This window comes from Harpia harpyja, chromosome 8 (assembly GCF_026419915.1).
Source record: "Harpia harpyja isolate bHarHar1 chromosome 8, bHarHar1 primary haplotype, whole genome shotgun sequence".
In the NCBI taxonomy this organism is placed as follows: domain Eukaryota; kingdom Metazoa; phylum Chordata; class Aves; order Accipitriformes; family Accipitridae; genus Harpia; species Harpia harpyja.
The window spans coordinates 19,355,372-19,427,460 of record NC_068947.1 but is presented as its reverse complement, the minus strand read 5'-3'; the positions used below and the strand labels follow the sequence as shown (position 1 = coordinate 19,427,460).

The window sequence follows — 72,089 nt, the reverse complement described above, 5'->3', positions numbered from 1 at the left end:
CATACGCATCTGCTGCTTTCTGCCACCAAGGGGCTGGATCAGACCCGTAGCCATCAGCAGGAGGAGTGAGTACGGGGGGCAGAGTGGGCCTCCCTTTGCTGCTCCTTCCAGTTTTTGGAAGGTTTTAAATCGCTGTTGTAGTTCACTGCAGAGTTGCGCTCCCTGACCGATCTGGAGCAGCTCATGTGAGCAACTCCTCTGGCAATATAACCTCGCTTGCACAACTCCATATTAAAACTATTAATACACTTTGCCCACGTGAGCAACCCTCGTTGCAGCAATGTAACACGTAGCTCAATCACATAATGTTAACAAAGAGAACTGGAGCAGACACGTAGACCCCAATCCTGGAAATATTTATAGTTAGACTTAACTGCTAGCATCTTGCTAACCCCTCGAGTGTTCGCAGGATTGAAACTTAATAAAATGTTGGCTAAAATATTCTGTTTACAAATGATATCAAGAGGAAGCATGTGCAATGGCTTATACAAGAAATGAAGTTTTTAAAACAAACCACCCTTCCATCCATCCTCTGTGTCAGTTTATACCATAGATGAGCACGGCAAGAAATAAACAGACACTAGTAAACCAGTACACAGATTTGTATTTTCACTCTTGTTACCAGTAGGTCTGCTGGAAAAACATCATTCCTGCTTAAGACCAAACACCAAAAGGCCAGTCAACAAAACTTTCTCTTTTAACTTCCATTTAGCATTGCTAAATTTCTCCTCGTGGCTTTAACATACAAACCCTTATGCAAAGCCTTCGTTGTCGTGGTGTAGACAGGCTCCTTGATTTCCAGTGGGTATAAAGCTAAGCATGTGAACACGTTTGCAAGAGGTGCTTGGGATCCCTGTTGATGTGCTGCCTTCACTATGCCACCAACTCTTTTTTGCATAGTGTGGCACAAGATATGTTATTGTTTTGGGTGGTACAAAACTAAAATCGGGGAACATGGGATGTTCATGAAAACTTTTCATTCAGTCTTATTTCCATGAGTGCCATGGGGACGTCACAGCATATTTGCCTGAATGGTTCAGATTGCCAAATGCATGCTTTAAAGTTAAAAGCTATAGTTAAGGCAAAAGTAGAGGTTTGGATATATGATCAAGGTTGATCAAGGAAAAAAAAAATCACAGGTTTTGAAATGTCTCAAGACTTCCAGGAGTACGTGGGCTTAAGAAGAGAGGGAAGGGGTAAAGTAGGCATGGAGAAAGCTTTTCCCGATATTATTATATTTACCAATTAATCTCAGTATTTTGTCTCATTCTCTTATTGTTGAGGTCCACCTTCTGTTTGTTTAGAGGATTATAAGTTTTATTTCAAAATATATTTAAGTATGTGATTAAAATATTGCGGACAGAAAAATGCATTATAGTTTCACATGGAATAATTTTTTTTAAGCAGAATAATTAATTTTATTGCCTGCACAAACTCAGCTTTAATTTCTGCTCATAAGCCGGGCATAACTGGAAGGCAGGTGTCATATGCTCTTACCCGCTGGCAATGCCCTCTCCTGTTGTGAAAGAGGCCTGGGTCTGATGCCTAGTTTGGCCACTGGCTCCCTAGGATCCACGGGGAGCATAGCTGAGGCAACCCCAAATTCTTTGGGTTGCAGTCGCCTCTGCCTGCCTCAGCTGCATGCTGAAGCCTGGGCAGAGGGACATCTGCATGCCCCTTGCGAAATGCAAGTGGGTGAAGAGGTGCAAGAGTGTCCTCTGGCTGCTTGTGGCTGATCCAGGCTGTTTTGGGCTCTGTAGAGCTGCTGGCCAAAGTCACATGCCCACCGGTGGGCTGCTCTTCAGTGGTGCATGGGCAAGAGCAGGGCAGCGCTGAGCTGGTCCAGGGGCAGCCTGGGATAATCCCATGGGAGTTAATGAGGGATATGGACTGGAAGAGACTTTTTGGGCTTCTGAGGCTGACGTCCCAAGGGGAAGCATGGTCTGGTTACATACGATGTAGCTTCAAAGGCATAAATGAAAGCAGCCAGGGAAGCCCGTTCCCTGAGATGTCCAAGGTCCCCTAGGAGGGCTCCCTGAGCCTGGACTTGTTCTTACACTTACAAAGTAGAACAGCACAATTCCTAATCAGCTGGGAAGAAGAAAATCAGTGTTATTCTGTGCTGCTTCTCTCACCAACATTTTCTTTCTTAATTATTTAAAAATCTCACAGGTTGTTGCTCAATAACATTTATGAACTGGGTGTAGTACAAAAATCCAAGCTACAGCACAAATATGCACAGCTGTCACATGTAATACACCTTTGAAAACCAAAGCATCATCAGGTATTTTAGCAGAGAGGTAAAAAAATTCCACTTTATAAAACCATACATTTATATAATTCTAGTGGTGCCAACTGAGCTGTCATTGCTTTATATGGTAAATACATGAGCTAAAATAGGTTGTGTAAAGAAATTGCTAATAAGACAAAAAGGCGAAACCAAATTTAACTGAGAGGGTCCTGCCAGCTTTATTGATTTGGATTTCAAAGCTGTCCAAGAAAAATGGTCTCTTTTTACCTTTTCAAAAGAGTTCAAACTCAAACATAGTATCGGAAACAAGCTGAAAAACTTTAAACACTCAAGCTATGACATAAGACACTAAAAAGCTCAGAAACTGGAAGAAGTGACAACATTGACTCGTGCTGTTTGCTTCAGGGAGGGCAGAAAAGCAAAAGTCAATTAAGGTGAGGGCATCCACTGCTAAAACTGCCAGCATTTGTTGCTTTATGTTAATCTCTGTGGCCCCAATCCCACAGTATTTTTCAAATATTGGTGGACAGCTGTGCTTGAACAGAGGCCCATTGAATTCATGTCATTTGAGCATCTCTTTTACGTTCGAGGGCTTTGACCTGTGTAGCTGGAAGTCTCTTCTTAGCTTCCATCTACAGCAGTGTTCCAGCACACACCCACCACTTTCTTAGCACAGTGCAATTCTTCTTGTCTACTGCAACTCTGCAAAGAACTATGGAAATACGTTGTGCGTTAACTTCCATTAGATCATTTGATTATACAGTTATGATGTGAGAAGTACCAAAAGCTCTAGCTGTGAGCGATATAAGTGGTGGTTGTCCACAAGCCAGACATTTAATTATTAGTGCCAATGAAAAGACACCAGATTATTGATGTTGGAGACTGCTGCATCCGTAGCCTATGTGGCCTTTCATGGGTGCAGTTTCATGATAAGGCCTGCTGTAGATGCCCATGGGTGGACCTGCCTTCCAACAGGAGGGATGGAGACAAAGGGCACAATGGCTGTAAAATTGAACTTGATGAATTTCTGAACTGAATTACACATATCTATCTATCTCCTACCACAGCAGAGCAAGGGATACACCGATGAAAGAAGTACCTTCCAGACTCATGTCCCTAAAATGCTACTAACCATATGTGCGTAAACTCCCTAAGTTTGGGCTTATTTCAACATCCAAACAAGCTTGTGAGCAGTGTTTGATTATCCAAAAGTAGGAGAATGCAAACATTTTGACACCTCCAAAAAGCCTCCAACAAGCACTTGGACTAGGAAGTGGTGCCTGGGGAACATTTCCACACAGAGATAAGTTTAACTGCAGACATCAGCATTTTGTGTTGGGGAGGCTGCCTTGTCCAAAATTTTGCTTTGTGTGCATATGTCATTTCAATCCTAACAGCTAGCAAAAAGGGGTCAGCTGGTGCTCTAGACTCCAAGGCCAAATGCTGTAAATATCTACAATAAATGCTGTTCCACACATGAGTAATTCCTTTGGCTCTGTCTGTGCTGTCTCTGGGACCATGAGTCAGGGAGCACACTATGAACCTTGACCTGCTCTTTGTGGGCCTATATTGCTGGCAAGGGGATATCCAAAGCCCAGCTACCTCCAAGCCCTGTACTCTCCCTATCGCATGTGACATTAGGCTTTGCTATGGGAAGTAGCTCGTTTGTCCTGGGGTAGAATGGGATAAGGTAGAAAGGCCTCTCATCTTATTAAGGGAAAAGGAAACTCTGCTGAAAGTGTTATCTACTTCACTACCCTGAATTTGTTCTTGCCTAAGAGGAAACCAGTTGACCGCTGACCTTTTCAAAGGGACATTGTCATCTAATCCTATTTTAGACCATCTGTGGAAAAGGCGGTGTTTTATGGCTAGATTTGGTTATTAGTTACCACATACCAAGTACCATGGGCATACATTTCATGTATGCTTTTAATTCTATGGCATCACTGTAGATGTTGTTAGATTTTTGGATGCTTGTGGTTTTTTTTTTTTTGACATATGATCTGTTTTTAGAGCTAGCAGGGAATACGGAATAAAGACAGAATAAACCCAATTAATTTAATGAGTTTACTGTTGGTCTTATGTTAGGAGTCAGAAGAAAGAAATTTGGTGATATAGGGTGTGACTGGGATACATAGATAATTATCTTAGAAAATAGCATGAACATCGGCCAAAGTTGGAAAAAAACAGTGTTTCTAAATAGGAAAATATTTTGCTGCTGGGGATTTGGGGATTTGTGTGCTAAGAAAGGGCTGGGGGATTTCTTTATGCAGCATGGAAACACTCCCAGCAATTCATCCTTACATTGAGTTTCTTTGTCATCTGACTACTGCCACTCAGCTGTGTATGGTCTTCCTGTAACTGTGGCTGTGGGGAGGGCTGGAGGTATTCTGATGCTGGAAGAAGACTGAAATTTCACAATTAAAGGCACATACTTTTTTTAAAAAATCCCCCCCCCAAATAATTAAAAAACATGCAGCAGACTTGAACTGTTACATAGGTGTCTCCTGCCTATCAAGCAAGGTAATTTGCATTTACCATGAACCGAACAGTGTAAGCAGAGAGTGAAATTTGATTTTACGAGGGTGCACAGAACTCCCACACCATAGGAGTGCCCTAAAGGAGCTTGTAGAAACTGCAGTGTCTGCCCTGTTTCAAAGAGCTACTGCGGGGGAGGCTCCTCTGACCCATTTTCTCTTCAATTCTCAAAGCAGGTGTGAGATTGCTACAGGCACTTCCTATCCCCTGCAGCTCCACAACAGCCTTGCGCCAAGCAAGAGGCCTAAACATCTATTTTCTCACCCAGCTGTCGAGCATCCATCTGCATCTATGGTGTAATTACACCTGCTGTCACCGGTTGTACCTCCTTGCCTTCATTTCACTGATTCTGCCAGGTTGCTCCCACGGTGGCAAATAGTGCCCCTGCTCCTGCAGCCCCCACTAGCACTGCCTGAAACCAGTGCAGGCTCCTTCATCTCTGCCCATTTGTTCTTTAGAGAGCTCATACACATTAGAAAGCAAAATCTTACAGAGAGCTGTAATCTAGGATAAAACCCCCAAACTCTCTAGAAGCAAGTTTAGGGAACTAGTAACACATGGCTTCCTAGCCATGTGAATGATGGCAAATGTGTAATTGATTTGATGAAGCTGTTCTGTAGTATTGGGACCACCCAAAAGATGGCACTAAACAACCTTTAGTCACACACACAGGAAATTTGCTAATAACACTCAAAGAAATAGCTCACTATTCACTTAATTCTGTAATGTTGTGTGCAAAAGTAGAAGACATCTTAGATAATTCTATGTTAGACCAAAAGGAAAATTGAGGACAAACACTTTTATATAAGCAGATAAACTTTGTACTGTAAATATTACTTTTCTAGACCCACATGAAAGCATTCATATTTTTGTAAACATGACAATGTGACATTTGGTGAGCAGCGCAACTGTGTTAAAATTACTCAGGAGTTAGGCACTGCACTTAAAATAGTTGTTTCTTTAGAAGCTACTGATGCCATTGCTGTACATTGACCTTTGTAAATCTGTGGTTATTGGGCCAAAAGTGCTTTTATTTATGTGGGTGCAATGTGGAGTCATTCCACTAATGCCCACAGAGCTACATGGAATGGCAAGTGTTAGCAAGGGGAACCTCCAGCCTATTGACACTACCTTTTTTAATAGGTGGGGCTGATTATTTTGACTTTTAAATTAGCTTAGTTGTCTGCAATGGGAAGAACAAGACACGTTTCCACTAGTCACCTGACATTTTGTGATGGAATAGTTGAAGGAGAAAAAAATTCCCTTTCATATTTATAACCTCTGAAAACTCGGTAATGGGATCTAATTTATAATAAACCCTAAAGATGAGAGTATTCACAAAAAGTGCTGGAGGAGGAATCCTCACATCCTGTAGGAGTAATATTTTACTATGACTTCAGTTTCATGATCTTAATCAAGTACCACATTAATAATAAATGATAGCAATGAAAGAACACCACCTTTGCTTAGAGCAGAAATCATTTGGGTACCAAAAGGAGTTGAGAGATCCGATGCCTTCCACAAATGTTTGATTCTCCTGTATTATGAGGCTTCTCTTTTGAATGTGGTTGCCTGTAAACCTACAGCTAAATTAAAAGGATAAAAAGAAACTTCCCAGGAACCAGGAGAGATGTAGTGGGAATTGAGCAGTGTAAAGTCTGCACAGATACAAACACTTCTTTCACCACTGTCATGGTTTAACCCCAGCCAGCAACTAAGCACCACGCAGCTGCTCACTCGCTCCCCCCCCACCCAGTGGGATGGGGGAGAAAATCAGGAAAATAAGTAAAACTTGTGGGTTGAGATAAGAACGGTTTAATAGAACAGAAAAGAAGAAACTAATAATGATAACACTAATAAAACGACAACAGTAATAATAAAAGGATTGGAATGTACAAATGATGCACAGTGCAATTGCTCACCACCCGCCGATCGACACCCAGTTAGTCCCCGAGCGCCGATCCCCCCGCCCCCACTCCCCCCAGTTCCTAAACTAGATGGGACGTCACATGGTATGGAATACCCTGTTGGCCAGTTTGGGTCAGCTGCCCTGGCTGTGTCCTGTGCCAACTTCTTGTGCCCCTCCAGCTTTCTTGCTGGCTGGGCGTGAGAAGCTGAAAAATCCTTGACTTTAGTCTAAACACTACTGAGCAACAACTGCAAACATCAGTGTTATCAACATTCTTCGCATACTGAACTCAAAACATAGCACTGTACCAGCTACTAGGAAGACAATTAACTCTATCCCAGCTGAAACCAGGACAACTACTTTCTCCAAAACTTGCCCCCCCAACGAGTCTAGTATTTTGCTCACTTCTGCCTTTCTTACTGCCACAGTCAGCAAGGATGCAGGTGGGATTGTCGAGCTCTCCATAGCTCTATGCACTCATGAAATTAAAGGCATTGAAATCAACTGTATCAGCTCAGAAAAGGGAGTCAAGGTTTTACATTTGGGGAGGGTTTTTTGGTTTGGTTTTTTTTTTGATAGCTCAGGTAAGGCATTTGGCTCATTAATAATTTGTTTCTAATATGGTTAAATTAGAACCACTATTTGGTTATAATAAAAAAAGAGAAACTTGAATGTCAGGGTTTTCTTCAGGGAATGAGCTGGAGCATATTCAAGAGAATTTAGTGGCACCTGCGGAAAAACTGCACACAGACACGGAAGCAGCAGCTGGTTTGATTACATTTATTCACCATGGGGTAAAGAAGCCAAAAGAGATAGTGGAAATATACACACAATGAATGGCGAGGAGCTTGGTTCTCTTTTGTGCTTGTAGCACAGCAATGAGATCTACTCATTGAGAGATTCTGCACAACACATAGCATTCAAAGCCATCATATATTTCCTGGTTACATTTTGGATCTCATTGTCACAGCTTGTTGAAGCTAAAGGCTTACCAATATTAGATGTGTAATAGGGATACTGAGCTGTAATAACCAGTACTAATAGATAATTCAATAATTGACTTTAAAAGCTCTGTAGTAACATACAATTTTAATATTGTATATCAAGGCTAAGTGAAACAAATACTTTTGCATCTCTCCAAGGCCTTCATAATTTGATTTTAAACAACTTCATATTAGTAAAAAAATCTGCAAATAAGTCTTAGCATAAAAATTAGATCGCTCCACAGGAATATATTTTAGGCAGGGGGAGGGGAGAAAAGCATTTTTCTGACAATCATTGCAATACGTATAACCTTCACATTCTGAGGGGTTTTGAATTCACTGCACATATTTTTCTATATGAAAGAGGATATGTAGTTTCTTACACAAGCTTAAAGAGAACTTTGCAATGAAGTAAGAGCTGGAGGACGTAAGGGGGAGGGATGATAGGGAGGGAGTCTGAACTGGAACATTACTAATTTTCCCAGTGGTAGGTCAGTGAAAAAAATGGTGCAGAACAAACCTGCCTTCATCCAGTCAATTTTTGGAAAGAATTATAGCCATTTGGAACTGAGTTTTTACTTGAAAACTCTTTGGAAACAGGATACAGCTCCCAAGCACTTTCAGCCCTTTTGAGACCTGGAATGAGATTCATCTCACTCAGCTTCAGACATCTGCACTGTAGCTGTCTACATCTGAACCCTATGTCCCTTTGTCACTGGAAAGAAATACACATTTGTAATGTGCAATTCATCTAACCTATTATGGATGTCTGCTGTTGGGTGAAATGAATAGCATGTGTGAAGTGCCCATTTTTTCTCTGTTGAACCTAAAAGGCACCTATAAAGAGTGTTTCAGATGGAGATTTGAAAGTCCATGAGAGGAAGCCCCTCCCCAGTGTCAAAATATTTTAAAAAAATTTTTGAAAGACTATGTAACAGTTGCTACAGATTTATGTATTTAGACTTAAAAAAAATTAATAAGAGGAATAGTGTAATACAGTCTTGGCAGACAACATGCCACTGGAATAATTTATGACAGCAGTGTTTCTCTTCATAGACCAACTTGCATAGAAGTCAACCATTGTACCCTAAAGCAGACTGTAGAGCAGTCTGAGGCCAGGCATGGATTTGTCTGGTGAAAGGTGGAAGCCTTCTCCACATCTAATAACCCAGACCAATGGAGAGAAACAAGAGCCTGGGGGGCGCCGTTCGTCTTATCCTAAGGTCAGTGGCAAAAGCCACAAGTCTTGTACCTTTCAGGTGCCTACTTTGTCAACTAGCAAAGGTGCCTGGGTTGACTCATTAAAGGTGCTTCAAGAGTTGCTGTAGGCAAGAGCAGTGCTCCTGTCTTCAGTGGAGAGCTGCTTCTGTGGATGCAGCTGCAAGACAGGACTTGAATGAAAAAAATAACTGAGAACATCAACCTGATGCCGAAAGCAGCTGTAAAAAATCCTGGTAAAAGAGGAACAGTTGTTTTATATCGCTATTTTGGAGCCTAGAAGCCCATGGTACGTTCCTGGCTGTGCTTCTGCTCACTGTGTGACTTAAAACAGGATAATTACGCCTTTTATGTCTTCCAGTTGCTTCAGCTGGGAAAACAGGGGTAAGGATATCTTCTGGTGCCTCTTTGTTGGTCACCACTTCATTTGACCTGTGTAAGCATAGGCAAATTCTGAAATTTTGCAGCTCAACTTCATGTTAAGCGAAACTTGGGGATATTTGATTAGGATTGTGCTTTGAATGGTGACACTTCCTTTTAGCTAGCTTAGTCCTGGATCAATCCAGCATAACTTATTTGGGAGAAAATCCAAGCAATGAATTAGTGAATCCTTGGAGATAAAAAACTTCCTTTTATTTTGTGGCATCGTATGCATATGCTTTGCCTTTTCTTCTCATTTGTTTTCATTCTCCTGTTGCTGCAATGCATGCTGGCTCAAGTTTGGGAACTGGGGACAAAGCAGGGAGTAGACATCCCTGTTGGTGTACAGCCGCCTTCTTTTTTGGAACTACTCCACAGAGAGGGCTTGTGTAACTCCACCATTACTTGCACACTAAGAACATGCATGAGGGGGCCACTCCATGAGTCCTGCCATTAAGCTGACCAGTGGGGAGGGATTTCTAAATACTCTGAAGTCCTATTGCAATAGTTCTGTATGTTTATTATATAAAAGAAGCTAAAATGCCCAACATAGCTATATAATACATCACTTGCATGGAGGCAGTGAAAATAATTTTGAAGGCAAAAATCTCAGTAAGGTAGGTACTTCATGGGGAGAAAAAGGGTTTTAATCAGTGAGCACTTCATTAACACCAGGCAATGCCATCCTGTTGCTGAGCTTGGAAACAAAACTGTAGTAATACTGGCCTCACAATTTTGGATTGGACCTGTGTCTCTGCTGTTACTTTTCCTTCCCCTCCTTTTTTCATAATTTCAGGCTTGTGTACTGTGTGTGCTTTTGAGTGCTTACACTGTCTACACTGTGTTTCTGCAATTTGTTTGCAAAATATCTTGTAGGCTGAAGCTACTGTGGTGGAAATTATTAATGATCACAATGTGTGCCATGCCTAATTAGTACTGGAACTCGAGCCTTATCTTCTTCTCACAAACAGCCAAAAATCTCAAAGTGACTTGTATCATGGTGGTGGTGGTGTATTTTAATAAAACTTTCAAATTCAGTCTATAAGAGAATTCCTGCTTTATAAGTGGCTGTTCATCTCATTGTTATCATTATTCTTGATTCATTCAATTTTTTGACATTCTTGTACATTTGTATTTGTTCACTATACAGGAGCTTCAAAGAAAGCACATTAAACTGTTTGCTCAAGTGGTCTGTTACAATGTTTTCTTATAATAAGAGAGCACGAAATCATCCAACTATCTGCTGGAAAATGTACTAATTGTTTTCTGAGTGAGTAAAAGGTCACAGCCAACAGGGTAAGGGAAAGAAAAGCAAGCTCTACATAACTGTGCATTGGAATTATGCCTAGGGAGGGAAAATAATATTTATAAATACAGTCTATAAAAATAATTGTAAAGCTTTTCTAAAAGCTTTATCATGTTGTCAAACAGAAAATTTAAGAATTATTTTGTGTCAAGACCAGAAAGGCCTGCTCATAGAAGCAGAATTTTGGTACTAGCAAAGAATATGAACAGTTTATTTTCAAATTCATAAAGCAAACTTTGATCATCATGCAGGAAATACACTAGACTTAAGAAAACATGCCACTGACCTCTATGGTAGAATAAAACTAAGAGAGAAGGGGAAATAACTCACCAATTTTTTAATTACTATTATACCAAGACTTTTAAGAGAGTCTGAATCCCAAATGTGCATTCTAAGAAAGGAAAACATTTTCTTTCATTGAACAGCCTTCGGGGGTGGCTGGCTTTTTCTCCGTCCACCCCTCCCCAAGAGGTTTTTTTTTTTTCCTTTTTTCTTGCATGTACGTGTAAAAATAAAGTCATTTGTAAGAAGTTCACTTAATTCCTCGCTCTCATCTCACATTTATTACAGATTTTGTTTGGCTTCCAATTTGCCAGAAGGGAAGGGAAGAGTGTGCTCCAGCCAGGGAATGCTGCTGTCCACTGAAAAATGTGTTTGGATGGAGGAGCTCTTTTTCATGGATGGATTGTGGCTTTTGGCAGCAGAGGTGGCAGGAAGCAGTTGCCATAACTACTATACTATTAAAAAAAAAAAAAGGCTTTAAGTAAAGAGACATTTTTGAAATTATGCTTTTATTAACAATCCTGGTAGAATCAACCAGTTCAATATGATGGGTGACAGGATACTGAATGTGGTCTCTTGGGTGTATGCTAAGGATATGCTTTTAGGGCTATATTCAGGCATTGGCTTGTAAGGCACACAGGGGAGGAAAATATGTAGACAGCCAGAGAACCGAACATAATCTGCCTTGCGTGGGATTTCAGGGCTTGGCTAGAATCACACTATGGTGTTAAATAGCAGACTAAAAAAAAAAATAATATATGGTTTTCAAAAACTTTAAGGATGGGATTTACAAATTCACTGAAATGATTTAGAAACATGAGTTACATTTTAAGTCAACACTAAGGACTCTGCCTTAAGTGTAGACATAATTTAATATTTATCTATATTCAAGTGACAGATACTACTCAGACAGAAAGCCAGATATAGTTGGTTAACACTGAATATTACTGGAGTAGACCCAGGGATGGTTTATACTGGGTCAAGCCCAGCCGAAGGTTTTTCATCCTCAACATTACACCACACATTATTGTCACTGGCAAATTGCTTTGGCACTTTTTTTGTGTGCTGTTGGAATCAGAAAACATTTCACACTGCTAAAATAACCTCTGTCTATTGCCATATGGATACCAACATAGTTTTTGTGGTCCTCTAGCTACTTTCCTGCAGTGCTTTGAGATATGTCCCAAATGACCAAGCTATTTATTTACTCACGGGACATTTACTGAACTAGTCAGGTGAATTGGACTCATACCCCTGCTTAAACACTGGCTCCCAGGCAGGCTTTATCCCTTCATTCTCACAAATTTCTGGGGTCAGCACTTATGAGACTATCCCTCAACGAGCCTTTGCAACCCATGTTCATGGTGCACTTTCAGCCAGGACCCTTACTCTGGTCCCACGGAAAGGAGACGTGCTCCCATGTTCCTTCCCATTTCATTCAGCTAGCGGCTTTCTCTTGTGCAATGACACCAAAAGCCCTTGGGGTATTCCTTAATCAAGATTAAGTCTAAATCCCTTGTCTGTGAGGTGCTTTTCCTATGGTACATTTTACTGGTCTGAGCACGTATATCGAAGAAACTTTATAGTCTACCTACTAACCCTTTGCTTTAAAAGCAAGTGTTACATTAGGAAGTACATTAGGAATGACTGATTCACTCCCACCCCTTTGTGAGTTGTAATGTATATTATAGCTACAATTGCTTCCATGCAAGAGTAGTAACTTCCTGGCATATCTAATTAAATAAATCAACTAAGACTTTATTTCAAGCTTTAAAAAGGCTTAAAATGATAAACCCATCTGGGCTGCAGTCTTCAGGTTTTTTAGTAATAATATCCACATTCTCATAAATAATTGGACTATGAAGTCTTCATAGTCCACTACTTCTAATGGAAATCCATATTTATCCTTATAGAATAAAAAATTTTTGTTCCTTACATTTATCTGATAAATTTAATCTTGTATGAAATTATCTTAAACTGTCCAAGCTTCCTTCTTAGTTACTTCTTGTCCCTCGCTGTACCTAACTAGAGTTAGGTAGGAAGAGTAAAGCATTTTTTCCTCTATCGCTACTCCATTCTCTTATTTTAGCTGTTCTGCTTTGTATTTTAAAGTTTACCCCAATATATAGATTGCTATGAGATCTAAATCAACTCCCCGAGTTTTCCAGAGCTTTTGGATGCTGCTTGGTTATGGCTTACATCCAGATTCAAGATAGAAGACATACTGTTCATAGATACTCTTCCTTCCTGGAGCTTTTCCCCTTCTTTTTTCTTTTGTAGTTGTAAATGAAAAGTAACTACGTCTCCTGATTTTTTTTGCCAATGTCTTTTTTTTTTTTTTTCTTAACCTACTAGGTCTTTAACATCCTCTTTTACATATTTCTAGAAACTTGACTAGCTCTGAAAACAAACCAGGTGATGATTTAAATAAACATTACGAATGCAGCCAAAGAGAATGGCTCCTGGTGTAGAAGGTGCAGGCTCTGGGGAACAGGAGCCCAAGACTGGAGCCATACTGGAAAGGCCTTCAGCAGGCTGAGGCAGGCAGAGACCTTTTGGAGGCAAAGTTGTTCCACAGTAACCTCCCAACTTGTCTTAGGTACTGGCTCTGTCTCTGCCTTGCCTTAAGAAACTATCTTGGGGGAAAAAAATAGCTAAAAATACACAATGAACTCATCCCAAAATAATAATAATTTTGATGGAGAGGGAAACAAAACATCCTTTGCTTCTTTCTCCTCTCCTCTGGAGGAAAAGTTCTTCGTATATAATACTTCAGTTCACCGGTTCATTTTAACCTGATGAAGGGCTAGCATTTTAGTGGTGATTTCCTGCATACATGAAGAGGCTGAGGTTTACACAGAGAAGTCCTGCAACTTTCCTTCTCTCTTTGAAGTGAAGCTGAAGAGCATTACAGTGTGCCTGTACGGCCAAGAGTCTGACTGTATTTTGGCATTTGAATACCAGACTGGTTGGTAATTTCCCCTTAAATCCTTTCATAGCTCAAATTCCTGTCGAAAGAACCTATATCTCTGTAGCCGCTGGTTTACCATACGGAGTCTGTCTCCGCTATCTGTGGCGACTCTGCCATTCGGTTTACCCCTCAGAAGCAATGCCATTTCACGTGCTTTTCTTCAGTTGTGGGCAGCATATATTTAAAATGAAATATTGGCCAAAACCCCTCTGGATGGCTGTCAGATCTTAGCATGTCACCTAAATATCAGTGTGAAAACATTCCTCCCAGACCACACAGCATGCAACACTGTTTTTTCTGGACAAAACCAGCCCTAGTACAGCGAGGCCTTCAGCAAAGGACCACTTCCAGTGGGCAGGGCCCTGTCTTAAATTGACCACTTTAAAGTGCTCTCAAAGTTTCCAGTATCATTTTTGTTACCCTTTAGTTACAGACCACCTTTACTAGGTAACTAAGCTTGTTTGCCAACCCGTTGGGTAGCTGCCGTCTAAGCAATTGCCTAGGTGGCCTCCTGCCAGCTTTCAACTATTTCAAGATGTGAGTTACCTGATGCTCTCAGGCACTACGGGACCATAGCAATGGTCACTGCACTGGTGCCTTCCTGCTTACCAAGCAGATGTTTCTCTGTGGTACCTTCATGGCTTTACGGCTGCACGGGGTCAGTTTCCAATGGGCCTCTCTGCTGGATTGCCAGTGGAGCGCAATTTGCATATTTTTTTTTTTGTAAGGATGTGCACTAACACATGCGTACGGCCCTTCTGTGGTTACCGGCACGGCTAGAGCAGAATCTACATCTGCAAACCTCACCAGGGTGTATGGCCTTCGATCATTACAGCAGATGATAAGCAAAATTATCAACACCCAGCTCCCATCAGCAGAGGGCCTGGGCACAACACCTGCTACCGCAGCAGCTTAAAAGGAGTAAGTGCCTCCAGAGCAAAAAGATCTAAAATCCATTTTCACTGCGCTCTCTCAAAATAACACCACAAATGTGTAAGGGGGATAAAAGGTGACTAGCAGAGCCGGCGCTATAAAAAGAATTAATTTATGATGCGAACCTGTGCGAAGCACTCAGATGAGCTAGATAGGCACGTCCTTGCACATACACAGGATCTGAAGTTCAGCTGGCTCAAGGCAGTCCAAGAGTTGATGCCAGCAGGGCTCCCTTGCGGCGCTGCTGGGCTCACGCCCCTGCCCTCCTCTTCTCCTGGCAGCTGCGAGGGCAGGGGACCATTCCTTTAGTGCCCATCTGGCTGCAGTGACGACTTACTGGGAAGCGTTGCTGCTAACATGGGTCTGTTTAGCAGAACTCAGGCTTATGCAGTCAGAGATGTGCGGGAGGGTTTGGCAGATTCGGGTCCTTTAGATAAAGTCTTACTGAGACAGAAGAATAGATGGAAGAAGTAAAATAAAGACACACCAGGGAACCAAATTACAGGTAGGCAAAAATACATGCTTATGAGCTTCCTGTGGCAAAATGCATTAAAGCTGATAAAGATTACAGAATGCAACACTTCTTACCCCTTCTGCCTTCTGAGGCACCCCTCTCCCCCATACCTATATGCACATGCGTTCCCCAGAATTTCATCCAACTATCCTGTCTTATTGTATTTGTTTAGCAACACTTGGAGCAGTGAGGCTATGGTGGCAATGGCCACAATGGCCGTTTTAATAAGCTCATCCTTAGGCTGCACATGATTGCTACAACAAAAAAGCTTTCTTGAGCAACTGCTCAAGACAATGTCCGTGCGCTTTCACTTAGACATACTTTTCCCAGAATAATCAAGGGAAAGCAAAGAGATTGCCACCCTGGTCCTCCAAGCATGGAAAATAATAATTTTTCCTTGGCTTTTGTTAAATTACTTTTCCCACGCATTTACTCTTCAACCCTATCCTTGGGTCAGCTTAGAATGTCGAGTGGTCTAAGTATGATGAATTTATTACTTTAAACTTTGCAGACCACAGTATAAGGAGAGTGAGGTAATGGTGTAAGCAATGTGGAAAGACTTGAACATTTTCTAGTTTAATTATTGGATATATTTTGAGGTTTCCAAAACTTATGTTTTTTTAAAAAGGATCAGTTTGGCTAGAGGACTGAAACTGGATCAAATCCATCTTGCATCCCCACCTAAAAATGAGAATTGGGTCTACAAGTTCAGAGTCTTGGGGATAGAAGTCTCCCTCCTCATACATAATTACATATAGTTTCTGAAGAGGTGAAATGTCACATTATGAAGAGATGGAAAATACATTAGGAGAGAATGAGTTCATCTTCCTGATACAGAACAGTCCCTGCACGGTAATGGGATTATGACAGCGTTGGACATTTGAGAACATCTATACTGCTGTCTCTGCTCTATTTGATTTGTATACGAATGGATTTCTGTTCCCAGTAATGGCTTTCTCTGAGCTACTGCAAACTCTAAAATGGGAAATAAAAATGGAATTTGGGGAAGATAGGACCTGCCATAATCACTCAGTGACATTGCAGCTTGCTATGCAGACAAAAATACAGAGGAGGTACTGGGTGGTAACACTTGTGGAATTCTCCAAGAGACAAAAAATATCTAACAGTAGAGGACAAAGTTGTGGCATAGTTTGCGTATCTGCCATTTCTACCTGCAGGTGGGCAGGAGACAAGGAGTTGGTGGAAATTTTGCTCTGCCCCAGCATCCTGGCTAAGGAAAGATGCAGAGAGGGATGAAACCCTGTTAGTCAATTTTTACTGAAGAGTGTAGCAGATGACTCATCTCCATAAACCCCTTAGGCAGGGTAAATGGTAAAACTGCCTTCTAGCACAGGTTTTTCACTGCACCCTTCACTGATGTTGACCACTGCATTCTTTCTGATGGGCAGTGACCTGTCTTATAACCATCTAGTGTAAATGTATAAGCAAGACTCTGAAACATCTTTATATACATACAGACTAGGTAATAGTAATATTACAAATATGTAATATTGCACATATATAGACATATACTGTACCAAGCACTAGCAGGACAGCTCTCTTGTAATGTGGTTCAAGCTGATTTATATGCAGTGTAACAGATGACTAGACACATTTTTCTGAAGACCTTGGGCCTCTCTATAGGTACTGGCAGCTCTGTAAAGCTTCACTGCCATTCTTTGAACAACCTAGGAAGAAAAGTTATTCCTAGGCATATAAAGTTTCTGTAAGTAAGAATCAATTTAATTTACAATTTGTAAAACAAAATAAAACAAAACCTCCACATTAAAAAAAGGCAAAATTCAAATTTCATAAAAATGCCAGCGATCAATAGATTAGACACACATATGGGGTAAGATTTAGACAGGATGAATTTGCTTTCACTTTTGGAAAGAAAGCATCATTTTTAGGAACAAGAAAAATGTGGGATACTTGGAAAGTAATGGGCACATAGTGGACAATCCAGACTTGATGGAATTGATCAATTTGTGAGCCAAGGATGTTTTGTAGGCAGCAGGCTTCAAGGACGCTTTGCTTGTGTATACATATTTAGCTAACGATCGCAAGAGCATTCCAGACGCCTTTAGAAGGCCTTGAACAGAATAAACAAGAAGACAAAAAAAGAAAGATACCAATTAGAAGAACACAGGTGCGCATTCCACGATAAAGGGAACTTGGCACGAAGAACCTCAATTCGGCAGTTTATCTTGACCAATTAGACTGAGACAAGTTTCGCATGTTTTAGTTAATACAACCAATTATGTCTTATGTTTATGCGCGTGTACAGTGTTGATATAACCAATCATTAGGTGTAACTAGGCGCGTGGACAGCACATGCTAACCAATCTCTAATTTGCTTATGCGTGAACAGTAACTAGAATGAACATATAAACCGAGCTATCTTGGCAATAAAGTGGCATCTGCTTGATCATATTGATTGTGTGCAGTGTCTGTGACTTCCGCGTCAACAAAAAACTCCAACTTAGTGTTGTGGAATCAGAAAGGATAAGCAAGAAATCAGCATGAAAATTGAATTATAATGCATAATAATACGGTTCTGTTTGTTAGAAAACTAAATCTTGGTAGTAACTCATCTTAAGAGCCACACTTCAGTTGGAGTGTGTATACAACTGTCTCACCAGCCCAATCCCTAGTTACTGCTCTTATCGCTCCTTTGACACATAAGCTGTACCACCACTTCTGCACACATCGTACACTGCCATTACCCATTCTGGCAGGTTTTTACTACTTTTAGATTGGCTTCTATGGCTAATTATGAATCTCATTCTGAATATCTTAATCCATTAATTCTGCAAGATGTTGCTTTTGGACAGAACCCATGGACTTCACAGGGGTTTTGGGAAGGCTCAGGAGATCACTGGTACATACCATCTTTCTGAACTGCAGCAAACAGGAACTTTGTCTAAGGCTCTGGAGAGGCACTGAATGCTGCTTTCTGCACTTTCCTGTTATATTTCATGACTCATAAGAACACTTTGACAGAACTCCACTCCACCACAACTGAAGTGCAGTGTTTACATACAGGAAGAATATTGATGCCTTAATGTAGGGATCAGCTCAATCTCTTTTGCTCATCTGTCTCTAGTAGGGCACAAATGGCACACAGTAGCCCACAAATATACCATAAAGAACAAATATTTTGGACCTATGATACAGTTTATATTTATTACTTTTACTGAAATCACAGAATCAAATGTTTTAAGATTACAACTGGTAAATTATACATATGTAATGGTTTACAAAACAAAATATTGGCCTTCAATGTGTCATAGTACAGTGTAGACCTTGTACAATTCAGTTCAAATGAATTTATATTTTGCATAACATTATGATGTAAACTGGCTGACATAGTAGTGCTCTAAAAATGTTAACTCTATTCGATTAGACACATACTAGGATGAAAAAAATTTTGTGACACATCTTGGTTTTTCAAAGGGTACTGGTATTTCAGCCCAGTTATCTGTAATGCACAAAGTGACACTTTCCAGAATATGCTGACACCAACAGAGGATATAAAGTGGCACAATGAAATTAACTAAGCAAAACCAAACACTGCACTTTCCTGTTAGTCTTCCCTACAATGCCTCTCGTTTTATTTTATCTGTTTGTTAGGCAGATGATCTGACAATAAAAATTAAATGGATTTACTGCTATACAGGAGTATTACGCTGTCTCCAACTTATTTGAATTCATTATATTATTTCCTGTATCTGATGGGTTTTAACAACGCATATAGGCTTGACTGTCAATAAGTATGTTTCATATGATAAACTATCTGAAAATTTCACAGTTCATATCATAAATTGTATAAACCAGTTCCTATAAATTAAAAGACAAATTGTGCTGTCACTTAAAGTGGTATAAGTCTGAAGCAGCTCCTGCAAAGCCAAATGATGTAATGAAGTTCTCTGAATTTACATAGGTATAACTAAAATCAGTGTAACTATTTCACCCTGTGAGTGGGAGTAATGGAGACCCAAATATTTGTGTATATATGTACAAGTATGTGTTCATATATACACAAGTATACACATGCACACACGAAAAATATGTATTTGCATTTAGCCACAGTTAAGTTATACATGTGTCCATGTATGTGTTTCAACATGGACTATGCAAGGCTGATGTACATGGAAATGATTTTAGTGTCCTTACAGTGACCGTGAGCCTCTACAGACAACTTCAGGGCAAACGACATTGTGAGTTTTGTTTTTGACCTGCAGCTCTGCAGTGTGCAGAGCAGCAGGACAGTATCAAGATGTTTGGTACAGTGTGTCTGGAGAGAAGTTCTTACACCACTCACTTGGAAGACTAAGAATATGTCTGGGGCATTTCAAATTTTGTACGCTATCACTGAAAACTTGCACTTGTAATAGAACCTTCTAAACCCCAAAGCTACATTTTGTAGTGCCAGCTGAGGTCCTGACAATTTCTCTTACATTAAGAGTCATTACCAGTACACATGATAAACCAGAAATATCTGCATTTGCAACGTTATTCGAAACAAGAATGTTGAACTAGCTTTACTATACAAGCTAGTAGCAGTGTACCCACAGTAAAAAAACCCTCTTGAAAATGTTACCTATGACAAGTATGACTGCAATGATGCACTCTGGCCACTCTATAAAAACTAATCAGTTAACTAAAAAAAGGAACAAACCCCTCCAAGCCAGCAACTCTTTTTCTGAAAATTGCAGCCTATGCTCAGAGAATCTAATTTTGGCTCTTGACAGAGGGTCCGTCTTCCTCAGTGACAAAGAATGCCACATTAGCGTGAGGAGAAACACTCACCTGAACACCTTGCTGAAACCCCATAATTATTAATGCTTCATCCTTACAAATCCTGTATAAAGCCTGCCCTAAAGATTGTCAAAGTCAAGGCTGGCATTTTGGAGTGGGTCTTAAGTGAGCAAACATCACCCACTGGCCATCACAATTTCATCTAAAGCCTTGTGGCTGGCTCTGGGTCTTCAGGAGTGCCTGGATGGCAGCAAGCACTGAGCAGAGAGGCTGAGCTGGAATTTAACTTGTGTGAATGTGGGCCCTGATAAGCAAGATAACTTTCAACAGTTGGAAATAGATTATTTGTGGTCTGTAGTACTGCCCTTATGGTGAAGTGTAGAGAAGTAATCTGTATTGTTAAATAAACTGACTGTAGAAAAGTTGTAGGTTTGTCTATATTGCATTTTTTTCCTTACACTGGGCCCAATACAAGTTCCCTTGAATTCAGCAGTAGTTGGACTGGATGAAAAGCAGAAGCAAACAGGTATTGTTATTTTCAAGGAAACACTGGGAACGCGTGCTTTGCTGTCTTTTCTGTGTCTAACTTTGCCTGATGTGGTGCAAAGAGCTAAAATACAATGAAGTAAAATATTGCAAAGCCTTCCAAATTGGGCTTTTGACTTTTTATAGCCATATATACATATTTACATATGTATATAAATGGTGGAAAGACTGAAAAAGTAGCTTTTTTAATGTTTCAGTCTTCATAAACCAAATCATACATTGTTTCATCTATGTTTTAAAGAGGCACACAAGAGTTTTTCTGTAGTGATTTCACCTAAACACAAGAAGCTGCATGACAGAAGACTCCCTTGCCACTCTGACAACTCAGAGAAACTTCATTTGCATAGAGAGGACTCCCATTTACTAGAAGCCTGAACTTGCTCCCATTGAAGCAAAGAGTAAGACTCCTACCAGCTTTGGTGGTAAATCACTGAGGCATGCAGCATGAACTGCATGCACCTGTGCGAAGTGAGTCTGTTGTCTGAGTTCTTTAGGAGCTGGTAAGGGTTTTTTTGGTCCAGAGACCTTTATGACTTGCTAGTTGAGAGATTTTAGAAGTAAAGCATAACAAGGAGCTTTGAGCATGAGGTGTCACAAAATTAAAAATCTACAACTTCTCTAAGAAAAAGATAATAGCAGAAAAAGAATATACATCTATACAGTGTGCACACATGTATACACATACACTCCTGTTTCATGCAGAAAGCTTTCTAAATAAAAACATACAAAAAATAACCAGTGCCATACATTATGTAAACTCACAAGGCGTACTTTCAACATAAATCTGAAGCATAAATTAAGAGAGCGAGAAAGAGAGAGACAGAGACGATAGCAAAACATTTTAAATATAGAATTTGCACAATTGGTATTTTTGTTAAATAAGAATAAATAAATTCATTACATCCGTTCACATACCAGTTGTAAAAACAATAAATTATTTTATTTTTTCAGTGCTGTGTTGCTTTTTTTTTTTTTTTTTACCGTTGTGATTAATCCACAAGATTATTCCCTCTCCCCCTTGTGATAAAACTGTTTCCACAGGAGGGCAGCTAAATTTAATTTCTTGTACACAGTCAAATCAATGATGACAGGCTTTTTCCTAGTGAGACTGTCTTATTTGAGAAGCAGATGCTCTAAAAACCACTAACGCTTAGGGGTGCAACTCCACCTAATGGCACTGGAGATGTGTCCCAAAAAGTCATCAGTGAATTTAACACTGAGGATTGCTGATTTCTATCGAAAGAGCAATACTCCAGGTTTCTATCCCCTAGATGCATTTTATGAATCCTGTTTGCCAACGATTGGTGGTAATGTAAACAATGACATAACAGTGTGAGAGACAAGGAATTTAGTTGAGAACAGAAGTTGAAATGACGCAGTCACATACCTTGCACCAACTTTTCATTCAGCAGCTACATGAAATAGCTACGACTGACAAAAGCAAGGTTTGCAATTGGAGTCTGATTACAAAAAGCAGCTAAAAAGCAAGTGTTAACTAGAGCAGGCTGACCTAGTTTATCTTACACCTTCAGGGTTGCTTCCTTGGTCTGTCCCCTTTGCTCTCTCACCATATAAAGGCAACTGCTTTTTTCACATGTTAATTTGCTCCATTACTACGCTAGTGAAAAGGGAAAAATCACTATAGTGGTTTGTTCTCATATTTATTTACTTTTTATAAATAAACTTTTTCTATGAAAAAGATACTCTTGATCTAAGGAAGCTTTAAATTTATACCCGCGTATGTATTGCTCTTCTGGAGCCTGAATAGCATCCAAAAGCCTTACTCATCCTGCTGAATATATAATAAATTATTACTATGATGCAAACACAAATACTCGCACATTCTGTCTCTATTATGATAAAACACAGGAAAAACAAATGCCACTTACTACAGCAACTGTATGCTGTGACAATTGTTAAGTCTCCTTATTTTTCCTCTCATGATGTGTTCTATGTTATGAACTTTTTTGAGAGGTTCTAGAACACCTGCAATACATATATAAGTATAAAAATCAAGACACTTCAAAGTGATCTTATGTTAATAGGCAAAGAAGGCATAAATCTTAACTTTCCAGAATTCTGCAAATATTCAGAGCCTTGATCTCAGTTCTTAGAGTGGGATCACAGATTAAGTGGGGAATTTTCCTCAAGATCCACAGTTTTGCATAGGACTACTACTACTAAGAAGGCCACACCATTTTTGAAAGCTGAAGATGACTAGTAACATTCATTGGTAATTAATTTTGACAGAGGAGGAGGCCCTGCCCCTCTTACTGTTTATTTAGAACAGGGTACAAAAACAGGTACTTCTCCAGGTTACACACTTGTAGATGTAGCAATTCTATGCTGTTTTGAAATCATCACATGCTTTCTAAGAGTACACAGAAACATGCCACAGTTGCAAAAACATGTTTGTGTCAGCCTGGAGTGAGACCTGCCCTTCTTGCGACACATGCCAACAAGTTTTCTCTACTGATTTCATCATTGGGATTTTCAGAAGGGCCTGGGGTATTTCAGTGCTTGAGTACCACTGACTTACAGCTGTAAGGCTTGTCTGAAAATCCTCCTGCAGTCTCATACTCTCCTGTGTGGATGAACGAGGGAATAAAAGACAGCTGGGATTCTATTTTCATCAGTGTATTTTAACCATTTCTTTTGGTACCTGTTTTCCTAGGGCTTAATTCAAAGTTTGCTGATATGAAAGGAAGCAATTTTAACAGGGTTGCTATCAGGCCTCCACCTGTTACCTGCATAAGGTGAAATGCCCATCCTCGGTCACAGAACTTCTACCAGACAATGGGATTCAGAAGTTGCTGCCAATGAAAACTATTACCAGCTACTGCCTGTACCGTGGAAACAGTCTTATTGATATTGGGCAAGTCCTCCACATCCTGATGTGGTTTGACTTCCTAGTGACCCCTCTTCCTCCCAAATGTGGTAGATATACAAAACATGAATGCCTTCTATAGCTTTAAAAAAACCCCAAAACACACACAAAACAACCAAAAAAGACAAATAGTTACAAACTTTTGCTGGTAAGATGAATACCAGAGTTAGGCATGATGGACAAAACAGTGATAAAATATTAACTGCTTGCTGTGTTTTTTTGACCTTTATAGCCTCTTCAAAAGATGTAGGTACATTACACATTGTTAGATTCAAGGTGGAAGCTATAGAGAAAATAACAGAGAAAGCAGTTGTACACAGCCTCAGAATATCTGAGTTAGAAGACACTTGATTATCTTACCTGTAATTTTTGGTTCTCTAATTTGTTTCTACAAAATACAGTATGCCTTTGTTTTATGGAAGGAAGAAGCTAGCAGCTATTGTTCATCGAAAACAAGGACCCCAAGCTGTGACACAGCTGGAAATTGTGGAAGGTTTACAAGCAAAGTGTACACAAATTCCTCCTAGCAGCCAAATCTCCTTCTGTGTGTGTCTGACATACACATGTTGAGGAGTTGCTGATGGTGCTGGTATTTGAGCAATGTACATGTGGGGATCCTTGGTCTGCAAGCTGCTGCAATGCTCCTTCTGAGAAGTCTTGGTGGAAACACAGTATTTGTCATAGAATAATGATCTGCTGTCAGGAAATTCCTGGCATGAAAATGTGTTTCCTTTTGTCAAAACCAAAAGGTATTACTTTTTAAAACCAGCAGCAAGCTCTTCATTTTCCAGTAAAACATCTGCGGCCCTTTCTGAAGAATGGACCAAGTCCACAAGGGCTGCAGATATACTTTGGTCGATCACTTTGCTTATGTAGTTTGTCTTTTGATTTTTTAATAGAACCAAGTGATATAAAGTGACATATCAAATGAAAGATATTTACAAAACAGTATAAAATAAGCTACTGTGGTATCATGGATACACGTGACGTTTTCTAGGGACATACTGTATTAGAGGTAGGTGAAAAAGGGGAGATGATTCTGTAACCTTCAAATATCCCAGGATCCTCCATTCACTAGTTTTTCTTCTTTTGCATTATTTTATTTTATATTTTTGCAGACACAGAGGGCTGATAACAACTTTAATGCTTAGTTTTTTGACATATTAAGATCACCCTACTATTATTTAAAGCAGTGCACATCTTCATTTGGTCCAAATAGGCAGATTCTGCCCATAATTTGAGACTGTATGTAAGTACATTGAAGCCTTTGCTTCTCTCTGTCTGGGGAGACCTAATACCAGTATGTCAACAATGGCTTATTCGACCTCTTTTAAAGAAGATCACAACCACAGGTTAACACTTTTTCAACAAGCACTGTTTAAATGCTGACGGTCTCTGAGAGAGAAGACATCCCTTAGCTAATTTTCCATGCCCGTCTTTGCACTGGACAGTCCTGGTGTGCCATCCTGTGTCGCATGTTCGAGAACAAGAAAGCCACGGCCCCGTAACCCAGCGGGGTTGCATGAGCTGTGGAGATACTTTGCTGCTGCTGCTGCTGCCACTGCTGGTGACAGAGTTAGTCATTTGCCCTTGCTTCTTTGGGACGAAGAAACTATAGCGGACATCCACTGGTTGAGTTGGATCAGTCGCAAGTATCTGCACAATAAGAACCTCTTTTGTGGCAGAGTGTCCCATTGCGTGCAAGAAATCATCTTTGTGACTCCAGCCGCTGTAGTTCATGACAGTCCCATTGATGTCAATGATTGTTTCTGAAGTGGAGATCATATATTTTCCATTGACAAGGTACTCACCGTTTTTCTTTTTCAGGGCCAGGTAAGCAGTGAACCTGCTCTGGTCCTTAGTCTTGAACTGCCGAACTTTGATGTGGGTTGCCCCTTCTGGGATTTTCACTACATCTGTGTAGCCTTTGCTGAATGAAGGGAAAAAAAACCCCAGAGTACTCAGTAGCTAGCGTGAAATAAGCCTCAAGTCTTAGCAACGCCTAATGAAGTCACTGGCATGACACATCTTGCTCTGTTTTTGTTCAGGCCCTGAATCCATCTGGCTTAAGGCTCATCTAAGATTAATTTAACCAGGTTCCACTGTTTGTCTATTGTATTGTTCTTTATGTTCTTGAAGAAATTTCTACTGCACTTATTTCAAACTGCTTAATCTTTAGCTTTAGTAATGACTTTAACGTGAGTCAGATACAAGAGGAATGAAAAATAACAGATAGCTTATATTTTTCAGCAAAGGGTGGGAGATATGAAATATGATGCATGCTTTGCCTGCCAAGGAAAAGATAATGAGATACGCATTGGTTACAGCTGTTTCTTGCTGTCTTTGCTATAATGATGATTAAGGAAAGCATGAGCGGAGTAACAGCTGGGCAGAGGTACCTTGGGAACATTTAAAAATAATCTTAATCACTGAGAAAAAATTTGTTTACTTTGAAATTCACAAAGCCGAAGATTAATTGTCAAGTGTCTAATATGAGGTGCACCCAAATGTTTTAATTTGTACCATCACAGAGTTCTCTCTGTTGCTTCCTATGAAGTATCTTAATTCAGATTTAGAAAAAGATATTTAACTCTTCTACTGAAAGTGACAAGCATTCAAAACCTGCAAGTGTGCTGAAACTTATCACTATCTCAAGAATGTTACTTATTTTAACTTTACTGATATATAGAAAAAAAATCTAAAGACTATACATAGCTATAAGCTACCAGCTAGACTTTGGAGACATGTATTTTCATTTCTAAACCTGTGACAAAACCATTCTGCAAGTATCTCATATCTGAAAAGTTCAGTGCTGAAACTTCTAGAAAGAAAAGAATGAGAAAATATACTAAAAATATATAAAAGTGAAGGGGTCTCCTTTGGGATTGTTTAAAGAACAGACTGCTAATTTTAGAGAATTTTTGGCTGCACAAGTAGAGACTGCACAGACGACAGATTAAACGCTTCTGCTATTCCCCTGCTATTTCCAGCAGTTATGGGACAACAACTAAAACTCTATTGATTTAGCACCTTCATAAAGCTGAAGGAATATGGTGCGAAAAACAGGCTGTGGGGGACTCTGCTCTACAGCACTGCACAAATATTTTTACGTAACAGTTGCCAAAGTAACTCTGTTACAACATGTTATTAAAGTTACAAAATCACTTGTTCAAAAACTAAAAGCAATGCTGGAGAATTCAAGTCTTCCTGCACAAAGAGCTGTAACACTCCATGTGCACAAAGAAGCACATGCAGGCTTAATTCTCCTCTTTCCCAATTTCTGACAATTTGGCTTTACAGCCTTTTAAAAAAAGTTCTTAAGAAGCAAGTTTTCCAGAAGATCATGTTTTGACTGCTTTAAAAGAAAAAAGTACAAACAAATGTTGTTATGGCAATTGTCTTCAATGGGAAATACTAGTTTCCCCTTGTACATGTAATAGTTTCCCTGTACATTCAATGTACAGATTGCTACAGTTTGGCTTACAATGGACAGCAACACAGGAGCTGCTATTTTTTAGTGGAGGAAAGATAATGTTACTACAGCCACTGCCCCTTCATATATAAAAACAGTTTACAGACAATTTATATTTCACCATTTTAATGAGGGCTTTATTTTAAAGTCAACTACTTGCATAAGGGAATTGTCTTAAATAATATGTCCAGTAAAAAATAAATCCTCGTCAATCCAAAATTCAATCAAAATCAAGTTAGAACGTACTTGTTATTGACAGGTTGACTATTACTTTCTAAATGGGGCAACTTTTTGAATGCATTGAGGTTGAATTAATATTTTACTCTCTGACCAGTCTCATTTCAGTTAAAGGTATGATTTGAGGAGTAAGATGGTAACTTCATAGGAAAAATTATAATAGAATCTCTCAATTTCCAAGTATATCTATGCTACAAATCTGGCCTCGCTGAAATTCATGGAGTCCCTTTAACATTTTTGCTGGAGCCTGGATTACAGCACAAGGTTCATTACTGAATCACAGGAACTATATCTCACACTGTTGTCTTCATTTAGACATCCCAGACATTTCAATATTTACAAATTGGAAAAGATTTGGTTTATATAATTTCTAATTTGGATGGAAAGTCATTCTTTTTGACAGAGGTGTTTTGGCATCCTTAGGTGAGTAATCATTGGTTTACCAGGAAGAACATTAGTTATGTTTATTTTTAGAATAAATTCACTCTCAAAGCCATTTTTGACTGCTATTAATCAGTATGTCAAAATGTATAGAAATAAAAGGTCATTCCAGGAGTCAGATTTCAACTTCTGGTAGCTTTCAATATGCTATGTAAGAATTTGGAAGATATAAAACAAAATCAAGCATGAACTTTTTAAAAGATGGTACACTAATGCAGTCACAGATACTGAGTAGAAACTGTCAACTGAAAGCGTAGATCACTACAGCAGTCCTTTGGGACCTTGGAATATATATAAATGATAATTAAAAATCCTTGTTTTTCTATGAACCTTAAGACTTGAAGAGGGAGGCAAATGAGTTCAGACAGAAAGCAGACTTACTTGACATTGGTATCTCAGTACAAAGCTTACTGCTGCCCTCAGTGTGGTCAGGGAAAACCACAGGGGCGGTTCCTTTTATTTTACTTGTATTAAGTTTTATTATAGTTAAAAGCTGAACTCTGACAGAAAAATGTCTTATGGATAACTGGTATAAATATTTTGACTTAAAAAAAAAATCCATCTGGAGATCGGTATTATGCCAATGGACACGAAGGGATATAGCAAATGCCATGCTTAAGCCTATGTTTACTTCTAACATCTCATCTAGTCATCTAAGCTCCACAAATATTCAGCAGTGTGAAAAGATATTTTTAGGGTACAATCCCTCTCAGCTATTAAGGAAGACTTTTACAGCTGTGCTCTAATGCTGTCTGCTTCTCTCCACTAACTACACAAGGAATCCGTGTCACTAAATCAGGTGGGATGTCCTCATTGTCATTTGAAGTTAGATGAGATGAAACACATTCTCAGCATGTAACTTGCTAGCACAGCATCATCTGGGAAATGCAGTTTCAGAGATAGCCAGATTATTCTGACCCCAACAACTTTCTGATTCACTCCTCTCTTCCCTTTCCTCTGTCCTCTAGAAACCACAAGCTATCTGACACAGCAAGATTAGCAAGTAGCACAAGATGCTATGCCTTATTCTAGGCAGACTTCCTATTAATGGGGTGTTCACCTGTATCACTGGCACTTTGTGTCAGAAATGAACTGGGTACAGTGTTTTGCCAGTTGATTATTTGCCAGTTTAGGGTTAATGTTAAAAGGCCAGCTGTAAACATCTGGAAAGTGCAATAAAGCACAAGCAATGTACTTTTTTGCTCAGTCTTCATATGAAAGTAAATTGCATTTAGAGACGGAAAGCAAGCAAGCACATAGCAGAGTTACCATTTGCACAACAAGATACACTTACTAATACTCAAGATCAATACCTCTTTTTGGTAAAGGTTCCCATGACTTTTGTGCAGCTGGAATTGTCTCCTCCACACACCCCACATTTGTCATACTGGAGCTTTGAACCGATGATGCCATCACAACCAGTTCGGATGCATTTTCCCCGGACACAGACTGAATTACTGTATGGTCGACATTCAGTACCATCAGTTACCTAGGCAATCAAATGACCGTTAGTTAAAACTACCAGGGAAAAGATGTGCTTTTGTGAATCTGACTGGCAAAACCCAGTTACTTATTTATGTCACCCACTCAGAACAGAGTGCCTACCCTGACAGACCAGACTGAGTTACTCTAATATTCCCAGCACAAAAGCAGATGAAATTTAGCAAAGGGCTGAAAGCAATGACAGATAACTCCACCATAAGACACTAAAATGACCCTGGCTTTAATGATGATCTCACAACTTATTAATAGTATCAATAACAGTACTTGTAGATATCCTTCCATTTGAGCTATCTACATCTAAATGTTACCTTCATAACATTTAGAGGCAGAAAACTGCAAGTATAAGTGTGGGAGACGTTTCAGTTCAAACTGCATCTGATACAACAAACCGACTACAAGTCACATCTATACTAATTGTCTAATTATTCTGTATTAATTGGCTCCATAAGAGTTACTCTGGACTCCCTTAACATAATGCAGGGTAAAACTTATTCTGTTACTCATAGTACTCTTTCTCCTCCAGAAAACCCCACAATGACAGACAACTCTCCAGGCAGAAACCCCTTTATCCACTACTGAAAACAAACTAGTGCAGAGTGCACTAAGAGGCCCATATTTTTAACGAATCCATATACTGAGATGTGGAAAAACTTACCACGTTTTAGAGGCCAGTTCTGGTCCTAATGTTTAACCAGTGGATCAAACCATTAAATGTAATCACACAGTTAAATCTTTGAATCAAATGATTTACTTCTTTTCCCTTGTTGTAGGGAAAGATTTCTAAGATACAGGGCACTTCTAAACTGGAGCATGAAATCATGACTGGAGATGCCATTACCTTCTGTGAAAATACCACGTAATAGCCAGTTCCTTTGGCTCGGCAGGTGAGCTTGCAAACATCTCCAGGAAGTACTCCAGCATACTTGGGGACCCATTCAACAAATGTCTTGACACCCTTTGCGTCAGACTGATAGCCATTCCTTGCTTCACACTGCTCTTGTCGAAAAGATTTAGCTGTAGAATTATTCACATCGTTAGTGACTATTTCCGACCATGCTGCAAATATCATTATGCACATCTATTATTCCAATTTCTTTTTTACATAATTTTTAAGTTACATCATTTCACTTCTTTACTTAGAACTGGCCTTCAAATCCTTCAACTGTTTTAGCTTGGAAATCTTCCCATGACATAATAAGCATTAAGGACTAAATTTTGCATTACAGTTCATTTTCCAGGACTGAAACCTCTTTTCATTCAAGTGTCCTTTCTGTATGGCATCAGGGTGGGGATGGGGGAAGAATTACAGTATTGCATTAATGATGAATGTCTTGCCTTGGTAAATACATTTTGGAGAAACCTTTGTTGTTTCCTTTCACAGTAGATGTTCAATATTTACCACCTATGAACATAGAGGCTGGAGCATGAAGGCACTTTGGCATGAAGGCACTTACCATTTGCTGGGCAGGGTGCTACATTGCAGGAGCGGTAGATGGCCCTCTTGCCGGTGCAGTACCGGCCGTTGTTTCTAGGAGCTGGGTTATTGCAGTGACGATAAGCAAACTGCACTCCTCCACCACAGGTACGGGAGCACTGTCCCCAAGGACCCCAGGACCCCCAGTTACCATGGCTTGAAGCCTGAAATATATGGAACAGTGCGAGGTGAGGACATCATCCAACTGTAAATAAAGGTGCTACGTCTCAAAGACACTGCTAATGTTTTCCTCAATTGAAGGCAATTCCTTGGTCCTTTCAATCAGGGATAACGGGTCTTAGGAGCCTTCTTTCTCCCAACAGAGTTAATTTCTGGTTTTTATCTGCACATTGCTGTCATCTCATTTGGCACTGCACATGCAAAAGCAATACTAGGCCTTGCTCTGCACAGCCGCCTTCAGCCTGTTTCATGGAAGACACCCATGCGCCAGAAATAGCACCCATAGTCTCATGTGCTGGTCTCTTATTTTTTGCTATTCCTACCAATAGGGCCCCTTAAACCAGCTCCAGGGGATTTGGCTCCCAGAATATGTTCATAAGGCTAATCTGTGGTTAATTAAATGCAATTATTGTGATGTGTAGGTATTGCTCTGAATTACTGGCAAGAGATGGAGTTGTCAGATATAGTTTGCAACTCCGCTAAATTGGCTACCTAGAAGAAGTATTGCAACAGCATGTAGAAGTGTATAATTCCATAAAAAAGGGCATTATAAGGACTGCAGCTTGATTTGAATGACTCTCATAGTTTGCAAATACCTTCACAAAGCTCTACAAGTCCATATCTCTTCTGTGGGTATAACAGAAGGGGCAGTGCTACTGTCTACCCAGTAAATTTAGAAGTGTCTGAACTGTGCAGCTGACAGTTCTCATGAGCCTGGGGACTCTTCAGATGTATAAAGTTGACAAAGGGGACTCTGTCACTGGAGGTATAAACTTTTCTGCTCCAGAAATTATATTCTGGATGAACTTCATCCACCTTTCTCTTCACTAGAGTTAGGGCCCTGGGGCATTTCAGTTGAGGGCTGTAAATTAAATTCACAGATTTAATTTAGCTCACAGTCCATTGCCAAGAAGTCAGGAAGCTAAGAATAGGTCCTTGACAATCTTTCCGTATGTCCTGAGACCCGACTTACTGAAGTGGCAAATCCTCTACTCTGAAGGGATTTTCCCAGTTTTCCAGGAATGAAGGCTTTCATAGTTCAGGAAGAAAACATGCTTCCTGAAACTCAGTGGTATTTTTCCTATATCCCTCACCAATAACACTCCAATTACATCTTAAAAATAAGGCAGCTTTCAATCTGACTTCCATAAAGTCCCTTTCACTCCCACAAAAATCAGCGCCTTTGAGGGTCATGCCTTCTAAAATTCCCTAGGGTCACAGCTGGTAACTTACTGAGTAGTATTTCTTCTTGGTTTTGTCAACACATTTTCCCTGGAGGCAGATCCTCCCTTTCCCACATGGTGTTCCCTCCACAGCAGGCAGCTTCTTAGTCAGACAAACCATCTGACCTTGGCGCACAACTGCACACCAGAGGCGAGAGCACACATCCATACCGGGACACACTGTGTATTCAGGTCCAAACGCCAGTTTGCACTGACGAATGGCATCGTAGGTTTGTCCTGGAAGCTCCTCGGGGCCCAGGATCTGCTTTCTCGGTTGGTCCAGCAAACAGTTACCTAAAAGAGCAAACCAACCTATTATTACTCATTTCCTAGTTTTCTGTGCAGTGCTGCAAATCTGTCATTCAAGTTAGGCAGACCGATAATGACGGCGAACCTCAAAGGATGCTGATGTGAACAGAAAGGCTGTCTGAGGCGTCATCGGGTTTTGGACAAGGTCATATTATCGCAACTGTGTTCTCACCCCACAGCGCACCAGGTGTTGAGCTGCCTATTTCCAGTCTGAGGGTGTAAATGGTTTCCTTTATTTGAATTGACTCTGAACACATTCCACTCTATTTATCAGTTTGTGATTTAAGGAATGACCAAGACTCACTTGGCAAAGTAAGCAAAGTTGTCATTTGAATTTTGAGACAGAACGTCGGAAATGGTAAAGCTTCTAAAGGGGTGCCAGAAAAATCACAAAAACCAGACATGTAGCCAATGAGGCACTTGAAAAAAAAAAAAAAGAAAAAAACCTCAACAGATCAAAGGAAAAATATAAGCTGTACATCAAACCTAATGTTGGTGGTAAATCTGGACTAGGCTTTCCTTGTAAGGAATGACACTTGGCTGCTTCTGGAATTAGTTTGAAGAGGGCTATCCACTTTATGAAAAATATGTAAGTAACAGAAAGAAAAGAAAAAAGTAGCATAAACATCAATAATTGTATATGTGTTTTGAGATATATTGCAGAGGTCAAGATTTGTCTGGCACATGAGAAATGAGAATTCACATTTAGGTTCTAGAGGATCTACTGATAGTTTTTTTTTTTTTTTTACTATTGAAAACCTCTCTTGTTGACATGTAGAACTATTTATTCAGTGTAACCTCTTTTACACTTCATGCAAGGGATATGTGGTCTGGGCAAGCCTCACTTATCCTTGGCCAAAATAGCTTACCACAATTTACCTCACTTTGGAACCTACACCAGTATTCTTCAGCTGGATCACAGGTGAAAAAAGGCTATCTATAAAAAGCTCACTATTTACACAAAATGGAACAGAATTTCAAGATATGGCAGTAAATTTAAACAAACCAAATACCCCATCTCTCAATGGCTTGGGTTTTCCCTCCAGAACACACGTTTACTGCAACTGTTCTTTTTTTTCTCTAAAGACTAAGGCCAATTAGCCAAAACAGCCAAAAATTCTTTCTGCATCATCACTTACTACCAAAAAATTCTCTGTCTTGTTAAACCTGTTTTATTTGTCCTTTGCTGACCCTGATTTACCCTAGCCTTATCTTTAATCTGGATTATGCTGACTTTTTTAATGCAGACAAGGTGTGCCAATGCTAACTGAGTAGCTGAGTGCCATGAGATAAAGAAAATTAAAAGTACCCTAGCATTCGAAGCCTGTCGTAGTGTAAAATATTAGAGACATGGTGAGGAGTGAGGAAGCACAGATTTTTTTCCTGGAGTTTCTGAAAAGGACGTAATTGGCAAAAGTTGCTGTCAAAAATACCCTTTGTAAAAGGAAACAACAGTGGAAGCCCTACTTCATATACCTTGTGATGAGGGAGGAAGCTAGTACAGTGTTAGGGCAGTGATGGGAAGGAACTAGCATGTCAACAGTCACTAGCATACACTACTGTTGTGTATATACTGCAGTTTATCAAACTCCCAAGTAGAACTGTTATTCAGTATTTTAAAACATGGTAATAACACTTAATTTCACCATGACATACATTGCTGCCCATCACTGAGCTCTACCATGACTGACATGACTGGAAATATAAATTTGGAGAAAAAAGAAAAAAAAAGTCACATCCTTGCATATACTTGATCTGTCAATCATTTTAGTTAACACCCATTTGAATACCTTTCACATGTGAATAACAAACAGGTTTCACAAGCTTACATAGAAAATATAGCATTTTTTCCCCTTGAGAACACAGGGGAATGAGATCCAAACTTCTCCTTAACTAATACTGCTCTGAGGAAACACATAAAATTTCTATAAAGCCAGGTGTTCCAGCAGATCTCACATGATATATTCAAAACTGAAGATAGCAAAGGCCCCTAAGGATTCCCCACAGGAAAAAAAAAAAAAAGTCTTTACATTTATAGATAGTAGCAGTGTCTATGTTTAGACAGGTTGCAATGAAGTGCAGTGCAATGAAGTTTTTAGCACCAGCTGCTCCAATCTCCTACTTGCAATAGTCAGAAAAGACAGAGTTAAGAAGTTGGAGAATGGTTTGCCCTGGGCCCCCTGGCTGAGAGGGCCAAGAGGGCTTCAATTCACTACATTACATTGCAACATACAGAGCATGTATATACTGCTATTCTCATTTTTTGTCCTGAGTACCAAAGAACATCTGTGTGTCCTGGAACAGAGCAACATTGTTGGCTGGTGACAGTGTTAATTAAGCCATCTCATTATCTCTCCTCAATGCTGTGTGTAATCTATCTTGGAAGAAAAAAAGGCAGAATAAGATCTGTGCAGGAAGCAGATAACCAGGATATAAATTAATTAAAATAGAAATAGTCCTTGTTTCAGGTTGCACAGAGCACCGAGCACTCTGACTAAACACAATAAATCGCAAGCAATCATATCATAGCCTAGTGGTTGGCATGACAATAAAGGCAATTAGTACCTTAGGAGAGGCTAAAAGCAGATGGAAATAAATGTCACTGTCTTCTGGACACTAACTGAGCCTTTTCTTCCTAAATGTCAAACTGCTGTCTGGGGTCATCTCATGGGTGTAAAATGAATGGTGATATCCTGACAATATATGCTTACAATTCTCAGCATGGGCCTCAGGCGACAGGGAATCAGCACCTTGATCCTCCCCAGACCTCCTGGTTGACCTTGGACAAGACATTTATATGGGGATTTATTTAGCTGACTTTAACTGTATGTAATGCTGGTATCTGCAATTCAGTCAGCTGTCAGATGTTTCACTACTCAGGCAAATGAGTTTATGGTTTAATTCAGCACCACTAATGCAACCGATGAGATCAGTCAAACCACTGATGCCATTGATTAGACCCCTCTGCGCTATGATGGGAACTTAAATACCCAGTTTAGGAGTAACTACCTACATAGTAAATACCTACGTTTTATAAGATGAGTCTGCTCCCCAACATCATTTCCAAATTTAGAAAATAGGAACATTAGTACCTCACAAAGTGATGTTAAGGAATTAGAGTCTCACAACTGTGATGTTTTCTATTACAGCAGCATGGGGTGAATATCTAAATCTATATGGGAAAGTTACTTAGAGCTTTGATAAGACATTGACTGTTCTTTTGTAATGGAATACTGCTCACAGATCCAAACTTCTGGACTTCATTCACATTTCATTATGCTTACCCATAAGGAGCAGCAGATGAAGCACTTTATTCATTTCCTCACACCAATGCTGCCATGCCCTGTTTGTCACAAAGCAGAATTCATACGCTTATGCCCATTCAGACCAAAAGCCCAGTGCAAACTGCTTACGCTGCCTATCAGAGAATGGGAGAGTGTCCTCTTGTTCAGTGTTTCCCACATAACCTTCCTGTGACTATGCAAAGTCTGGTCACAAACAGCCTAAAAGAAAGCCTGATATCTGAATATCTGTATTCTTTTGTTGCAACTGCTATTTTGTGCCTTCCTTATCTACATTATGCCTGCAGCACTGCTCAAAATTACACCTGAATGGTTAAGGTTTTTTTCCTCTGCCTAGCAGCACCTGAGAGAGAGAGGATTTTCTTCTTTCTATGGGAAGATTGCAGGAGAGCTCCTTCTTGAAAACAAAAAGGGAGGGAAAACACTGCAACTGCACGACAGTACATCTGCCCCAGCTAAGGAAAAAAATGAGCAACCCAAAAAGCAGACACATGCTTATTCTGAAGGAAACACAGAAATATGGCATGTTTGCACTGCTTTATCATCAGCCCAAAGCAGTCTGACAAGCAGCATCATGCCCTACTAGGATCCTGTGGTTTCTGGTACACTCAGAGTACATTACAAATGGGAATTATGGAGCTATTGATTCATTCACTGGCTGGAAGAAGAAAATAAAACCAGAAGTTCCTGTCCCAAAATAACGCATGTCCTTTCAGCACAGTAATTTGAAGAAACTGCAGTTTAAATCATTCACTTCCATTTTTACTTCATAGATAGTGTTTGTGTTAAGACAAATCTTTGATTAAAAATAAATAACTGAAAAATTATAAACTTCAACACAAAAAGAAGACTGTTACTTAGAAAAGGTCTATGAAGGCCTGATCTATCAGGAAAAGAGATTCCCTAAACATTGTATATTTGAAATCATACGAATAGCACCAGTAAAAAATTAATTCCCAGAGGACTATGGACCTCTATGATGAGAGGTTCAAATCTTCTACGAATTATTTCATCATATCGATAATTCTTTGAGACTACATGCCTGAGTGATAGCTACTCATGAGTATCAGAAAGGACAATGTACCCTAACCCATGCATTAACAGATTGACAGATCCTAAACCCTTTACGTGCAGCAAAGAATACATGACTTTGTGAAAAGTGTCAGCAGTTGAGGATTGCCAGACTTCTTGTACAGGAAGTCAGCACTCACGATGAACAAGGAGACCATAATGCAGCTCTGAGTGATGTGAAGCTCCTACCTACTTTTACTGAAAAAAACCTGGCAGAGTTCTATTCTTAGACCTGTAGGACTGACTGTCACAGCCCCCCATCACTTCCATGTTGAGACTGGGTCCAGCTCATGGATAAGGGTCCAAATTTCAAGCATCCCCCCACGTACAATCAAGCCAAAGGTGAGGTGGGTGGGAGAATTTATCTTTTTGCTTTCTTTATTGTTGGAGGAAGTAGCTAGCTGGATGCATAGTAAAGAGAAGAAGTTGGATCACAAAAAAAGGGAGAAAATGAGAATGACCTTTCTACTTGCCTGCAGCAGGAGAGGAACAGAAGAAGAAACATAGTTCAGAGTTCCTTGCGCTCTCTAAGAGGTCACTCATGGATGGCGAAGGAGGTCCCTTTTTTTTACCCCAGTGAACTGTACTGTACCTCAGTAACTAAACTCAAAAAGGAAAGTTCTCTTCATATGTGGAAACTAACTTGGTAATATTAAGTCAGTGCCAGAGCAATATGGACCATAAAACACGACAGTACAGATTAATGGATCTAATAAAGTTGAGAGAAAAAATGAAGTCATTCTCCAATAGAGGAAAACAGGAGAAAATATTTCAGAGCGCACTGAAATTAGGCAACAAAACATTTAAAAGCAAAAAAACCTTTACATTCAGCAGACATACCATACTTTTTATCCATAAGCATTTCGGTTACCGTAACAACTTGATCCATTCACTCAATTATGTCATTTTTATCTCAGCATTTTGGAATTTGAATGGTTTGTTTAAGAACCGCAGTTGCTTTGGGAGCATAATGAAGACTTTAAAATTCATTAAATAGTGAAGACTATGCTTTTTTATTATTACTTTTGGAAAATGCAAGTTTTGCACTTATTCTCCAAAGGGTAAATAACATATTTAACAAATATTAATTACATGACTTGGAAGATAAGCTCCTGGGGCAGAAGTAATCTTTTATTATATACAGCACAGAGGAGTCTTAATTCTTGCTTACAGCCCCTCTACATAAACACAATAAATACAATGGCATTAGAAATGTAATAAATATAATGGCATTATAAACATAATAAATGTCATTAATAGTAACAAGAACACATATACTCTGCTCACATCTGTAGTCTAATGTTAAGTAGACCATATCACCCATTTTAATTTCTGTGAGGAAAAAGCCATTTCCTTGTGTCCTCTGTTTAAAGTACTCTCTGAGTTCATATCTGTGACATTTGGGAAGACAAGACTAATTTCATGCTTTTAAAAAAACCTCTCCATGTTCCAAACCAAATAAATGCCAACACACTCTCCATCAACTCTTTCTTTTCTCTTGCATCTGACCCATGCAAAGGGAGGGTGAGACTCTGCCAGCTTTTTAGACCTTTGCCTTTTTTTGCAAGCACTTCCAAGATAGTCCTGAACATGAGCAATGAATGAACAAACTGGTATGAAATGTTCTTATTAAAAAAAACAGATCACAGTAAAAACTAACATGTAGCTGACACAAGGTGTGATAATACATACCATGACCATCATCGAAAAATTCTGTTATAGTTGCTGAAGTGCATTTGGACCAGGGTTTTGAAGCATCGATGCTAGTCAGAATGGAGGACATCAGGCGCTTATCTTCCATGGAGCCAAAGTTCTCTTCACAAAATTTGGAGTCATCATGGGAAAGCCCAAGCAAGTGCCCTATAGAAATTAAACAAATAAATAAAATGATGAGACTATCCACAACAGAGTTTACCAGCTGGAGCTCACAGTCAAGATAAATGAATTGTATAATTCACTCTCAAATTTTGAACAGTAGCCCAAAGCAGGCCACTTGAAACATGGTATCTCTGCTTGCAGGCAAAAAAGGTGTGACAGTTTACACCATTACATATAGCAAGGAAGTAATGCCATCAGCTGACATGTCATTGAACTGTGCTAACTGAAACCTGATGAAGATTAAAGTGAACTGTACTCATTTGTGTTAGTCAACAATTTAGTTCTTAATGTTTTTCCAAATCATCTTCAGTGAGAAAGACTAATACTTCACTCTTTAAAGATGTTCTGCAACTGTCTAGAAAGGTGCTACAATGTCTTTCTAAATGGACAAAAATGCTAGTATTTATGGAGCAACTAAACAAACTGTATGTAAATTCTTAAGGTGTACTCCTCGCTGAAGTGCAAGTACCCTCTACAATACATCAAACAATATGAATAATGTTTTCAAATATTTCTCTTCCATGTAAAGAGTCTTGTTTTGTGGGAGGATGCTTTTTAGTATTGTTTTGGTTAGGGTTTTAGTTTTCCTGGTTTTTATTTTTAAATGTATATGGTATTGGATATTTATACTCCAGAACACAAAATAATGTGCACACAAAGCAGCACATGATGGAACTTGTAAAAATCCTTAATGACCAGGGGAGTTCAGTCCGGTGCTAGATGAGTTCTTTTAAATGTGACAGCAACTTTTTCTGTAGATCAGTGATCCCCATCTTCTCTAGTCTCTGGGCAACAATAATAGATTGCAGGCAACACACTTTGTTCCCTCTGTAAACATCAGGTTTAACTTTAATTTCCATGCTCACACTGGATTATTTCACAGCCAACTTACTATGCAAGAGGTAGAAGACTGAATGGGAACCAAACCTGCAGGGAGCTCAAGCCTGAACTTAACACTCATAGTCTTCATCCTAGGCCAGAACATGATTAATCAGACATCCAGGGCTAGACCAAGAGTGTTTTAATGATAAGGACAAAGACCACCCATCAAAGCCACTGCAGAGAAATAAACCTGATGCCCTCAAATAGCAGCTGAAGAGACACATTGTATTATTCTGCAATAACTAAAAGCCTTTTATGTACTATCGGCTTCACGTTTTGGTATAACTGCTGTAGACTAGCAGTAAGGTGTGTAAAGTGACACAAGTAGGGACACCGATGGCAGGATATCATAGTCTGATATCCATAGTAATAGGCATGACAACAGCAATAACAATAATAATACCTACAATACAGGCTGGGAAAGAAGAAAATCAGCAGCTTTTACCTATTTGCCTTATATAAACTTGCTGTTACGTTGTTTTCATCGCAGCACTCACTGCCGAGCTGCATCTGAGATTAGGAAAGTAGCTATCTGACCAGAAGTCTGTGTTAAGGCTGCAGGAGATCAGAAATCAGGATTTCTGTCCCGTGAGAGAAGCCAAGGTATCACCTGGCAGCCTTACTCACATGCTGGGTTCCTGACCTAAGGATGGAGCTACAGTAAAAGTGACAAGGGGACCTTGATCTGTCACTTCTAGTTGTACCAGTGATGACTGACAACAGCTAGTCTGTCTTCTGCAGATACTGAATCTCTACGGGAGGGGAGGTGGGAAGGAGAAGAAGAGGGCATTTCTCTTTTTTCCTCTCTTCCTCTGATGTGCACACATTTACCAACATCATTCAAATACAGCTACTATTTGAATAAAAGGCCCTGTATAAGGCCTTATATTTATAAGTATTATAAATGCTAGTAAGAATTTATTCAAGGAAGCTGATTTAACAGTGATAGGAGTTAACACTCCTTTCCCTCTTACTACTGTTGCTAATTGCTATTGCAATGCTATATCAAAAGTACATTGCTGCAAAAACATAATGAATCAAACTTTCTTATCGAAGTCATGTCTAAATTACTGGTGTGTTTTACATTCATGATTTGGGCTTATTTTTTTCTGATAGGTAAAACCACTTTCCTTTGGCAATACTTATTATATATGGGCCAGTAATGTTATTCTTACTCTGCACTGAGACACGGCTGAGTATCAGTAGGTACATGTCAAGTTTCAATCTGATATAGCACTGCATAAATACTTGCTCTGAAGAGATGACAACATCTTTGTTTTATTTAAGCCAAATGCTGGTGTTGAGCAAAATAATTCACTAGTAAGATTATTATTTCAGACAGACACATTTCTCTGACGGAGTAACCAAATAATCAGTGCATCACTTCTAACCTATAGAGCAAATTCTGTGGAAGTGTCACAGGCTAAGCGTTTAATAAATCAGCAGCTACTGTGCCAATGAGGACTACCTCTGACTTTGCCAAAGTCCTAGACACCGATGATGAGTGTCTTCAGGAAAAGCAAAGATGATGTCATTTTTGACTGCTGTTCTATACAGTGTTATCGCTAAGCTTGTATTCATGCTAAGCACTGAATGGCACCAGGTCACACCTCGTGTCTGACAACTATGAGCAGAGCTGACAGGTTAATGAACCTCAACACACACCTAGTAGTAATATAACTAGAACCATTTTCTGCTGACATTAAATAACTCATTGTAGCATGTTTCACCAGTGTTCTGCTAACTTAAGCAAACATTTACTAGAGAGGGCTTAAGGCCTTTCCTCTAGCTTTTGTTGATGGACCCCTCAATATGCGGCGCATCTCCCCATTTAAATCAGGACTTCACACACTCTGCTTTGCGGAGCTGTTCAGGAGTTCCAGCCAGTTTCTTCTATTTTACTTGTATCTGTGCACTTGAATATGCATATACTACCAATCAATCAATCAGAAATATTTGCAAAAATTTAGCCCAGCAAACAAGAAAACACCATGCTTGTTAGACCTAAGCCTCACTATAGCAATCTTCTCTGAGACAACTTGTACGCTTAAAGGTTGCAGGAAGAATACTTTTGTATTCAATGTCCCAAGACTGCTCATAGTCGTAACACTGCAAGAAATTACTTCACTGCAGCATGCTTGTGAAATAAGGTAACGAGGTTCTGTCAGTAAAAAAGTAGTTTCATTTCTAAGTCTTTGGACTTGGTACTAAACAGCTCTGGGTAAATAAGAAAAGCTGGAGAATTGGTCAAAAAGTTTGGCTGAATAACATCACATGGCACACAATGCATGTTCAGTGCAGGGTATGAATAATCATTGGGTGCAAACCAGCAATTTGAGAACTTAATTTTTCAGACTGGTCAACATTTTATAGCACCATTCAGAACTACCCAAAACTCAGGATTCAGTCCTGTAGGTCAGAATTCAGGTTTCTTAACCTTAACATCCTCTGATACCGCTCTGCAACACTCCACCCATTTAGGACACAACTTTGCTCTTTATACAATCCCTTTCTTGCATAACCATACTTCACCTTTCGCAACTTTTTCATCTTACGTGACAGACATTCCGTGTGAGCACATAATAAAAGACTTAACACAGTGTAGGTACGTACAGGTCCCATTAACTCTGATGCTTCTGAATGTGCAACTTGGACACTTCTGAGTTTCTTTGCTACCTATGACATTCTTTTAACACAGGTTTTGTGTGTGTAAGTTCCAACTTGCACCAACTTCATTGGCCCTGGCTTTGGAAAGACCTCTCTGCGTTTCCTACGTGTGTTTTTCAGCCCTGGCTCCTCCTGCAGTGCAATCTGTAAGCAACCTGAGCTTAGACTACCTACTGTCAGAGCAATGTGGTCACACCACTTCAAACTACGGAAATCCTACAGCCAAGCAATGTGAATGCCCCTGGAGCAGTCCAGGGAGTATATTGTGCTTTAGCTTGCTCCTGGCTTCCCTGCCTAAAGATGGTGTAGTTTCCTTCCCTCTCTACTCTGACAGATGCACTGACTCTGCAGAGAATGCAACCGCTGAACTGTGGACTGAAATAGTTCTTCTTCCTTTCTTTTTCCTCCTTCATATAGACCAAAAAAAAAAATATCCTTCAGATATGAGAAAGCTTGCAGACAAATTTCAAGCTCTTCACTTTGAGCACATTGACTGAAAAGTTCTTCCATAAGATGATTGCAAATTACTCTCCCTCTCAGAAATGGCTGGACAGTCTCTGTGGAGAAGTTCAGAGTAAATAAATGAAATGCTGCTCAGGCAACTATTCAGCACAGAACATTTCATCCCAAACGCTTTGGCAAAAGCACAGGAAACTGAAACAGGGTCATCTTCTGGAAAGTGTCAAGCTACTGGCTTCACCTTTAATTAGAGTGCAGCATAACTTCTATACTTTACAGTGATAAATGGGGTGAACTGAGGACATACCTCATTAACAGTGTCTACTTTGTCATATTAAATCAGGCCATTGTTCTAATGCATGATGAGAACTAAGTCACTTACTTGGCAGCCTTCAGGTTTTTGAGGAGAAGCTTCCCCAAGTATTTGTGAATCTCTCTTGTTATTTTTAAATTTTTCAAAAATAATTTTAAAAAGTCATGACAAGGAAAGAAGTAGTAAGTAGCAAATAATTTCCAAAACATATAGTTCTGATTGTTGGTATCTGAGCTTCTAAATTAGCCACCAGTGACGTTAGTGAGGATAATTTTATAGCATTAAATATATGGATTCTAGCTCTCCATACCGATTTGCCAGTTATAACGATTTGCCAGTTAACTTTGTATGCGTGCTTACAAACACTGTGAATACAACTTTCAAATAATTTTATGGAACTAAAATTCCTAATTCTTATCACAACCTAAATCTCTCTCTGTCCTAACTTTGCCTTTTAAGGCATTCTGACCAGACTTAAAACAGATAAAAGCATATGAGAAACTTCCAATGACTCTTAAAACTGTTTTTGCATTTCATTAAAAATAATCAAAATTCAAAATATCACAGCAATCTGTAGTCTCTAAGTACTGCCTAGCTAAGGTATGCTCTTTTTAGCACAGAAGTGAGAGCAACAAAGTACTTCTACATCTGTGGCCTTTGTCCTTTTGCATCAAGAATTAAAGAAGGAATTAAAGAGTTAATAAAAAGAATTAATAAAAAAAAATTAAATTTAAAGAATTAAAACACTTCCCTTCCTACTTGAAAAGTCTGCTCCCCCCCTCGCATGCATGAACATGCTGGTATTATCACATATTGCTCAGGACATTAAGGTGGTTTCTGGCATTTACTGGTGGAGTATGTACATACATCCTGTATGTAAGTGTAATTCCAGAGAAAGCTTTGGGCAAAAGCGAAGACTTAAGGAACACCAATCTTATAAAGAAGGCTTTTAAAAACAATGCCAATTTTAGCACCACACCATTTTGTACTACTATGAACTTCAAACCAGGCTATTGAAAAAATTAAAAAAAAGGCTCCCAGCAGCTGTGTAAAATGATGACTGATTGAGAATGGGTTAGTAGATCATCTGATGTTTTCTACTTAATGAAGCATCTTACTGCTGTTGACAGTTCCCACTGAGTGAAAATGACATAATATAATTTTACCAGCAGGATGGTGTTTAGTTAAGTTATGCTGTAGGAATGCACAAAATGGTAAAAGAAACAGATGGCGAGGAGGCAGGGTTTACCCTCATGCAAGTGAAGAGGAGCTAGCCTTCTTGTAAATTGGTTCCTTCCCAAACAGCAAAAAGACCAACCACCTAAACGGACTGACAGCCTTTTCTCACAGCCTTGTTTCTCCCCTTGAGGTGAGACAAAGCGTGATTACATCAGTAAACTGTTGAAAGCAGTATGAAAGCAACCTGCAGACTTTGGACCCTAGTATATTTTGGAGCATCATCTACAAGGGGCTCTCAGCACAGCTCGGTCTGTTTAGATGCTGAAGCAAGAAATGAAGGAGTCAACAGCAGTCATCAGCCCCTGGATCCCAGCTCAGCTGCACTGTCTGCATTCCTGATAGTGGACCTTGCAATGCACAAGCTTCCCTACCCCAACAACTACTGAAGGCCAACACCTGTTACAGCCCAACAGGAAATAATACCCCAAATGGATTCAAAAAGAATTCCTACACCTTGTAGAAATGGGGTGAATATTCCTAATACAAGGTGGGAATACTCCAAAGCAATTATGACAAGTCAGCTAAAATTTACATCCTCTCTAAATATCAGGACACAAAGAGATCTGAAGGCAAATCAGGAATGCATCAGAGCTATGTTGGATGTGTGGTGAAGCACATTGCACTGCAGCTATTTTCTCCCCAGGAGTGCTGGGAAGCAAAACAGAAGTTTGGATATTTCTGGATTTTCTTAAAATATGTTGCCAGACTATCTGTAGAGGTTCTCTGAGTGAACAGCATGCAAAAATTACTCTAATCTAATTTATTTTCCACTGGTATCTCAAGCATAGGAATAAAGAAAACAAAAAGCATCCCCAGTGTACAGCAAGTAAAACCCAGCTTTTGCTAAAACACAAATTGTGGTGGCTGTTCTGGAAAAAACCCCAACAACTGTGTTTATGGACATACACAGATGTCTAGTGCTTGAACTGAAGAGCATGTCAAAGTACAGCTCTTGCACTGAATTTGACCACAGGACACATGCAAAGTGACACAGCATGCTAAAAAATGCTGCAAGCATTGTAATTTGTTTTCTTAGAAAAGCTCAGCTCCGATGAAGCATGTGTTTTTCAGTGAGGTCGTGCCTTTCACCTAATTTTCAGTGGGGATGACTGGGGTACAAAAGAAGGTCAAGTGAGTTGCCCAAGGTTACCCAGTGAGTCACTGGCTCTCACAGGATCAGGATTCACGAAGCTCCTGAATGGCTCAACATTCCTTCGTGCAATCGCCAGCTCATACCTTCTGCATGAGCCTCTCAGTCTCTCCTTTGCTAAACGAAGATTGCATGCAGTAACTCTTTTAAAATAAAACTGTTTCTTTCTGCATGTACTGTTTTTCTAACTTGTGAGAGTACTTGACTCCTCGTTAAGAACTGCATACTGATATCACTCAGAAATCCTCTTGAAGTCATGGGAATTTTGCATAAAAAATTATGGACCTAAGCAATAATGATTAATAAAGTTCTTTTTTTATAAAACAGAAGTGTTTTGAAACACACAAGCTTACAAAAAACATGCATAGAATATAAAACTGGCTATTCCTCTTTCTTAATACTTGAACTTTCCTTCCAATTTTCTTTTCTTTGACTGCTATCCATCACTTATGAAAGAAAAAGGAAAAAAAAAATCACTCTCTCTTCTCAATCTCCAGCCCAGAGGCTCTTTTTAATATTTCTGGCTTAAAAGAGTTCTTCAGACTGAATGAAACAATAGTCTGAAGTGCAGCTTCTTTTCAGAAGCAGACATAAAAAAAAGCCACAATCAGACATTCATACACCAGTCCTGCAGACTTTACACAAAACAAACTTCTGCTGAAACGGCTTGTTATAACAGACTTCTGTGGGAGATCACAGATACATCAACCCCCATCAGACAATTTGCAGGGAAGATTCTGTCCAGGCAATGCGGACTAGGCAATCAGAAACCACTATGTCCACATAGACTCAAATAATCATTAAAAAGATGTGGTCTTGGAGGTCCACGCTATATCTGCTGTGCTAATTAATGGGGCATGTAGAAGATAAATCTTAATTTTAATGAAAAAGTGGGAGATGGTGACACCCATTTCACATCTGTCCAACTCAGAGCAACTTTCAAAGAACAGAGTTCATGGCAGCTTATGGTAAATGAACGAACTCTGGGAGAATAGATAGAGCAAGAATGAAAAACTGCATTGCCTGCTGCCTGTTTATTGGGTAATTCTGCCTTCCTCTCTGTACCACAAGTACTTTCCACACAAAAACTACATGATCATATCGGTAGTATTTACCTGCCAAGGTGGAAAAGTAATCCCTACTTTCCCCTGCGATCTAGAAGACTGAGGGTTCAGGCACACACAGCTGAAGTGGACTTCTTTTAGAATCATAGAATCATAGAATCATTTAGGTTGGAAAAGACCTTAAAGATCATTGAGTCCAACCGTAAACCTAACATTGCCAAGTCCACCACTAAACTATGTCCCTAAAATAATTTTTTATAATAATTGTTCTGAAACAAAGGCAAAACACAATTTCATTCTCAATTCCCTTATGGTTGCAGAGATATTGGTATTTCACTCTATGTATTTGGCTTTAAGTTATGATGTTTCAGGATCCATAGCAGTTTTTCGAAGTATAGCACTTGTTTAATCTAATTCTTCATGAGGTTACATGTACACAAAGATCAGCACAACTCCAGAAAACTTCTGAAAACTCAGGCTGTGTCTGAGTCACTTCCTGAATTCTCTGGTTGAGAACTTAGCCCTCCATCTCCTCACTGCTCTGTCAGAATCACTTCATGTTAAGAAGGCAAAGATGCCCAGTCTACTCAGACTTAAAAGTACGTGGTAGATAAAGAAAAGCTCAAGCATATTCAGAAACTGAGGATTCAATTTTTCTACATCATATCAATTTCCCGCTTCCATCTCTCCACTCTTCCATACTAACTGTCTCGGCTTCAATAAAAAAGGTTTGTTTTAAGCACCATCTGTGCTGCAGGTGGAAAAATTACATATTACACATAACATTATAAATTAATAAAAATATTGTTGGGCAAGCCAAGAATTTTTACCCCAAATTTTAACCAGCCACCTTTTGTACCGCTGACGTTTGTTTTTTGAAGCATCAGTTAAATTTTCTGCCCCACTCTTCACCTCTTGTGAAGGCTCAGCTTTGACTGCCCATCTTTTCTCTTAACCAAAGGGGATTACGTTCAAGAGGGCTTAATTTAAGAGCTTTTGCAAGCGGAAGTTTAGATAGAACTTTGAAAAAGGTTCAAAGAGAAGGAATCAAGCAATTTTGCTAATGTATGTCATCAGAGAAGACTTGGATGAGTGTACTGTCTCTCTCTCTTTTTTGTTGTTTTAAGAAAGCAAATCTGCCTAATTATGATTACCTGGATATTTGCCTAAACTTTGTCTGTCATGAGGGAAACATAATATGAAAGTCAGACAACGTTCACCGTTTTTTCATGTGCCTATGAGATTCTGTGCCCTTGGCAATGTATCCCCCTTTAAATGAAAGGCTACAAGAGATTTGTACCTGTCAAGTCTGAAGCTTGTCTTTATCTGCTTTATCTTGACAGCCTTGAAATCAAAGGGCTACATGTTCAGCAGTGGAAAAGAAAAGATGACTATTAGTTACCTTTGAGTGTATACAAAATGAATATGTGGTAAAATATGGAATGAGAGTATTTTTTGACTCTTCTATGGACATCAAAAGCAAGACTACCGTTTAAATATCCTACACACTGTTCTTGGTTTCAGTTTTTTCTGAAGAAGGGTCAGAATCATACAGTTTGCTATAAAGGTTACATAGGTTAGACCTGGTAGACATGGCCCTCTTTCTACAGAGGCCTACAACTCAAATACAGGCTCAGGCTCTGAATAAATACTTTCAATCCACTCAGAATTCATCAAAATTGTATTTTGATGTATTTCAGTGAACCACTTGAGTAGGGACCCCAGGAGTGGTACCTTACTTCTAAAATGGCTTTTTTACATAAAATTATGCTTGCTAATAAAGCACTACACTTTGCTGACAGCCCATGTGATATTTTTGTCCTCAGTGGTGGCAGATGCCACCGAATGATGGCATGCTGAAAAAGATTTGGTATTAAACACGCTATTTTCTAGTTTTGTTTTCTGTACAGTTCCTTGATTTTAGGTGTTACACAGTATAGCTGTGGAAGAAGTTCTGATAACTTCACATAACCATAGAAAATGAGGCTGAGAGGAGACCTTGAAAAGCCATCTTGTGCATCCCTCTGCCCTAGGGTAGGATCAGCATCCCCTAAGCCACAGCTGTTTTAGCAAGCCAGGTCCTGCGAACCTCCAGTAACGGAGATTTCACAGCCTCCCCAAGCAATTCATTCCTGCCCTTAACTGTCCTTCTGGTTAGATGATCTTGGCTAATGCTTAAAGTAAATCTCCCTTGCTGCAATTTAAGGCCATTACCCCTTGTGCTGTCCCAGGTGGACATGGAGAATGATTTATTACGTAAAGTTTTGCAATGATTTTTTTAATATATTTGAAGACTGCTTTTATGCCCCACTTTGGCCTTCCCTTCTCTAAAGTCACATGTAAAAGATAAAAGAAAACTAATGAACAGAGGTTTAATTAGTTCCATGTAGCAATTTTAAAGCTATATTCTAAAAATAAAATACTTGGAAAGAACATCAGTAAACCATATTACTCAGGAGGATAGAAAGAGTAATAGCATGCCAGCATGGCTGCATAACAGAGAACTAAGAACTTTGCAAAAGGTCAAATGAACATTACCACTGAGCAAAAAGGCAGCGTGTTCTCTGCACCTCCTCTTAAAAAAAAGTTCTTCAAGATTGATGGAAAGAATAAAGATACATATAATTTAAGTTATTAGACCCATGTAACTCTCACTGAACTAAACTGGAGCTTTGACTGCTTAAAGACTGCAGGAAGGATGCTTTTGTATTTAAGGACTAGATCGAAATTCAAGAGACAAGTTTAATCCTTGGCTTTCCCTGAGACTTCCTTTGTGATTTGGGGAAATTACCTATTGATAAAACGAGTAGTACCTCCACTTATTTCCTCTTGAACTCTTCTCATTTTGTTCTTGTAGATGACAAACCCTTTAGGATGGTGGGCTGTCTGTACTGAAGCATGCGGGACTCCAGCATAGGAGGAGCCAAAGACAGCAGAAACTTCTGACCATGACGGCATCACAAAATGCAACACCAGGCTACTAACCAAGGAATTGTCACATACTGGATATATCCCATTGCAAGAGATGTTAAACGTAACCTTAAATTGATTGACTCTGTCTGCTGGTGATGTTGGATCATGCTTATCTTCATGGGATGCACAGGTTGGCTTATAATTCAACACTGTAAAAGCGACAAATCTCCAACCCAAAAGTACAGAGTATTAGAGTAAGAATCTAGTTATTTTTGTTTCCTGATGGTTATTTTAATAAAGATATATGGAGAAGCAATATGTTAGTGCTGACCTATGAAAAACATTAAATAAACGTTGAGATTATGAGCAATCATAGGTTCTTCAATGCTTTTCTCCAGATATCTCTGTGAAGCAGGGCATGAAGTAAGGAAGCATCATTTTTTTACCAATAGTAGGCTGATGATAACAAAGACTTAGATAATGTCTACATACTGTGCCTAAACTAGCTCAGATATCCCTGCAAAGCTATGGAGGCATAGCTGAAGGAGTTGCTTAAAGTCAAAAAAGACACCCATATGCCACAACATGGAGCTGAACTGATGATTTCAGGCAAGAATCCAGCAGGCTATTTTTATGACAGCAAAGCTACTGCTATCCAAACTGATAGCAACATGTTCCCTGCTAGAAAATAACCATATATGGATTTACCATTAGCGGCTGGATGTCTTGACAGGCTATGATTTAAAAATAACATTTATGCTATTAGCACTGCTTCCCTTTGTTCTGAGGAGAAACTGGATTATCACATTCAAAGTTACAAGGTTTCCTCCTGTTTTTTGTTGCTTTATCCTAATTTTCTGCATTTGACATTGGAGACAAATGATTCCTGATTTTCCTGCATACAAGTAGGACAAGATTCAGGTCCTACCTCATCAATCTTTACATATGGATCTCCACCTCTTATTGTCAGCTCATCAGTTGTACTAAGAATTTGGTTGCATCTATTTCTTTCTGTGCTCTCGTTTACAGCTCTTTGGAGATTTTGCCTGTTATTGCTGCTCATTCATACTCTCCCCCTCAAAAACCACTGGTCAAAATCCATCTATTTTATCTGAAAGAAATAAAATAAACATCTAAGACATAATGTAGTAGAAACCCTGGCAACAGAAGTGGCAGGCTTTATTCTGTAGCAGGCTGCTTTTTAGCTTCCTATGCACATATCCAACCTGAGCCCCTGGGTCGTGCATCGTCCTGTTTGGTTGAGCTGCAGTTCCATTTACTTTGGTTGCCTTCCAGAGAAAGAATCCGATCCTCAAAAATGCTCTTGGATCCTTCAGAGAGGAAACAAGAGCATTCAGATCCCCTTGGAAGTCAAAGTGAGGACACAGCCATTCTCCAGATCAAGTCCATGTTAATGATGCTGCATCTGCTACCCATGCACATGCAGCAGGGTTATTTAAAAAACTGCAGATGGTGACTCTGATTCACTTAGTGGCTCACCTTGCTCTTCCTACTGACAGAAAGGAGCATCTTAGGCTTAGAGCCCTTAGCATCCCCTCTGTCTTGCAGGGCATCTCCTCTGTTGCCAGGTGAATTCCGCCAAATAACCAAGCCACTGTAAAATTAAAGCTATACCCTACCCACAGGACAGGGGGAACTTTAAGACTTCTGAAATGTAGGAAGAAATCTGGTCTCCAAATAAAATAAAGCAAGGTTTTCCCCAAAGTGCTTAACTAAAGGGTACCCATGCCACACTTTTATTTTTCATCCTTTTTTGACCTTTAATTTGATGTAAGTACTCAAGCAATTTTAGCTGTGTTTTCTTCTCAACTTCTCCCACTTCAGGCCACACACACAAAGATCATTCTGTGACTTGACACCCCTCCTTTCCTAAAATCTTATGGTGAGGAGAAAAAAAAGGGATGTTATTTTAAACAACCTCAAACTAGAGGTTTTTTTGTCCATTAGGGTACTTATTTATTCATTTCAATTCATGCCTTTTTTACATTGAAAATTATAGCTTTTACAGATTCCTGTAAACGTCTAGGTATGGAAATGGCTCTTTTTCAAAAATGTGCTCCTAGATCACTAAAAATAATTCACTTTTGTTTACATTTTCTTTGTGTGGAATTTAATGTAATAATATGTATATTTACTGTTCATCCCTATCTTTACTAATCTATGTTCTTTCATTTTTAACCTATCTAAACATGTATTTATTGCTGATAAATGGTAGTCAAGACACATTACTTACCTCTTCACACACCAGATATATTAACACTGGCATCACAAGAAGCTCCCTCATCCAACCTCACCAATGCCCACTAACCTTCAGCAGTAAGCATCACTTCTGGATGCAAGAAGAGACAAACAGCCCCTCTAGCAGACTGGCCTTTGAGTGACAGGCTAAGTTTGCCAATCTATCTGCTTGTCCCATTTCTAGACTAGGTTCGTGATGGGTCATTAGCTTCACAGCATCCAGGTTTGATGCCACTAAATTCATCTGATGTAAAGTTGTATTTGATGTATTGCTGTACTTATCTCCAAATGCTCTGAATTAGTGATTTCAGAGGGCTTTTTCTTTTATAATTATATTCTTGTTTGTTAAAATAAAATTTCTGGTTTGGGGACTCATTCTGCCACAACATTTTATGTTTCCATGCAACACGATTCCTCTCCAGCCACTACTGATTTCATTTATATGTAGCACCATAAGAGCAGTAGGGTTAGGTTCACTAATCATTGAAGGGTCAGGTCACTGACATGCCAGCAGCTTTTTCATACTTGGTGACCTCTGGCTGCTGAGCCAGATATATATGTATGGCACACAACTCTTGGGCTGTACCTGCTAGCTACTTGAAAATTGAACTACTGCAATGATACTCCCAAAGCAAACTTTACTTTGGTTTGGCATGAGATACAAGGCAATTCAGCAATTGGCTCTCTCTGAATGTTCTCCTTTCCTTGTTATTGCCTTCCAAGAATGTTAAGAAAAAAAAAAAAAAGGCACGTTCTCCACTTTTAAATCGCTCTTCACTCACCAAAGTGAATAGCCCTCATACCGAACGTATTTCCAGTGAATACAGCTCACAAAACATAAGTAAATTAAAAACAATCAAGACGGCAGCAGTCTCTCTGAAGGAATATATCATGACAGATGTAATCTCCCAGAATACGGACTTTCTTCTGTCACTAATTCTACCTTAAATCCTTAAATCTTGAAAAGGGTACATGTAAGGGTCCTACATTAAATTGCTGCCCACTGAGGTGGAAACTGAAACACAGTTAGAGTTTTTTTGATCAAACCTTTATCACCTAAATACTATTTCACTTATTTCAGGATTCACATTAGTACAATATTTTACCATAAAGGTGGAATTTCCATATACTTAGAAAAAGATCAGAATTCTGTTTTTTTCCACAAAAGCCTTCCTCTGCAGGTAATACATTCTCCCAAGAAAAAGTTTTGTAAAAGTAGAGCATGCAAGTAGTTCAAAAAGGTGAGTTATTTTCCACTGTGTATGCACTAAATGCATATGAATTACAATAGATGGGCCAAATGCTTTCTCAGGAGGGACACATATTAACATCTTTGGACAGTAGCAGTAGCCTTTGAATTTTCACTTCAACTACTGCTTAGAAACGACATTGTCAGAAAGGAAACACCTACTGTATGCCTTCACTTGCCTTCTGATCCCTTATTAGTTAACCCTGAAGTGCGTATGTATACAGCCTTAATCCCCAAGTGAGTATCTGGAACAGGGGAAATCTGGAATTAATTGCGAAGTATTTTGGTTACTAATGCAGCTGTTACAAGTGTTTGATTTGGCAAGGGAACAGAAAAGGCACTGCATACCAATTTCGTGAGCCACTGTAAAAGCTGCATGGAGGCCGTCATCTTCAATCACTGCACAGCTGCGCTCAGGAGAGCATATGGTCCCAACGTCTGCCATTCCCAGAGTATCACATGAATGATGCCCACATAAATCCTGCCCAGGAAGGAAAGAAAAAAAAAATCATTAAAATAAATTTTTACACCCATAGGTAACAACAGGTTAAAGTCACCAGCCCTTTACAAACAGGAGAACCTGCATAAAAACATCAGTATAAGTTTCCATCTAAAGATGACAATGCAGTTTAAAAGCACAATGGCCCAATCCCACTCCGGTAAAGTCAGTGGGAGTATTTTCATTGACTTTAACAGGATTTGGATACGTTCTGTAATTAATTATTTTTCAATTTGTATTTCTGCAATGCATACAGAGGCTCAAACTTGCATTGAGTTAGGTACTCAAAACACATGCTGTAGAAGCATTTCTTCACTGACAACAAAACCAGAATACTGTCTTTATTTACAAGTGAACCAAGGCACAGAGAGAAAGCTTCAGATTCCTGATCAGTCCTTGAACCAGAGATCACCTTCCTTTTCCAAAGGCAAGTCTTATACTTGCTCTTAAAGAAATGAGATTGTTATATATTAAACCTCATGTCACATCTGTCAAGTAGTACAATGATGTATTACCCAATATACCAAGTATTTAAGCAATTCTCAGAGGTTGCTTAAAAAGTCAGTGATATGACAGAGTGTAAAATCCCTTGATTCCTAGTCTTACTAGTGCAACAACTTGACCATGTTTCCTACTTGTAGATATGGGGTGTCTCCAAAAACCATGCAGGTATCGTTAGGTTTTTTCTTTCCGTTCCAGAATGATAATGATAATGATAATGATAATGATGATAATGATGAAGGCAGCTTTGGTCAGACATAGTGTTTTAATCATCAGCAGTAACTTTTCAGTGCTTCTGCTGAAGTAGAGGGAAGAATACTAGTCTGAATGTACATATATATGATCTTGTGGTTGAGAAGGAAAAGTAGGTACCATGCTATTTGGAACACTTCAACATTTCATTGTGGTTGAATGAAATCATCATTTTCAAGGCGTGACAGTATTATCAAATGTTATTATCAAAATGATCAAAGAGTACCTTTCTTCCTTTCATTTTCAAGACTTTTCTTCCCTTCAGATCTCCTTTTATAATGACTTTCTTTTATGAAGCCTTTCATAATTAATCCATCTGAATAACAGATATCCCATATGAAGCTTCAGGTCAACAATGTTCACTGATTATAATAGTTTCAAATTTAGGCAAACTTGAAAATGCACTGGATTCAAATGCCACTGAAGTCAAAGAAAAACACATGGAGTTCACAGATAATGTGACAGAGCATCTCTTTACAAAAAAACCTGTATTTTTTTCTCCAAGATGAAATAAAGAAATTTTCAAGCTGAAATTACATAGCAATATTACATATATGGAGCAAGAATTTCGGGATCAGTTCTGGTTTCCAGGTGTCTGGGAACTCTTTTTGGTGAGCGCACTCTTGGTGCTACTTAATGTCAGGATTTAAATGCCGCAGTACCAATGAACAAAACAGCCTCACAAGAAGAGAAGGAATAAAGTTCAGAAGTATTTTGATTCCCAGATTTTCACAGGTATAATCCATGGTTTAAGAAAAACTTCTGTTCTGTAGTAATGCAGATATTATGCAGACAATTTTCTCTCTAACCCCACTGGCTCCCACCGTTGACATCCAATTAGTTCTCCCGACTTTGCATGGCTTACAGGAAGGTACAGAATAAGGATGCTCATTTTCAAGTACTTTAAATGAAAATAAATTTTTTTCCAGTTGTATTTAGGCAAATAAACTTTATATCATTTTCAGCATCTCTGGACCAATGTTGGAAGAGGCCCTGAGTGAGGTCATGTTAGTCTAGCATCAAACATCTGTGGCAGATTCAACAAGGAAGATACAATCCTTAAACTCCTATTACTTTTGCTTGGGTTCATATCCATTCAGCCCTTTATGTACCACTTCTGAATCTCACCCTTTCAGTCTAAGGGTACATTTTACATAGACTCTACGTAAATGTAACTGTAAGTGGTTTACCTACAGCAGCATGAGTAAGAAAACTCAGAAAAAATGCATGTGCGTAGTACCAATAAAAATACCTTTTCTTGGTGATATAATCAGTCTAAATAAATGATTGTAAGCTGTGTAGGAAGTAAGATACCTTTATACTAGTGCAATTTGAACTGAATCCACACGAGCAGTTGAACTGAAATTCTTACACAAGTACCAAAGAGCACATAAATCAGACAGAAAGCAGCTTACTGGAGGAGGTCTAAATTACTCTCAGGTTGACAGTGCCAGTAGTAGTATAAAATGCATTAATTCAGGCCTTGTTGCTGCATGCAGATTCTGTGTCGCTTGGTCTTTGCTTGTATTTGGTAGTCATCATTATGTAGATACTTACATCAGTACTGCTCCCAGTGTGGGCACAATTATATCAGCACACAGATGTTTTATGCCAGTGCATGATTTATTTCCATTTGCATACAAGAGGAAGCTACGCCAGTGATACGGCTATGAAGCTACACCAGCAGACGCAACCAGACCTCACAATGATTCTCTGGATTTGATGACGCAAGCATAATTAAAAGAATACAATCTTTCTAAGCAGGCAACCTCATAAACTTCCTTAGAGTTACTTCCGATGGGATGCGTCGAGTATGGAAAATTACGACAGGGATGTTAACTGTAAGCAGCTCTTCTGACTCTTGGCTGGTTAGTAATCCCACCCTCAAAATTTTGAAAGCTATGCACGGGACTGTGTTATACAACCTTCATTAGACATCAAAAAAATAGCTACGTACATATGCAAGCACTAATGGACATAGCAATGTTTGGTTATCTTTCATATGTTACGTGTTACTGACATTGCACCACAGTGCATGCCCGGGTTTTCCTCAGAAATCCAGTCACTTCATCAAACCTCTGTTCCTGCACTTCCTTCATTTCCCAGAGTATGACACATACCCATACATCTCAGCACCCCGCTAGTAACTTTCAAGGCAGTGCTCATTTGCATGACAGTTGTCTAGACAAAACAAAGCAGGCTTCATGCTTTCTTTATGAAATACCTTAACTTCGGGTCAGATAAAATGAATTTCTTGAAGGGCTGTATTACTTCAAGGTTGCTCCTAGGAAATCCCACAGCAGAAAACAGAAAATTGCTTTTCTGTAAAATTACCAAGCTCCTCCAACACCCCACGGACAGCTGGAAAACAGCTGTCCTCAGATGGTGTGGGGCCAACAATCCCTGTAAAGAAGAGAGGAGAGTGACCGCACTGTGGTCGGAACGCGGTGGACAGTGATGCAGTAAAGCCCCATTCCCTTCAGCCAGCTCCGCAACCACATCTGCGCTGCCTCCCCAGTCTGAGCAAGGCGATGTGGGGAGCCCTGCAGCCACCTACCAAATCCCAGCTGGGCAGCAGTGGAGGAAGCTTGTAAAGGATCTTGGAAACAAGGACAGGAAATATTTTCTGGCGTTAGCTTCTTAGTACGAAGCTGTTATTGGGGAGGGATGTCTACGGGTTGCCCATCTGCTGCTAGAGCAAGGCACGCGTTGGCTATGCTTTGAAGAGAAAGCATGTGCTGAGCCTTCTGGTTTTCCTTGCAGAGTTCAGTCCTCAGTGACTGCATGAGGATGCTTTTTTTAAGCTGCTGACATTGTCAATAATCAGATTGTCAATTCGGCAGATTACTTGAAGACTCAGCTGCATTATGTTCTCAACTCACAGTCTCATTTATTCTTTATTCTCTTGCCTCTGCATGATTTGAACTTTAATATATTTCTATTCATAGAATTACATAGTATATACCATATACATAATTGAAGCCTATCAAGTGGCATCTCTGAGACAAATATTCTGAAAAGTTTGCTATCAGGTCAACTCACCATTCCCTAGCTACATGGACCTTCCCAACAGCATGATTTTGAGTGACGTTACTGAAAATCACACCTGTTTACACTTCCACTGATTTAAGTATTTATGGCAAAATTTCTTTTGACTTAAACCTCCTGTAGCTGTACTGGCCATGTATTATTTGTTACCAGCATCAACAGCCATATTTTTAGGTTTCCTGGGCAGTCTTGGAAAGCAGTCTCTGACTTCTATGAAGTAAAGTTTCTGGGAATACATTAAAAGTTTCTATTTCCCTTGAAAATCATCTTTTTTTGTTAAAAACCAGGCCCTGATGGAATGATGCAATCTAAAAAATCTGCATGGGTCTCCTCAACTTTTCATACTCCCACTAAAGCACTAAGAAAGCGGGGACTCACATGATACTTAAAATCACTTTCCAGTGATTATTTCGCTCTGGTGTGTGGCTTCTATTTAAAAAGTTAATAGCTTACTCAGATCTGTATACTCATGTAATTGCCTCCAAATAGCAACAGAAGCTTTGAAGCCTAAGTGTTTCTTGATATTTCTAAAGAAGGAATGCAGAGTCTGGCCCTTGATCTGCATTACAGTGGTTTCAAAATAGAAGAACGACTAAGAAATTCATTTGCTACACAGGAGGCAATAGATGTTAAGCCTTAAGCTTTGGCAAAGGAATGACTTCGGAAAACTGAGCTGTACATCATAAGACTAGTAGTTAATTAGACAGCTTATTAAAGGCCAAGTTTTCTTGGCATTCATAAGTACATCAAGAGCAGCTGGCTGTTTGCCACGTATACGTGGCATTGTTGTGAATGAAGATAACTGTTGTGGCTCCCTGCTGGAGCAGTTAACTTATTTTACCTGAAATTCTTTGATTTGTGCAGTAGGTTTAAAAACAACAATAAACTGTTTAGGGAAACCTGATATTAGGCCAGATCCCGTGGACTGATTCCAAAACAGCATTTAAGCACCAACGCAGACAGTTTGGTGGAATGTAAGGGCAGAAGAACAAAATTGGCTCACACGTCCTCTGGTCTTTGAGTTACATACCCTTCATAGGGCTTGCAGTTTGTGACCTTATGGGCTTCAAAGTGCCACAGTTTTACAGTCCTAGGCAGCTTAGCACTTAGTTTATACTAAAGCTTGATTGGGGTTGAGATGCTTAATGTTTCTCCATCTTTGCCCCTAAGGGAAGCTAAGCCTACAGACGTTCTCAGATCACACATACGAGAAACCAACAGGAATAGGCTTTCTATCAGGCTCAGCTGCACATCACCTTTTTAAAGTACAGCCAACAGCTTTTACATCTCTGTGTGTTTATTTGCTTGCTTTTCTGGTTTCTTTACAATGACTCATCAGTTAAAGCCTTTGCCCAATAAGAAGGTGATCCCGCTTAAATTCCTTTCAGGGATGAGGATACTTAGAAGCACGTTTCTCAGTAGAGTTCCCTATGGTCTATGCCAGACTATGGTCTACAGTGAAGGTCTGCCCGTGTCCTTGCACGCAGGCAGTTGTGGCTCCTCCTGTTGCAGCCCATGTGCCAAAGGTTTCCCTAACCCAGGCTGCAGTTAGTGCTTACGGCACTTGATGAAGAGACCTAATTTTTGGTCCCTATTCCTCAGCCTGCTTCCATATTTTACACTGAACAGTCCTTTAGTAAATTACAGAAACAGTCTTCTCTCCGTGCTTTGGGAACCCAGACTGCCTTGCTCTAAGCGGTGTGCTCCAGTCAGTGGCTTCAGGTCACGATTTCTCTCCTTCTCACCATATGAATCTTAAATTACTTGCTAAACAGTGACATAGCTTTGGTCAGAGCGGTGGAAAGTTTCCTTAACACCTGGAACAGCTTACAACATACCGGTTAAGGACCCCTCCTGGGAGGCGGGCGATACAGACCTAAAATCCCTCAAGCAGAGGAAGGAATTAAATATGACTTTCCGACTTCCTGCAGCAGCGTTCCCACTGCAGCCCTGTGAAGGGAAGGCAGGGTCAGGTGCGATTTGGGACCCACACATCCACCTTCCCGCACCCCACTCTGCAAAGTGGGTGAAAGTTTATTAATGTCACAGCAACGCCGAACAGCACATGTGGAGAAAAGTAAGGTTGACACAAACAGTGAGTATTACGGGTATCACCCCAGGAGCACATGATGTCTGGAAGTCAAAAAGAGCACAAGACACAAGACAAAAGACCACAAAAGGTATTAAAAATAAGGGCTAACTGGTGAACAAAGTAATTAGAGAATTGTCTACTTTACCCCTCAACCGATACTATGACACTTAAAAGGAGACTTTACAAGCCAAAATGGTGGAAGGCTGCCCTGGAGGAAGACTGCTGTGAAAAGTCCTCTTCCTGAGACACTGGTGGGTCTCGCTCATGGGGATGTCCAGGTTAGGGCACCAGGGAGAGGGCCTTGCCATTGCTCTGAAGCAAGGAAGGACCCCCATCAGACTCACTGGGTTACTGCTTTGTCCTCCCATGGCTGTATTTTGAGAGAAAAGACCAAAGCCTGGTTATCTTTCTGGGAAAACAGGAGTGGTGATACCTGCCATACTGACCAAAACAAAAGTCACATATTTTACTCCAGTAGTTTAACTTAAAAATTGAGGTCATCTTCGTTTCAGGTTAATATGCTAAATTCAGGACTAAGTTTTGGGCATTTGAATCTCAAATGTACAGAGCTGTCTCTCTGAATTCTAGGTAAGGTGAAATGCAAGAAAACCCAATGCATGGGTGATGTCCTGTTGGGCTAACTTTAGCACAGCATGCTACATTTGTTGGCTTCAGAAACCACCTCCTCACCAGACTGGATATTTAGGCATGTTCTTATTCTCCCCTTATATGGTATGAGGATGGTAGGAACTTGTTATCCCAGGACACTCTGCAACAAACTATTAGAAACAGAGCCTAAACTGGATTAAGCTTTTATACTCTGAACGTACATATTAACAAAACTTCTTTCTTTCCTAAAGCATGTAAAAAAAATGCAGCATTATGCAAATCAAAGATTATTTAAAAATATTGAAAAAACGCACATGAAGCTTTTGAATTCTGCATGGGGAGGGGAAGGGCAAAGTTTCAGTCATGAAACTGGTGATAGGTGAACAAGGAAAAATGTTCAATTTAACTTGCCTAACCCGTAGTTCCTCTGTGGGGAAACCATGCCATATCTGTAGATTAGCGTGAATCATGCTACTTCTCCTGCACAAATTATGTCCCACTTTATTTTCCCCAGGCACATTATCTAAATGTATTAGATTTGCAACAAAATTGGTGAAAACACTACAAAACTGGTAGACACATCACATTATAATTTCTTCAAAATAATAATAATAATAAACATTAGTGAAATATACTCTATTGACCATTGGTACAGTGACCTTTTTTACTAATATGGGATAATAACTGTGTGAAGATGGTAATACAGAAAAGAAAAAAGAAGGAACTAAAGCCAAAGAAAGCATGTGCTCCATGCAATGACATTATCATCTATAGAGCTAAGATAATCTAAAGCTTGCTGTTAAATTTCAACTGCACTGTCAGATTGACAGTTAAACTAAATCACACACACAAGACCCATATAATTACTGTGTGGAAAAAGGCAGGACAGTGGCCTTTGGCTCTAATATGAACTTTTTGTTAGAGCCAGGCATGATGGTACTATCATGGATGATGCTAACAAGCACTTAGGAAAGTATTTTTTCTTTCTCTTGTTGCTTGTATCTACTGTGAGAAGTGTCTGTTTTAATTTTCACATCATTCAGAATTGGGGGGAAAGGAAAGGAAGAGAACTGGATTTTGTCCAAATGCATTCAATAGTTCACTTGAAATTTAACTAAGGGTCACTAATGAAATAGATTGGATGAATACTAGAGGGTAATTGCAGAGCAGGCTAGACCTCGGAAAAGAACAGCCTGAGTTCAAGTGCAGTTTGCAAGTCACGTCTGATATGTTTTTGTACTGTGATGAATAATCTGGCAAGTACTTTGTTGCACCTGCGAAAACCTGAAGACTGAAGATAACCTGTTTCCAGCTTCCAAAAACTGTTCACAATAAAAAAGTCTAAAATTCTAAATTTGCTGTTGACTTCACTGCCATTGAGAACCAAGTGAGCTAATCTCCAAGAGAAGAGGGCTTTACAAGCTCTTCCTCCTTCCCACCACACAGCCACTTCTCTACTGCTGCATGGGGCAGAGGACTCACCTGGACACCAAATAATGGAATCCTTGCATCACCATATTCCACGAAGGATGCTCTGAGGATGCCTGCGGCCCAAAAATTTACAGCTGCTGTCAAGGACTCAACCACAAAGTAGTCGAACAGCAGGGGACCCATGTATTCTCTAAGGTTGTTTAAGGCCAAGCCGCCTTAATGAGAGCTCTCATGGGATTTATTAGAAAATGATTACCTTTTGGTACTGACAAGTCAGACCTCTGTCAGGCTTGATACTGGCCATCATGGGTCAAAATGAGAGATTAAGACCACTGGGAAAATATACTTATTAGGTGTTGGGAATTTAAATAATCACTGTGGAACCCAACTAAGGTTCTGCAATGTTTAGTGGTAGATAATTTCTGTGTCGCCAAAGGTTTTCACAATCTCCTACATAGGTGATAATAATGATCAGACACGTTACGGTAGTTTTCCTTGCAGTTACAGAGTAAAAGTAGGGTTCAGTGCAGCTAATGGATAGTTACATGGTCCTTGCCACTACTGATAAGCAATACAGAGCCTTAAAACAGCTTTAACACGCTGTCTGTATCGCCCAAAACTGAACTCATGTTCATATTTATTTACTATTTACTATGCTCTGCAGCATGATTGCTTTAAAGCCCTTATCAAATTAAATACAGATTATGACTGAAAGTGAGTGGATGTTTTAATCCAGAATCAGTAAATCTCCTTCTAAAAATCTTTTTGCATGGGAGGTACTTGCTAATATGAATGACGATGATGATCATAATTTGAACCGCCAGTACTAATTTTATAGTAAGGGAGAGCTGCCAGCACACTCTTAGTCCATCAGTGGTTAGTAATTTATCTTCAAACAAGTAATGACAACATTAGAGGAGGAAGCAATGGTGCTGAATTCTGACGGGATTCTTCCTTTACAAGGAACTCAAGTAAAGCTTGAGTTTTCAGAGAGCCTCTTTTGGTGTCAAAAATAACATCCAAGTAAATGTCGCTCCAGAACGAAAATAATTATTATATTAGAGACTTGTATGGCATCAGGCATGCATAATTTAGATTCTAACTACACATAAACAGTTACATACGGCTGAGGACATGCATTCAGCTGACAAATGATTTGCAAATATTATTCTGTTGACGCAGAGACACAAAGTTCAAGGTGGCCTCAGTTAGTAAACAAAGATGGAAAATGAACCTCACACATTTACCCCATGCCTAAAAAACAAGCCATTTAGAAGACAACTGGATGTTCAAAAATTAGCATGACGGTATTCAGAGCCCATCAAAACATGCAGCCATGGCTTGGCGTCTAGTAGCTAAGCAACGTACTTCATACATTCAAAACACAGTTGTAAAAGTTGGATCCTCCTGCCAATTGCTGCCACTCTCATTGAAAAGCTAAACTGGAAAAAATCTCTCTTTAGTTCAAAGTGGGGCTGTTTTCTCCAGGAAACATCTCTACTGCTTTTTCATCCTTTAACCCTTTTTGTGTTTACATTCCAAGAGGAGTAAATAGATTCATGTTGACATTTCAAGTGTAAGCGTATAAAAATCGTGTGGACTCACACACAGTCCCTGCAAAGAACATCATGAACACATGTAGCAAGAAACTACAGTCTTGTTCCTATTGAGTCAAATACTGAAATGTAATGCCAAACAATGTGCGTGTGCACACAGCAAATCATTAAAGCAGATTAAGTTATACTGAACTGCACTGAGGAGCTAATCCCATAGTTAAACGTGTTGAAATGTAAACCAAGAAAACGGAACCCTGTGCTTTTTTCTTGCAAAGCATTTACATCCCTAAGTAACAGTGCAAGCAATATTTGCATCTTAAGAGTGGAAGGAAACCACAGGAACTGTGACATTTTGTTTAGTTTAGGTACTACTTACATCCAAAAGAAGTAACTCTATGCATGGAAGATGCACTGCTCAGGAGTCTTTGGAAGTTGATTACTGATTAGCAGCAGCACACTCTTATTCTGGCAGGAGGTCATCCATGCAAAGAATTACAGATAAGAATCTGTAAAGCAAGTGCACTTTAAATTCACATCCTATCTCAATCCAAATTAACTTAATAATTGATGTTAAGATTCACAGTCTGCCACCCTAAGAGTTTCTGAATTGTAATAAATCCCAGGGAAATACATGGGAATACTGGCAGAGAAAAACACTCTTTAGTGAGAAGTGATGGATTCTGGCCCAGGCTTAATTAATAAGCCATTAGAAAGGATGTTTATAGCAAAAAGCAAGAGCATTCTGACCCAGCCTAGGTAACCTGCTTTCATTCAGATTATAATGATAAAAAAATGAAAGCTTGCAAATTGGACCGATGGGCTTTAAACTGCAAAAAAAGGCTCCTGCTGTACAAGTGATGCCTGACTGACATAAAACCTAATGTTTCAACTATTTACAGCTATAAAAGCAAGCCAGGCGCTTTTTTTCCCCCTTCTGGAGCAACTCCTTCCACAAACCATCCAAAGCATCCTTTTTGGCAGGCTCCTATGATGTAGGAGAACTCAAATGAACGGAAAGTCATGCAGTTATTTTTTTCGTACTTGGAGAAGGGAAAAAAAGAAAACACCAAACCCAAGCCGCTGAAGGGATATTCTTACAGAACTTCATTGCATAAACTCGGCCACATGTCTACTACAGCAATGTCCCTTAACGACCTCTGGCAATGCAATTAATTAGCAACCAGACAAGGAGCAAGGCACAGCTCTGCATTGGTAATACTGTCCGGATCTGACCCACAGTTGATCAGGACACCCATTTTTCACTCGGGGAACGAGAAAGAGACTGCATCCCCTTACCACCAGCCCAACTCACTCAACATTTGCAGCTCTGTTTACCTGCGGTTTGCATTTACGTCCTACCCTTGAACCACAAGTGCTGCTGGCTTCCAGTGTGGTGGAGCTATTCTTGCTGGAAATAGCATCTCAATGCACTCCACAAGGAAGTCGCGTGTACTTTTAAGGTGTTCTCCACCATTTTCACTAGCAGGTTTGTTTGGGGACTAATTTAGGCTGGGAAGTGCTATCAGCCCTTTTTGCCTGGACCACCTCCCCAGAAAGAGAGGGGCTATGCGTGAAACATCTCACTGGGAAAGATGGAACAGCGTCATCTCTCAAGCACAGCTAAGTTAGGTGGCCCCAGCCGAGTCCCCCGATCAGGCAAATTGCCACCTCTCCACCCTGGCAGGTGTCCTAGCGCCGTACTGGCACCAATGACTGTGTCCCCACTGTGGCGATGACCTAGCAGGGGAGGGGGCACACGCAAACAGGTTTTCAACCCCTCCTCCATCCCCGGCAGCTGTGCGTGTGCATGCCAGTCCCTGAGACGCAGCGCAGCCCAATGGAAAGGCCGAAGACGTGAGCGGGGAGGCAACCACCAGGCAAAGCAGGGCAATGTGGCTGGAGGGCCGCGGGGCTGGCCTCGCTGCAGCCCAGCCACCCCACCACGCATCGTTCGAGGGACACGAAGTTGCTGTCGGTCAGGGTGATGCCTACCTCGCGGGTGAAGAGGATGGCAGCGTCATAGTGCTCATCGTGGTCATCGTCGAGGCGGTTGTGCTGGTGCTGCCACTTGCAGAAGTTCTTGAGGGTGGTGGCGGCGTTCCTGTTGACCTCCAGCCCCTTCTCCTTCTCCCCCAGGGCCACCACCTTCACCACGGCCAGCCGCACGTGGTTCTCCAGGCTGGCGTGGGCGTAGAGCCGGGAGGCGATGGAGGCCAAGGTGAGCAGGTAGTGCTGCAGCCCCTTCCCGTACTTGCGGACCATGGAGGCGTCGGCCACCAGCAGCAGCTCCACCTGCCGGGCCCGGGAGACGGAGCGACGCCGCCGCCGCCGCCGGCCGTCCCCGGCCGCCGCCCCGGCCGGGTCGCGGGTCTCGCAGCTGGTGCGGGCCGGCACCGTCTCGAAGCTGAAGCGGTCCCTGCGGAAGAGGTGCGGGGCGCGGGCCGGGCCCTCCCCGTAGATCCGCGGGCCGGCCGCCTCCCCGCCGCGCCGCGCCGGCCTGACGGTGTAGCGGGAGCGGCCCAAGGCGAAGAAGCCGTCGAGGCCGCCGCAGAGGTTGAAGACGGCCAGGGAGCGCGGGCTGCCGTCCACCGTGCCGCGGTAGTAGCAGCGCGGCGGCCCGCCGGCCCGCGGCGCCCGCGCCCCCACCGCCTCGTCGCGCTCCAGGTCGAGGAGGAAGCGCTGGCCCCCGGCGTAGAGGACGTAGCCCGCCTTGCCGCCCCCCGCGTAGGTCGGGTCGAGGCGCCGCACGACGCCGCTGGCCCCGCGGGGCGGCGGGGGGCGGTGGGGCGGCCCGGGGGGAGGGCCGGGCCGGGGCCGGGGCCGTGGCGGCGGCGGGGCGGCGGCGGCGGGGGGCGGCGGCGCTCCGTCGTCGGCAGGTGCCGGCGGCTGGGCCAGAGCGAGGTGCAGCTCGGCGGCCAGCAGCAGGGAGAGCAGCTTGAGGAGCATGCTTGCCTCGCCGTCAGGAGCGGCCACAGTGGTGGTGATAATTAGTAGTAGTAATAATAATAACAACAAGAGTTGGGGAGGGGGGTGGGAAGAGCCGGTCGGCGGAGTGCAGCAACGTCGTGAAGGGAAGGAGAGAAGGGGGAAGGAGGGGGAGAAAAACAAAAAAAAGAAAAACAAAAATTAAAAGAAAGTTCTCCCTCCCAAACTCGAGTCAAGTGGGAGTGGGAGTGAAAAAAAACGTCAACAAAAGCCGCTCGCGTGTGAACTTTGTGTTTCTCTGCAGGGAAGAGCCGGGAGCACATGGAAGGAGGGGGAGGCAAAAAATCCCAAATCACTGCTGCTGGGGAGGCAAGGGGGGGAGAGAGAAAAAGGAGGAGAGGAGGCTCGGACCCTGCAAGTAGAGAAGTTTGAGCACTTCCCACACCTCTTCCACTTCTCTGCTGTAGTCACCGGATCATCACCAGCAGCAGCAGCAGCAGCAGCAGCAGCAGCAGGGGCAGGGGGCAGGTCTGCTGCGACTCGGCACTTTCTCGGGCTCCGGTGGGCTCCCTTTCCTTCTTTTGCCCCCTTTTGTTTTGAAGAGAAGGAGGAGAAGGGGAGAGAAGAAATTCAGGCACCAAAACCCGCCTCGATCGTCTCCGGTGAGATGGTTAAAAAGGAAAAAAAAAAAAAAAAAGCCCAAGAAGCGGAAAACGTCCCGGATTTTTGTAAAAGCCCCCTCCCTGTATCTTTTCTGTTGTTGTTGTTGTTATCCCCAGTCTGTCGATGTGAACAAGAGGAGAAGGGAGAGAAATGTGAAGATGAGAGGAGGTGGAACAATGAATTTATAGCGGAATGCCATCCTGCAATGGCAATTTCAACAATTCGTCACTGCAGGCTGCCTCTTAAAGGGAGAGCTTCAAAACCACCACTCCCACACTTCCTTCTCATTTAATCAGACAGAGGGAGAAACTTGAGGGGTGGGGGAAAGGGGGGGGGGGGGGCTGCGGGGGGAGGAGAAAAGGAGGGAGAGGGAGCGGGAGAGAGGAAGGCAGGAGAGGGGAAGTGCGAGAGGAAGCCGGGGAGGGGAGAGAGGCCGGGAGAAACAATGTTTGTGTGTGAAAAACGCAAGATTTCCCTCGCATCGCTTAAAGACACAGAGTCACCCGGGGTTGGAGATGTCACCGCTGGCTGGGGACGGCGAAGCTGCGCTTACCTCACGTCCTGCCCGCTTCCCCCTCTCTGCTGCCTGACGCTGGCGCTCATTTCGCCCTGTTCGGCGGAGGAGGCAGGTTTACGCCTGGCTCTCCGAGGGGAGGGAAGCGGCCGGGGCTTTTCCGAGAGCGCCGGTGCTGCGGAGCGCCGGTGGGGCGGGCGGGGTGGCTGCGCCGGGCGGGGGGGCGCGCCCCCGCCGCGTCCTGGCTCGTCCCCTGCCCCTCTAGACTCGGGCCGGCGGCAGCACCAAACTTCCTCCCTTTGTCTGGGCGGCCGCGACTCGTCTGCACCCAGCCTGTCATTAAGTCCCGGCAAGCTGTCATCTAGTTTGGGCGGACTGTGATTTCCCCCGAGCCCCCGAGGAGGAGGGAGGGCGGGGAAGAGTTAATGCTCGCTTTGACCTTTTGAATGACTTCAGATACTTAGATCATCCCCCCGCTGACTGACACGCACATCCACTCACCCTCTCCCCTCGTCTGCCTTCCCCCGCTTCGTGCCTCGCCAGGGACACCACAAAGGGCAGATGTCTGCACTGACTTTTCATCTGTCCTTTCCACCTAAACACTGCCCGGAGAGTGAGGGGAGATAGGCAAACAGCTCGCTCTCTGCCGAGATGGAGGGCTGGAAGGCAGCCTGGGGTCCGGGAAGGCGAGAGGAGCGGGACCCCGGAGGAGTCCGACCCCGCCGGCTTCCCTCCTGCTGCGGTACGCGACCCGGCATCGCGGGGTGCGCTGCCTTGCATCGAGTCGGGCACGGGCGCATGGGGAACAAAATTGCTGGTTATCTCGTGTTTCCTCTCCGCGTTCCAAGACGGGTGCCAGGAACAGGTGCTCTCTAGCTGCACGACTCCAAAGGGGATGCAGCTCTCCGGTCTCGTCCCAGCCTGCAAACAGCATCGCAGCCCGACCGCTCTGTCTGCGAGGGAACGATGTGCACATCTGTAATACTTCGCAGAACCAGGACCGTGGTGGTGGGATGCGCAAAGCACGGCAGACCAGCACCCGCCTCTGTAGCTTCCAGAGCTGCTTCGAGAGTCTAACACTTCTGCAAAGAACAGGTTAACTAGCGCAACAAACGTTTCAAAAATTAATATTCCCATGTAAACGATTACATTAACATAAATAACCCTGAGGTTATGCTTATGCACCAAAGTTTTGCAGGTGTTCTTTTTCCATTTTTCCAGAAATGGTGATAACTGCAAACAAAAGTTCATTTCTCAAACTCCTGGTATTTCTTTTTCTACATTTCAGTGTGTTATCATCACCAAAAATTCTTGACTAGAGTCAGTAAGTTCCAAAATTAAGAGTTCTGTATCAGGAAGGTCACATGACATTTTTTGGGCATTGGTCCAGGACTATTCAACATTTTCAAATTTAAACATTTTCTCAGTTCCTTTAAACTAGTTACAAAGTCAAAAAGACAGTCAAAATTTTAAAGGGAGGGAGAGGCAAGAAGAAGGCATGTTTTGATTAAAAAAAGAACCTGTAATTTGTCTCCCATTTTTTCTGGGATGGCTTTTACTTTTCATTTGAGCCTAGTAGATGTCTGTTCAGCACCAACAATATTTTTATTGACTTCACTGTGACCTGATCAAGCCCTGGATTTGCATATATATCTGGGTCCAAACTCCCAGATACTTCTGGGAGAGGTGGTAAAGATGAGATCTGGGATAAGGAATGTAGTTTGGATAACAACCTCAGAAACTCTCATTAAAAAAGTGTTTGTCAATGAAAAGGCATACGGTGCACAAGAGGCCAGTGTAATGTTCTCCCATGCTACAACATAATTCCGACTGTCCGGCCATATAGCCTAGGAAAAACAGGAGTGCTTAGAAATGTTAGCGGTAATCATATGATGCGTCTCACTGCTCGTCTCTTGTGTTGTCTTTGATTTCCCAAATGACAGGAAAAGTTGGCTAAGCTTCCACAATGCCCTGTTTTACTGAGCAAGGATCTAGGCTTTCCAGGAAGGTACAAATTAGCCCGTGCAGGTTACCCCATAGATTATGAAGCCTTTCCTATTTACGTATCAAAACTGTAATAGCTCAGCAGTGTAGTAATGGAAAGATAGGTAAGTCATGCCTCACGCAACAAGAGGAACCCTCTTCTAGTCTGAGAGTCTTGAAGTGTAAGGGTAAATGACTTAAATCATCTTCTTTTTCCTCCCAGTTTTGCCCTCTTAGCCTCTTTTTACAGTTAACAGCATTGCCTTTAAACAAGAAAGCCTGTTAGCATGTCCCAGGTTGTAGATGACACTAAATCCTTGTCAAACAGTTCTGACCTGGAAATCTCAGAGCTGACCTTTCCCAGCTGAGAGGTAGAGAGCCACAAATCCTCAATTAGCTTTAAGGCACAACACAAGTTTTGTACACTTAGGACCAAATTCAACCCTGATGTAAAAAGACACAGTCCTCTTGAGTCTCTGGGGACTGCGAGCTCCTTTCATTAAGATTGTGTTTCACCTCCTGGGTTTGTCCTTGAAACTGTTTAGGATCCTTCAAGTAACAGCCTCGGTAGCTGGGGATTCCTGATTAAATAGTATTTTAGCCACATAAGAAGTATTGCTCTAAGCATTATAAACACTCATATGAAGGAATAGCTTGAGAGACACAGAGGTACTGACAAAGTTGCTAATCATTTTATCCACATGTCCTTCAAACTGTCTTATAGAAGGGTCCTATTTTACATCACCTCTTTTTCAGTTCTCAGTCACATTACTAGGGGTAGAAAACCTTGAATCCAGGGTGTCAACAAATGAGTCCTGTGTCTGCCTACAGCCCCCTGATAGTAGTCAAGGCCTAGCATAGATGTCCTACACAACAGTGCCTGTCTTTTCACCATTAAATTAACTCATCCTCCTTGGAAATTAAAAAATATTCTGTTCAGCTTTTATTTTTCTGGTGTTAGGACTGTCTGACATTTCTATGTAATTGCACAGGGGAGATAGCAATTACTATGGGAGATGCTAGTTTTTTTCTGTAAAATTATAGGAAGATCCAATCAAACCCAAGAAAATTGCTTGCTCAACGTGTTCTAAAGTAATATCAGCCAAACAACATTTGATAGACTTGTGATCAACACAGGCCTATAGCTGGGAACTGGGCTCAGTTTTGGGTAAGTTGCTATCCAAGAATCTACGTGTAGCAACACACTTCTTAACATGGGACAGGTTTGTCCCTCCTGAGAATTGAAAGCCTCTGTTAACTTTATGGAACATTTTTAATATGCTTATCAACAAGATCAAGTTTGCCTGCAACAGGAGGCTGTTTGAATCTTTATTCCCCAGAAATCTATCAGTGATACTTTGCTGCCTTTCAAATCCACTGTAGTTTATTGGTCTTGTCAGCAATTTTAACAATACAATTTTATGACTATAATGTTCAAGGCTATTGGTTTTAAAGCTTTCCTATGGTGATGCATTAAAACCACTGAAGACATTTATTTCTAAAGTGATCGTTATTAAATAAAATACTCATTATAAGTAATTTTGCAAAGAACTCTTAAAGGTGAATATTTTTGGTTAACATTCTGGAAAGGACTAGATATACCGGCATTTGGAAGAAGTTATGCAGCCTTTGACCCCCACCCTAGGACAGCGGCATAGTCAACATTGTCCCTTATTTGGACTATGTGTCTTTACGTGTCTTGAATGCTATGAAAACCCATTCGGATGGAGACCTCCTGGCAATTGTTTTGACTGACTCTAACTTGCTTGTTGATATTGAATGGATTTGTGGTTGATAAATAAGCAAACATCACCATCATTGGTGTATCCTTCCTGCCAGTCTTACCAGATGCTTTGGGAACTGAGAGCTTCTGGAGACTGAGCTAACTTCTTCATCCTTCTCATATTGCATGTAGCAAACGCAGTAGCGGGAAGCTTGCTGTGTGCACTGCATGTTCTCTCATTTCCACCGCTGGCGTTTCTTCCACACACAGCTGGCATTTCTAAGGAGTCCAGTGCAAAGTTTTTGTAGGCCCTGAATTTAAAGGTCAAGTAACATCTACCTCAGAAAAACAATTAAAAAGTATTTTCACAATGAAGACACAAGCTGGTGTTCCTCAATGCACAAGTTCCTGGATGGCAATTAGTCAGGTTGTGCCTTTGTACCCCTCACAGGCCACCACTGCATATGACCACCACCCATAGCTGTTGTAATTGGCCACGTTTAGAATAAAAATATCTTCAGTTACAATAAAATCATGAAGTTAAAGCAGTCATATTTGGTAAGAAATGTAAGTCTTTTTTTGGTGTGAAGCACTGTAGCTTTAAGGCAAAATGTTTTACTTGCTTCTTTACGGTCAATGACATCTTCCTCAACTACAGCCATGTGGGAGCGAAGGAGACGCCTTTGGCTTGGGGTTTATGTTTTTATAAGTGGCATGTGTAAGTAATGTATCAAGTATATAACAGTTCCAGCAGGCTGAAAATTTTACATTTGACATCAGCTTCATTTTTCTGTAAGAGCTAAGGAGGCAGCCGCAAGGGTTATAGTGTTAAAGCTGGGTTGGGCAGTGTTGAAATAGCGGTATTGTTTCAGTGTAACAACACAAGAATATTGTGAATTTGTGGGTACCGTATCAAATTAAAATAGGAAACTGTCTGAGGCCTGGCTAGAAATCAATTTGTTAGGGTATCCACTTACGGAGGAGGAAAAGAGATTTCTGCAAGATTAATCATACATAAAAATGTGTCAGATAATGAAAATATACCTCCTGCCTGCATAGCAGTATCCAGAGGAGGGGTGTTTACTGATCAAAAGAAGCTATGACACTGTCCAGTCAGGAGGAAAAGGAGACGCAAATGACGAATTATATTTCCTCGCTATTGACCTAGAGAATAGACCAGAATGGGGTCCTCACCTTTCTACAACTGTTGCAAGGAATGAACTCACATAAACCATAACATAGGTGAATAATTGTGACCATTGAACCTACTACGAATTTTGTTTAAAAACACATGTTGGGTGGAGGCAGTGCTCTGCAGGAAGTATCAGATGTTAGTATAGTAAGTATCAGACTCTTATCCTTTTTTTTCCTGAACAGCAGCAAGATTATCAGAGGAAGGGTAAGATGTTAAACTTTCCTTATAAAAAAATGACACTTGTTATAAAAATACATTTTAAGAGTGCAAGTTACACACATGATGTATTCTACA

At 40.7% G+C, this 72,089-nt stretch overlaps 2 protein-coding genes across 6 annotated transcripts; one reads left to right on the top strand and one right to left on the bottom strand.

Annotated features, from left to right (window-relative positions):
• Positions 1-18,483: 18,483 nt before the first annotated feature.
• On the bottom strand, positions 18,484-66,025 carry ADAMTS5 (ADAM metallopeptidase with thrombospondin type 1 motif 5). The gene is made up of 8 exons (XM_052794044.1): positions 64,785-66,025; positions 53,153-53,285; positions 38,424-38,591; positions 32,060-32,343; positions 30,627-30,810; positions 30,011-30,186; positions 28,983-29,158; positions 18,484-25,449 (listed from the first exon to the last, which is right to left on the bottom strand). Exons 1-8 carry the CDS (start codon positions 65,736-65,738, stop codon positions 24,873-24,875), a joined length of 2,652 nt encoding a protein of 883 aa, XP_052650004.1. The 5' UTR covers positions 65,739-66,025; the 3' UTR covers positions 18,484-24,872.
• LOC128144791 (uncharacterized) lies at positions 64,897-66,672 on the top strand. 5 transcript variants are annotated; one of them, XM_052794047.1, is made up of 3 exons: positions 65,667-65,772; positions 66,022-66,379; positions 66,497-66,672. In XM_052794047.1, the coding sequence occupies exons 1-3, from the start codon at positions 65,737-65,739 to the stop codon at positions 66,670-66,672; spliced, it is 570 nt and encodes a 189-aa protein (XP_052650007.1). In that variant the 5' UTR covers positions 65,667-65,736. The 5 variants fall into 5 exon arrangements, 3 of the variants coding, with proteins under 3 accessions (XP_052650006.1, XP_052650007.1, XP_052650005.1); XM_052794046.1 differs by lacking the exon at positions 65,667-65,772 and adding an exon at positions 64,897-65,010 and having other exon boundaries at positions 66,022-66,672; XR_008236214.1 differs by lacking the exon at positions 65,667-65,772 and adding an exon at positions 65,419-65,520 and having other exon boundaries at positions 66,022-66,537.
• Positions 66,673-72,089: the final 5,417 nt, after the last annotated feature.

Bases quoted from the DNA above. Each gene is read 5' to 3' on its own strand.
- LOC128144791 (XM_052794045.1), top strand. From the start codon at position 65,737: ATGCTTGCCTCGCCGTCAGGAGCGGCCACAGTGGTG. The intron at 65,773-66,021 runs GTGATAATTAGT...GTTTCTCTGCAG, and splicing joins CAGGAGCGGCCACAGTGGTG to GGAAGAGCCGGGAGCACATG.
- ADAMTS5 (XM_052794044.1), bottom strand. From the start codon at position 65,738: ATGCTCCTCAAGCTGCTCTCCCTGCTGCTGGCCGCCGAGCTGCACCTC. The intron at 32,344-38,423 runs GTATGTATTATC...TTGCTCTTTTAG, and splicing joins ATTTTTCGATGATGGTCATG to GTAACTGTTTGCTGGACCAA. The intron at 29,159-30,010 runs GTAATGGCATCT...TTGATTGCCTAG, and splicing joins ACGTGGTATTTTCACAGAAG to GTAACTGATGGTACTGAATG.